This window comes from Aegilops tauschii, chromosome 1, assembly GCF_002575655.3.
Source record: "Aegilops tauschii subsp. strangulata cultivar AL8/78 chromosome 1, Aet v6.0, whole genome shotgun sequence".
Taxonomy (NCBI): Eukaryota; Viridiplantae; Streptophyta; class Magnoliopsida; order Poales; family Poaceae; genus Aegilops; species Aegilops tauschii.
Window position 1 is genome coordinate 493,650,421 of NC_053035.3, and position 72,089 is coordinate 493,722,509.

Sequence of the window (72,089 nt, forward strand, 5' to 3'; positions counted from 1 at the left end):
CGCTGATTCGAATACGATCCACGTCGGTTCCCAAAGGGGTTAAACTATGATTCAAATATGATCAAAGAAAACTCCCCAATGAGCTCGGCACTTTGCCAATCAAATGGGTATCGACAGCTATGTTCTCTTTGGTTCGAATACGACCTATGTTTGAACAGGAAGCCCCCAAATGACTATATTGTGTATGGCTAGATTCGAATACGATCATAAGCCGGATCCTCCTTCAAGTTATCACATGACCTTGTAATGAAAACAACACATTCATCTTTGGAGGAGAAAAAGGGACAGAGGTCCTGCTTTATTGCCTGTCATAATATATACATGGCTTAGAGAAATATGTACATTATGAGAGCCGGTGGCTCAAGTGTAATAAGGCCGAAGCTGAGCTATGTTCCACGGCCGACGGGTCTCTTCCTCCGACTTACGTGAATCTTTGTGCTCCCGAATGTCAATGAGGTAATATGACCCGTTGTGCAAATTCTTGCTGACCACAAAGGGCCCTTCCCAAGGCGGGGATAGCTTGTGCGCATCTGTTTGATCTTGGATGAGCCGGAGCACCAGATCGCCTTCTTGAAAGACCCGGGATTTAACCCGGCGACTATGATAATGGCGTAGGTCCTGTTGGTAAATCGCTGAGCGAGCTGCTGCCACATCACGCTGTTCGTCCAACAAGTCAAGAGCATCTTGGCGCGCCTGTTCATTATCCATCTCAACATAAGCCGCCACTCGAGGCGAGTCATGACGGATGTCACTGGGGAGGACTGCTTCCGCTCCATAAACCATGAAGAAAGGCGTAAAACCTGTAGACCTGTTAGGAGTAGTGTTGATGCTCCATAACACGGAGGGTAACTCCTCCACCCAGCAACCCGGCGTCCGTTGTAAAGGGACCAAAAGCCGGGGTTTGATGCCTTTCAGAATCTCCTGATTAGCCCTCTTAGCTTGACCATTGGACTGAGGGTGAGCCACTGATGAAACATCAAGTCTAATATGCTCTCGTTGACAAAACTCCTCCATGGCGCCTTTGGATAAATTGGTACCATTGTCAGTTATAATGCTGTGTGGAAAGCCAAAGCGAAAGATCACCTTTTTCATAAACTGAACTGCCGTGGCTGCATCACACTTGCTAACTGGCTCTGCTTCAACCCACTTGGTAAACTTGTCAACTGCCACCAAGAGGTGGGTCTTCTTATCCTTGGACCTTTTAAAAGGCCCAACCATATCAAGCCCCCAGACCGCAAAGGGCCAAGTAATTGGGATCATCCTCAGCTCCTGAGCCGGCACATGAGCCCGTCGTGAGAACCTTTGGCAACCATCACATTTACTGACCAAGTCCTCCGCATCAGCATGAGCCGTCAGCCAATAAAAACCATGACGAAAAGCCTTGGCCACAAGAGACTTTTAGCCGGCGTGATGGCCACCATCCCCTTCATGAGTCTCACGCAAGATCTCTTGACCTTCCGCAGGGGAGACACAACGCTGGAACGCTCCCGGAACACTGCGGCGATGCAACTCACCATTGATAACAATCATTGACTTAGACCGCCGGGTTATTTGTCTGGCCAAAGTTTCATCCTCAGGCAAATCTCCCCGGGTCATGTAAGCCAGATAGGGCATTGTCCAGTCCGGTATGATGTGGAGAGCCGCCACCAGTCGTGCCTCCGGGTCAGGGACGACCAAGTCTTCCTCTGTAGGCAACTTAACAGAAGGGTTATGCAGGACGTCCAGGAAAATATTAGGCGGCACCGGCTTTCGCTGAGAGCCCAGCCGGCTTAAAGCATCAGCCGCCTCGTTCTTCCTGCGATCGATGTGCTCTACTTGGTAACCCTGAAAGTGCCCAGCAATGGCCTCAACTTCGTGGCGATAAGCCGCCATGAGAGGGTCCTTGGAGTCCCACTTTCCTGATACTTGTTGAGCCACCAAGTCTGAGTCGCCGAAGCACCTTACCCGGCTCAAGCTCATCTCCTTAGCCATCCGAAGACCGTGGAGCAAGGCCTCATACTCAGCTGCATTGTTGGTACAAGGAAACATCAATTGTAGCACATAATGGAACTTGTCACCCTTAGGGGAAGCCAATACGACTCCAGCCCCCGAGCCCTCCAACTGCCTGGACCCATCAAAGTGAATAGTCCAATATGTATTATCCGGCTTTTGTTCGGGCACTTGTAGCTCTGTCCAATCATTGATGAAATCCACCAAAGCCTGAGATTTAACAGCAGTGCGTGGCACATACTTCAGACCATGAGGTCCGAGCTCTATAGCCCACTTAGCCACTCTCCCTGTGGCCTCCCTGTTCGGAATGATATCTCCAAGGGGGGCAGAACTGACCACAGTGATGGGGTGACCCTGGAAATAATGCTTAAGCATCCGGCTTGCCATGAACACACCATAAACAAGTTTCTGCCAATGCGGATACCGCTGCTTGGACTCGATGAGTACTTCGCTGACATAATAAACCGGCCACTGAACCGGATGCTCCTTACCCTCTTCCTTGCGCTCCACCACCACAGCCACACTGACGGCTCGGGTGTTAGCAGCTACATACAGCAATAAAGGCTCCTTGTCAACCGGAGCAGCAAGGACTGGGGGCTCGGCCAGCTGTCTCTTCAAATCCTCAAAAGCAGTATCAGCTGCATCATTCCAGACAAAGTCATCAGTTTTCTTCATCAACTGATATAATGGCATGGCCTTCTCCCCCAAACGGCTTAAAGCAGCGATACGACCCGCCAGGCGCTGGACGTCGTTTATACACGCCGGCTTAGCCAGGGAGGTGATGGCCTTGATCTTCTCTGGGTTAGCTTCAATGCCTCTGTTAGAAACCAAGAAACCCAAGAGCTTGCCTGCAGGAACACCAAAAACACATTTGGCCGGGTTAAGCATCATCTTGTAGACCCGGAGATTATGAAAGGTTTCCCTCAGATCATCTATCAAGGTTTCCTCCTTCCTGGATTTAACCACAATATCATCCACATAAGCATGAACATTGCGCCCAATCTGGTTATGAAGACAGTTCTGCACGCAGCGCTGATAAGTCGCCTGCGCACTCTTGAGTCCAAAGGGCATAGACACATAGCAGAAGGCTCCAAAGGGAGTGATGAATGCCGTCTTCTCCTGGTCCTTAACTGCCATTTTAATCTGATGATATCCAGAATAAGCATCCAAGAAACTTAGGCGCTCACAACCCGCCGTAGCATCAATGATTTGATCAATACGGGGAAGGGCGAAAGGATCAGCCGGACACGCCTTGTTCAAGTCCGTGTAGTCCACACACATCCGCCAGGTGCCGTTCTTCTTGAGTACGAGCACCGGGTTAGCTAACCATTCTGGGTGAAAGACTTCAACAATAAACCCGGCCGCCAAGAGCTGGGCCACCTCTTCACCAATAGCTTTCCGCCTCTCTTCATTAAACCGCCGAAGGAATTGCCTGACCGGCTTATTTCGGATCAACATTGAGAGTGTGCTCAGCGAGTTCTCTAGGTACACCTGGCATGTCAGACGGCTTCCATGCAAAAATGTCCCTATTCTCACGGATGAACTCGATGAGCGCGCTTTCCTATTTTGGATCCAGATTGGCACTGATGCTAAACTGCTGAGATGAATCTCCTGGAACAGAATCAACGAGTTTAGTCTCATCAGCCGACTTAAATTTCATTGCCGGCTCATGCTCCGTAGTCGGCTTTTTCAGAGAGGTCATATCTGTTGGGTCAACGTTGTCTTTGTAAAACTTCAACTCCTCTGTTGCGCAAACAGATTCTGCATAAGCTGCATCGCCTTCCTCACACTCCAGGGCCACCTTCCGGCTGCCGTGAACCGTAATGGTCCCATTAAGACCCGGCATCTTGAGCTGTAAATACACGTAACACGGCCGTGCCATGAACTTGGCGTAAGCCGGCCGCCCAAATATGGCATGGTACGGACTTCTTATCTTGACCACCTCAAAGGTCAATTTTTCCACCCTGTAGTTGTGCTCATCTCCAAAGGCCACTTCCAACTCGATCTTGCCGAGTGGATAGGCCGACTTACCAGTTACCACACCATGGAAAATAGTGTTTGACTGGCTGAGGTTCTTATCAATCAACCCCATACGACGGAACGTCTCATAATAGAGGATGTTGATGCTGCTGCCTCCATCCATGAGCACCTTAGTGAACTTATATCCTCCCACCTGAGGAGCCACCACCAAGGCCAAGTGACCCGGATTATCCACCCGGGAAGGGTGATCCTCCCTACTCCACACTATAGGCTGCTCAGACCACCGCAAGTAGCGTGGAACCGCCGGCTCAACAGCATTCACAGCCCTCTTATGAAGCTTCTGATCTCGCTTACACAGACTGGTGGTAAACACATGATACTGTCCACCGCTAAGCTGCTTTGGATTGGTCTGATAACCCCCCTGCTGCTGTTGATGACCCTGGCCAGACTGCTGATTAAAGCCCCCTTGACCGTTCTGAGGATTAGAATTTGAGCCGCCGCCCGGGCCATGAAAACCGCCGGCGCCTGAGCCACCGCCCGGGCCATTGTTGCCGTTAAAGGCATTGGAATTTTTGAAGGCCTTCATGATTGCACAATCCTTCCATAGATGAGTAGCTGGCTTCTCTCTGGAGCCATGCCTTGGACAAGGCTCATTCAACAGTTGCTCCAGCGTCGGGCCTGACCCGCCGGCTCGGGGAGGGGGCCTCCCCTTGCGTCGCTGGTTAGTACCCTGTGAGCTGGCGTTGGCTACGAACTCTAGGCTGCCGTCGGCCTTGCGCTTGCCACCTCCTTGGTTCCCCGGGTTATGCTGGGAACCCTTGCCATTGCCGTTCTTCTTTCCCTTCCCTGTCCTTTCATCATCTGAAGCGGGGTCCTTGGTACTATCAGAATCGGCGTACTTGACGAGAGCCGCCATCAGTGTACCCATATCACTGCAGTCGCGCTTAAGCCGCCCGAGTTTCATCTTGAGGGGCACGAAACGACAATTCTGTTCTAACATTAAGACTGCAGAGCCGGCATCCATCTTATCAGATGAATATATTATCTCCTTAACCCGGCGAACCCAATGTGTCGTAGACTCACCCTCCTGCTGCTTACAGTTAGTTAAATCCACAATTGACATAGACTGCCTACAGGTATCCTTGAAATTTTGGATGAACCGGGCTTTTAGCTCAGCCCAAGACCCAATGGAATTCGGTGGTAGCCCTTTCAACCAAGTGCGGGCAGTCCCATCTAACATCATGGTGAAGTACTTGGCCATTGCCGCTTCACTGACTTCCAGCAGTTCCATGGCCATCTCGTAACTCCCGATCCAGGCCGCGGGTCGTAAGTCAGCCGTGTAATTAGGCACCTTCCTAGGGCCTTTGAAATCCTTGGGTAGATGCTCATTGCGGAGAGCTGGCACTAAACAAGGGACACCTCCAGTCCTGGTAGGGATACCCACGTCGATGGAAGTCGTCGGATAAGCCCGGGGAGTCTGGTAAGCCGTCAACTGAGGCACCTGCTCCGCCTCTTGCTGCGCTCTGTCTTGGTCTGCTGCGTGAAAGGCTCCGTTATGAACCGGGCCATGGCCAGGGGGCGGGTCTTGGCGTCGGACGTTACTTGAGCCGGTCGCTGAGACCATGTGACTCCTATAACTCGGGCTCCGGCCTAGACGAGGGGTCGAGTGGATCCTGTCCCGGCTGTAAGAGTACGCCTCTTGCTGCGCCAGTGCTGTCTGAAGGAGTTCCCTGACCCGGCGGGTTTCAATAGCCGTCGGAGAGTCGCCGTCAATTGGGAGGGCCGCCAGCCGTGCTGCTGCGGCGACCATGTTCTCCAGCGGGTTAGCATAATGACCCGGTGGTATTGGCACATACTGAGGCGGGGCAGGGTTCACCCGGGGAGGCCCCATCACTTGTGGCTGAACAGGGGTTCCGGACCCGGGCACTATGATCCCTGGCGGGTTACTAGACCCTGCACCTGGCGTGTTGAAGAGGTTTCGAGGATCGTAAACCGGAGGGAGTCGAGATTGGGCTTTTTGATGCCTCCTTCTCATGACCTCATTGGACGCATTTTGATCCATCGTGAGCCGGAAGGACTGTGCCTGAATCAACTGAGTTTGGGCGTCGAGAGCCGCCCTCTCCGCCGCCATCCTGATCCCTTCTGCTGCTAGATCCTCTTTGGCTTTCACTAGATCTAACTTTAACTGCGCCACCTCCGCGTCATGCTGAGCTTGATCCGCCGGCTTAACCGCGACGGTCAACAGGGCCGTCATCTTGTCCGTGAGATCCATCAGCACCTGAGCCGGCGAGGGCACCGGGTTTCCTGCCCCAGCAGCAGGGTTCTGAACAGGCTGCGCACCGGCCATGAAGATTCCGACCCGGCTCGGCGGCTCAAACGGGTCCGGAATACTGTCACCATCGGAACAACCCATGAGCCTACCATCTTGAAGTTGATACAACGAGTTTGACTCATTTGTGGACGACTCGCCGTCAGAGCCGGCGACCGTCTCATCACCAGATCCAGATCTGTCAGAGTGCCCTCCATGGACACATCCCACAAAAACATGCCTCAAGGCAGGCAGGGCCCGGGCGGGTCGTGCGCGCTGAGCCGTCTCGATGAGATCGGCGCAGAGATCCGGCTCCGGGCCCGGCTCACCAATCTTGCCAATGAAAACATGAATTCCGCCGAAGGGGACCCGGTATCCATACTCGATTGAGCCGGCGTCGGGGCCCCAGCTTGCATCGTCGATGTAGAGCTTGCCGCGACGACTCTTGGTCATCCGGCCCACAGCGTATCCCTTGAGCCCTTCGAAGCTGCCCTTCAAGAACTCAAATCCACCGTGCGCTGGCCCCACGGTGGGCGCCAACTATCGTGGAATTGTCACGGCAGATGTCCTCAAGCTAGGACTTAGTCGTGGAGCCATCGCCGCTAGGAAGCTTGAAGGGGTTAACGGGAAAAGGAACACGAGGGTTTATACTGGTTCGGCCCCTTACGGTGAAGGTAAAAGCCTACGTCCAGTTGAGGTGGTATTGATTAGGGTTTCGATGACCAGGGAGCTTAACTGCTATGCCTGGCTCTTGATGAGATCTTTCTTGTCCTTAAACCGCTGCCGGGTCGTCCCTTTATATAGAGAGGTTGACGCCCAGCAGCTCTCAGAGTCCCGGCCGGCTCATAAAAGTGTCCGGCTCGGACTCTCAACTATTCTTGTTTTACACTACAAGTCTCGCCATACGGCGGTTTATCACTACGGGCCTTAAGCCGTCTCCGGGTCTTAAGCCCATCTTTGGCCCACCGTCTTTAAGCTTGGCGCCGGCTTCAAGTGATGACCCTTATGAGTAACCCGGCCCTTTCTGGCGGGTGACTCTAAGGCTTATATCCTCAACATCGCGCGACTTGCTTTCCGAGCTGGTCTTTTTCTCCTTTCGCCCACCAGCGTTATAGTATGACGACCATTTTGTGGACAAGCCTTTGCCGGCCACACGACCAGCTGACGACAGCTTACTGAGCTTATCCTTGTTTTTCATTACGTTCAACGCCCTATTTAAAGGGGTGTCAAAAGGGGAGCTCTGAGACGACCCCACGCTACTGCTTTCAGCCTCCTGCGGAAAGAATGTGAACCATTTAGAAATTTGGCTTCATTAATTAGAATGCAACCATATGGAGCTAATTATGCGGGGGTGTATTCCTTACCAGAACAAGCTCAAGCGCCCTGGTCTTCGGATCCGTGGTAAGCTCCTTTGTTACCGGGTCCTCCTTGTACCCGGCCCTGACAAAGTTCCTGGTCTGCTTGTCACGTAATTTCTCGAAGCGGGGCGGTAGGCCTTGCTCGGCACGCTCCGCGTCCTCCTTGTCTCATATAGGCTCCGCCACTCTGTAACCGCCGGGACCGAGTTGGTGGACCCCTAAGTTCAACTCCCGCATTTCTTTCCCCGACTGACTTGATTCGGAGGTTGCGCTGCTCTCGCACTTGATCTTGAACTCCTTGTAGTCATCTTCGCTCATCAAAGGATATTTCGCCTTGATCTTCTCATAACTATAACCTTTTTCAATCATTGCCTTCACCGTGCTTCTCCATGTAGACAGGGCCGTGCTCATCCTCGTGAGGGCGGCACTGTTCACTCTATTCCCTGAGAGGCGTGTGTTTGCAAACTCAGCAGGGAACTTGTATCGTTCGTGCAGCTTCGTGAAGAGGAGGCTGCGCAAATTCCCTCGGTCCTTATGCCTTAGGTTCTTGGTGTTGATCGAGACGGTGCTCCGGAGAATGCACCCGAGCTGAACCGAGTACCCCTTGACTACATGTTTGGGCGCCGTTGGATGCCCGTCGGAGTTCACTTCAGTAAATTCCTCCTTGACGGTGCCGAGCACGTTCGGGCGCCGGTCCTTCCGTTGCCTCTTCGGTTGGCTGCCATCTGTGCGTGCGCCGCCATCATTAGTAGTGGCATCCTCGGCGGCACCATCAGTGGTGTCATCCCCGACGCCACTAGGGGTTGTGTAGTCAGGATCGGTGTCTTCCCCGGCGGCGTCCTCATAGCGGTGAGGTTCTTCCTCCATCTCCTGGGATAGCTCCCAGAATTGCTTGCCGCCCGAACCGCCGGCCTCATCGTTGTGGGCCATGTTTCGCTCTAAATAGGAAAAAAGTTTGGTCAAAAAGTTGGTTATTGTCAAGGAACAAGATCATGGTCTCATCATTTAGGGTTTGTCGACACCGAGGCATCCTAAAAGCTAAGCTTTTATCATTTAGGGTTTGTCGACGCCGAGGCACCCTAAAAGCCTAAGCGTACATCATTTAGGTTCTCATCGTCACCGAGGCACCCTAAAAGCTAAGCTGGGAAGGAGAATTCTAAGTTGGGCCTAATCACTTGGCTCTATTGCCACCTATGGTTTAATGCAGCAAGAATAAAAGGGCAGTTGATCCTACTTAATTAAGTACTAAGATACCCCGGCCCATGCATTAGTCGCAAGTACCCCATATGTCCTATTTTTAGCAAAGTCATGCTAAAATTCACGGAAAATTTCAGCATGACCTTTGCTGAAAATAGGACATATGGAGTACCCGAATTTGCCGGAACGGAAGTTAATCGACATTCCGGCAAACTCAAGGGCCTCTCGGGGTACAGCAGCAGCATCACAAGTCCTAGATTATGATGATACAACAACAAGTTGAAAAAGCTGAAGTTCTCAGCATGAAGAATCACACAACACAGCACCTACATTATGATGATACATTTGGAGATTGCACATACAGTTTTCACATAAGCATAATTGTTCTGGAGATTGCACATACAGTTTTTGACAGCACAACACCTATGACAGCACATACAGTTTTTCACATTTGAAGATTGCACATACAGTTTTCACATAAGCATGAAGAATCACACAACACATCACCTATGGCAGTTTTCACATACATGAAGTTCTCAGCATAAGCATAATTGTTCTGGAGATTGCACATACAGTTTTTGATAGCAAAAATTTAAAAAATGCATTTTTGTCAGTAACACAGAAAACAAAAACCATCAAAAAATTTGGGTACATATTTGGGTACCTCTATACAATTTGGGTACCTCTATACAAGGTGGTGTATACAAGGTGGTACATATTTGGGTACACAGGAAACAAATACAATTTGGGTACATAAGTGTTATACATTTCTCTGAATAGTATACAAGGTGGTGTAGATCTCTAAGGAGCTACATTAAAAGGGAAGGGCGTGCGGCAAGATGCCATCAAGCTCCCAACAGCAATGGTCACAAGTGACAGGAGCTGTGCCTGCCACTAGAATGAGCACTTTTAATTTTTTGCTTCTTCTTTTTTTGAGATAGAAGCACTTTCAGTCTCAGAAACAAAGATCGCACATCTTTATAAAATCAACTTTACATGAAGTATTCGTGTTAGGAAACATTAATAAGTATCTAAGTGTTTTCAGTTCATTTTATACAAAAGACAAACAACAACCCTTTTCTTTTGCACCGGAAGAAAATGCTAGTACTATGTGATAAGCTTTAGAAAATGGAGTACTTACAACAACTGTGTAGCCTTGAGTAGATTCCCGGGACCTGAAGGTTGTTCACCCTGCTCATATCAAATATTATGTTGTATTAGCAGCAAGTAGACAAGCCTCCATACATCAAGCCCTAGTTATCTTATGCCAGTAAATATAAAATAAACAAACTTAATAGGTGGTTTATTTTTACTCTGCTCTCACCCTTCCAATTGCGTAGTTACTGTGTTCCCAATGTCACTGAATTTGCAGTCTTCAAAGATCAGAAAGTTGTGCTCTTCAGCAATCTTCAGAAAACAATTTAAGAATCATCAAATAAAAAACAAGCAATATAACAGTAGTTCTTGTGCTCATCCAGTAGCAACATCTTTCATACATGATCAGTAGTCATGTACCAAATTTTTATTTAAACTGAATTTGCAAATCACCAAGAGCTCTACTAGTTTCAGACTAGATTTACAGAAACTAGCTACCTTAAGATTGATAACAACAGAACCCACTAGCTGCCTTAAGCATCTCATCAAAAAAATAACAGGAGGGGATCCCTAACTACAAGTATGCTGATAACTAAAATCAAGCAGAAAACCTTGGATGGCTGCGGCGGCGGTTGCGGTCTGGCGGCAGGTGGGAGGAGACGGGGCGACAGTGGCGAGGCTTTCTGGGCTCTGGGGGAGAGGGCGAGGGGAAGCGAAGGTGAGGGAGGGGGTGGGTGGATGCGGCGAAGGCGAGGGAGGGGGGTAGGTGGGGGCAGCGGAGCCCGGGAGCTAGGTCGGCGTCGGTGCAGCGTCGTGCTCGCCGGAGGTAGCCATGGTGGGAGGAGGCAAGAAAACCTAGTGGAAGGGGGAGGGGAGGAGAGGGGAGGAATCACCTGTGGGAGAACGGCAGGCTGCCGTAGGAGAACACCAACGTCGAGGAGGCTGCGGGCAGCGGCGCGTCGAGGAGGCGGCGCGTCGAGGAGGCGGCGCAGTGGGTCGGGGGATGGGGGAAGGGAGGGAGGGGACGTACGTGCTGGGGCGGGGCGGCGAAGGAGCGGCGGGGCGCGGGGGCGGCGGCGCGGGTGGATCTTGGCGAGGGAGAGGGACGAAGGGGAACTGGCGAGGGAGAGGGAGGAATCAGCTATAGGGGGGAAACATTCTAATGGCGCACCACGAAGCGGTGCGCCATTAGAATGTTTTTTTATATAGCAATGGCGCACCCACGATCGGTGTGCCATTAGTAAACTTTTTTTATGTAGCAATGGCGCACCAGCCAGAGGTGCGCCATTAGTAAACTTTTATTATTATTATTTTTTGTTGCATGTAATAATTTTTTTAAAAATGAATATGAATATGAAACAGTAATACTTTTTATAAAAACAGTAATAAGATTTATGAATATGAAAAAAATCATCAAATTTATTATTTGAAAATATAATCAAATTTGTTTTTTTGCAATTTTAGTTGCATTCATTTGTGACGGTGGAGCGGGCCGGGGAGGGTGCGGGGGGTCGGCGGAGGCGGTGGAGCGGGGAGGGTGCGGGGGGTCGGCGGCGGCGGTGGAGCGGGGGAGGGTGGGGGGGTGCTCGGCGGCGAGGGGGATCTAGCGAGGGGGATAGCGATCGAGATGGAGTGGGATCGAGATCGAGTGTCGACCTCATGAATATTCAATATTTTTTCATATTGAATATGAAAAAATATCATCAAATTTAAAAAATATTCATGAATTCAAAAAGTGCCCATGAAATTTTAAAATATTCATGAGTTCAAAAAATATTAATAATAAACATAAATAAATATTCATGAGGACACTAGAACAGAAGAAATATCATTTCAATATGTCGAAATACAATCGAGAAATGGAGTTCTTAGCTAACTATCTGTTCACGGTGACCCCATCCAGCGAGCCTGCCGAGGTGTCTGTTGACGGGCAGACCAACGGGGTTCTCGATGCCTAGATAATTCATGCAGTAGGAGATGCACTCTTCGGTCAGAAAGCCCCTGGCTATGCTTCCCTCTAGACGTGACATGTTGCGAACGTATCCTTTGATGACACCATTCATCCTTTCGAACGACATCATGCTGTGCAGGAACGTCGGCCCGAGTTGGATGATATCCTCCACGATATGGACCAGCAGATGCACCATAACGTCGAAGAATGCGGGAGGGAAGTACATCTCAAGCTCGCATAGTATCACCATGATCTCTTCCTGTAGCCTTCTGAATTGCCTCACGCCAACCGACTTCCGAGAGATGACGTCGAAAAAGTTGCATAGGCCAAATAGCGTTTCACGGACGTGCGCGTCCATGATCCCACAGATTGCAACTGGAAGTATCTGCGTCATGAGCACGTGACAGTCGTGAGACTTCATCCCGCTGAACTTCTGCTTCGCTAAGTCTAGGTATCTGCTTATCTTCCCCGCGTAACCGTAAGGAAGTTTTACTCCTACGAGGCAGGTGAAAAACTGATTGATCTCCTCCTGACTTAGAGTGAAGCACGCGGGAGGGAAGTCATTTCCGGTCTTCTTGGCCTTTTTGCCTTTGCGACGACTTTCCGTGTCCTGCTTCGCCTCATCATCATCATCATCATTAGCGTGAAGCTCCTCCCTGATGCCCATTGATTTCAAGTCTGCCCTTGCTTTCGGCCCATCTTTGGTCCTCTCTGGCATGTTGAGCAGGGTACCAAGCAGACTCTCGCACACGTTCTTCGTGATATGCATGACATCAAGGCTGTGAGGCACACGGTGGATCTTCCAGTACGGCAAGTCCCAGAAAACAGACCTCGTTTTCCATACCTTCAGAAGTGGCTCTGGCGCCTTTCGCTTCTTTCCTAGCTCTGGCGCCTTTTGCTTCTTTCCCGACAGTGGGCAATCTTTCCAATTTTTCAACATCTCGTCTATTTCCTCGCCGCTCCTCGTACGCGGGCGTCTTCGGGGTTCGGTTTCACCTTCGAACAGATCCTTGCGTTTCCTCCACGGGTCATCATCGTGAAGCCACCTTCGATGTCCCATGAACACGGTTTTCGAAGACCCGGGATCTCTATCTAGCTGGCGATACGTTGTGTCATCCATGCACCTGACGCATCCAGAAAATCCGCGGACCACCTGCCTCGCGAGATATCCGTAACCGAGATAGTCGTGCACCGTCGTGAGCAGTGCGGCTCTCATAGGGAAATATTCTTTCTCTGCGGCGTCCCACGTATTGGCTGGCGTTTTCGACAGCGTGTCTAGCTCCTCTTTCAGCAGCCCCAGATACAGATTGATGTCATTCCCTGGTTGTTTCGGCCCTTCAATTAGCATACTCATGTGAATGTACTTCCTCTTCATGCACAACCAGGGGGGAATGTTGTACATCCACACAAACACAGGCCAGGTGCTATGTGTGCTTCTCTGGCTGCCAAACGGATTGACTCCATCGGTGCTCGCGCCCAGCACGATGTTCCTTGGATCCTTCCCAAATTCTGGTTGTTCGAAGTTCAACGCTTGCCACTGGCTCCCATCCTTAGGGTGACTCAGCATCTTGTCTTTTTTATTTATCTCCGGATCATTTGCGTCATCTTCTCGCTTCTTCTCCTCCCTATCCGCGTGCCAACGCAGGAGCTTTGCTACCTTAGGGTCCGCGAAATACCGCTGCAGACGAGGAGTGATCGGAAAGTACCACACCACTTTTCGAGGAGCTTTCTTCCTCTTCCTGTATCGAGTGACGCCGCACACCGGACATATGGTAGACTCCGCGTGCTCGTCCCGATAAATGATGCAATTGTTCATGCACATATGGTATTTCACGTGCCGTAAATCCGTAGGACACACGATTTTCTTCGCCTCCTCGAAACTGGTCGGGCACTTGTTCCCCTTGGGAAGACGTTCGTGCCAGAATGACATGTTCTCGTCGAAGCATGCGTCGGTCATTTTGTGTTTTACCTTCATCTCCAGAGCCATGAGCGTTACTTTCAGGCGGGTATCCTCGGGCCTGCATCCTTCATACAATGGAGTAACCGTGTCTATCTCCAGTTGATCCAGCTTGGCTTTCTCTCGGGCGGCAGCTCTTGCGTTATCCGTCTGCTTGAGAAGCAGCTCTTGAATATGAGGGTCCTGCACCCAGCCCATCGATGGTCCATCGTCGTCTGCTCCGCCGGCATCTTCATCTTCATGATCATGCCCTTCGTCTGCTCCCGCATCTTCGTCATCATCATGTCCGGCATCTTCTACATGATGACTGTGTACAACATCACCGTCGTGATCATGTCCTGGAGATTCTTCGTCTTCTCGCCCGCCCGAGCCGTGGTGGTTGTCTTGCTGCCCATCGTCATTTCTTGCCCGACCCCCATGGACGACTTCATAGTCATCTTCATCACCTTGCCACCGATAGCCATCCATGAAACCACGCAAGAGCAGGTGGTCCCGCACCTGCCCGGAATCCGGGTCCGCAATAAGGCTCTTCAGCTTGCATCTTCGACATGGACATCTTATCTCCGTCTCATTCTTTTCAAGCATCTCGGCCTTCGCGGAGCTCAAAAACCTATTCACGATGCCTTCGGTCATCGTGCGAACCATGGTCGCCTGCGGGCTAGAGCAAAACGATATTTTAGAATCAAGAAAAAATTTGGCATGACTTTCTCTAAAAATAGGACAAAAAAGAATGCATAGTGCCAAAATTCTCGCCGAAACGGAAATGAATCAACATTCCGGCAAAATATTGGCAACTATCGCATTTCAAATACCGGTACCTGCAAACACAAACATATATGCAACACCACAAACATACATAGATCTAGCTAGGCCATAAAAAGTGCATGTGCACGTTGTTCGAGAGGGAGAACAACATAAAGATAGCTTCCCCCTTATTTACCTATCAAAAAAAGGTAATTTAACCATTTAATTTGGATGAATTTATGGTGCAAATGAGGTGAGGAGGAGGAGGCAGCCGAGACAAGTTTGGAGTAGGAGGTGGAGAGAATGAAGTGGGGAAAGTGAGTGGGTAGGTGTGGCTGTCCAAAATATCTAGCTCGTCCCAGGTTACTAATGGCGCACCACCACCTAATGCGCCATTAGTAACCAGGGTTACTAATGGCGCACCTGCTGGTGGTGCGCCATTAGTAGTTTTGCAAAAAAAACACTAATGGCGCACCAGGGAACAGTGCGCCCTTACTAGTTTAAACTAGTAATGGCGCACTGTTCCCTGGTGCGCCATTAGTAGTTTTGCAAAAGAAAAAAAAATAAAAAAAAATTAGTAGTGGCGCACTATCTGGCACTAGTAATAGCGCACTGTGCCCTGGTGCGCCATTAGTATGTTTGGAAAAATAAAAAAAATTGTTACTAATGGCGCACCGTGTGGCTGGTGCGCCACTGCTATATAGCAATGGCGCACCACGTGTCTGGTGCGCCATTAGTGGCCATTCCATCTATAGCCCTTTTCCTAGTAGTGTGATAGGGGGCAAAGGAGTTGAAATTATATCAAACATGTATGAAAATGAAATAGTGCTTCAAATCAAATGTTTACCTGCGGGAGGGTCCGAGGGCGCTCTGGCGGGTCCCAACGAAGCTCCTTCCCCGGGCTCCCCCATTAAATCACGGTTTCTTTGTACTATACCTACAATAGTAGATACGTACCACATGATGTTCAAAAATTAAAAATAGTATAGATACCACCAAGCAACCAAATGCTTGGCTAGACACGCGTTAACCAAGGTGAAGTTGTGGCGCTTCTATGATCTCAAAGAAAGTACTCTTGGATTCGACAGATTGGGAGAGACCAAATGCTTGGCTGCGCGCATGAAGTCATCTTGTTCTGGACTCACGATCGCTTCGGTTTTTGTCCACTGATCCAACGTTGGGTGGAAGTGGAATCAAACGGACAAACACGATCGACATGAGTGAACAGAATCGAGCTAGCCATTCATCGATCGATTGTTATTATGATTATTAATGGAAAGAAAGGGTACTGAGACCACCCAGAGCACAAGGCAATAAGAGGAGGATAATTCAGTGAGAGAATGAGATGAACACATGGTCGTACGTATACGCACCTTACGTCGATTCGATGGATAACAAACCGAGAAAGAAGCACGGCGGCGCGAGGTGACAACGGAGGAAAGGGATGGCCGTGGCCGTGTATTTATAGTGAGTCTCGTTCGGATTAGCTAGGGTTTATCTTTTCGTTAATTTATTATTAATCCGGGCGTTCTATCCTATCCGTCCGTGCCGGCCGGGTGAGATCTGAAATTGATGTAGCAGCTTAACATCCCCGGTCCCTTTGCCACGTTCGTACTTTTTATTATTGGGAAACCCTTCCTATCATACTTCTGATAGAAAGAATTCTTCGGACCACTTGTGGACCGTAGATACGTGTTTTATCACACGGCTGAGATGCGAATCTGAAAACCATTGCCCAGTTTCCAAGCAGAACTATTTTAACGCCATAGGCCCACAGCCCCCTAATCCCATAAGCCGAGACATGGAGGAACGATCCCAGCAGCAGATTCATCGATTCTCAATGGATCGAGGAACGATCTCCGTTTATGTTTCGGTGTGGTCTTCAAAGCTTGATATAACAAGGACGGTAATAGATGTCCTCTTAACTATAGATTCACTGCATTTTTCAAACGTCAGCACCGACGGACGGTGTATAATCAAAGGAAGAAGATTGTCTTTTCATTGTACTGTCTACCGTCTTATAAACTATTTTTTGCGCGGATCTACTGTCTTATAATAAATGCCCTATCTCAAAAGAAATAAAAACGCTTACAGATCAATGCAAATTCGTCTCGTGGGTTCCAGGTAGCTACATCTACAGAGTAGTGACACCATCAGTCCATCACCGCATCGCCAACTCATCTCGGAGAAAGAAACTACTCACTCCGTTTCTAAATACAAGTCTATTTTAGAGATTTCAATATGAACTACATACGGATGAATTTATACATATATTTTAGAGTGTAGATTCATTCATTTTGCTTAGTATGTAGTTTATATTAAAATCTCTAAAAAGACTTATATTTTGGAACAGAGGGAGTAGTGTACATACATTTTCAAACTAGCTGGTACATATCAAAATTATTTGATTCACCACGAGCTAGATCAGGAGTAGTACATAGTCAGATGTCAAGAACAATCACTACTGGAATTTTCATGTACGTCGGGTGTAATGCTCTTCACCGAGTGCTAAAACACGGACACTCGGCAAAGCAAGATTTGCCGAGTGTCACTCTCGGCAAACCCACCGTCACGGCAAACTGACATCTTTGCCGCCACTGCCTCACGGCAAAGAGGCACCGCACGACAAAGTTGCAGACGCCGAGAGCCGCTCACGGCAAAGAGGAGCCACGTGGCATGCTCGTCCGCAACAGACGGCTCCGTCAGTTACTGCGTACTTTGCCGAGCGTCACCCTCGGCAAATCATATGCAACATCCTTTTTTTGTGTGTGTTCTTTCTAACTGACATGTGGTCCCACTGGTCACATTTATCAGTAAAAGTTTTAAATAACTTGCTAAATATTTTTGAAAAAAATGACGATATCTTTGCCGAGAGCTGCTCTCGGCAATCCTTCTGACCAGTACGACAGCGTGGCCCACATGGGGGCTGACACTTTACCTAGCTTTGCCGAGAGCTATGCTCGGCAATGCTCGCCTTCTTTTCCGAGAGCTGCTCTCGGAAAAGTTGTGGCACAACAGTAGTGTCCCAGACGACCATGTTTCCGAGAGGAGCTCTCGGTAGTATATCGTTTTCCGAGTGTTGCTCTCGGAAATCTTTCCCATCCATTCTGCTGTTAAGCTATTTCTTTTCTGATCCCTGCAGATAAAAACAACTGCAGTGCAATTTGATCATATATAGGCATAATTTGATCTAGTCCACACATATATAGGCATAATTTGATCATATATAGGCATAATTTGATCTAGTCCACACATATATAGGCATAATTAGGGCTAGTCCACATATTGTCACACACAAGTCGAATGTATTATCCTAGTAGACGTCACACACAAGTCGCAAATTCATACATATTGTCACTACTTGCAAAACACGTGCCCGTCACAATAGAAGTACACTTGTTCATATATAGATCATCTTGAGGAGGAGAGGCCATCGGGTTAACATTCCGGAGGAGGAGGAGGGGCATCACTTGCACTGCTTCGAGATTGCATAAGAACCTATAAGATGAGAGTCACGTGAGGGTGGTTCATCCATATGTAATGAATCTTCTACTCTAGTTTAGATAATGTTCTACCTGTAGTTGATCCTCAAGCAGCTTCAACCTCTTGTTCGTGTCTTCCCGTTCCTTTTCTTTGGACTCCTGCTCAGCCTGCCGCCTTTGCTCCTCTTCAACAGCCCGCTGCGCCATTAAATCCCGTAACATGGCATTAGGCTCATATAGGTTGGAACGGTGCTATTTCGAGGCATGGACATAAATGAAAGGTTAGGATGCTAACCTTGAGACGCGCTATCTCACGTGATGCGGCGGTTGGGCGACTCCGTATGGACGGAGTTGAGCTGGTGCTCGACGCGCGTATCTCGTGCAGCTTGCGATGCGAGGAGGTGGCGATCGCCCCGTTGCAAAGGAGGTGGCAGCCATGGCCCTTCCCCTCCCCAGCAATGATGAGAAGCTCGGGATCAAGGGGCTTGGACGTAGGTTCGGCTTCCTGCCCGTGCACCTCCTAGAAGACCTCTTTGAAGGTCCCCCACTTCTCCTCCGCCGACTCGCTACAGAACTCGGCGCCATCCTTCCCCTTGTGGCCATCTCTCCAGGCTTCCAGGATGTGGACCGGGCGACCAGCCTTCGCCTCCTGCAAAATTAACCATCAAGTTGAATGAACCAAGATGCACCATGCGAAAAAGTTAACATCTTAATGCACATACCATGTGTTGCTTGAGAGCAGTTAGGTTCCGGCTCCCCTGAACATGAGCCGGACCTGGCATTTTGGCTCATTCGTTTCCCTTCTCCACATGCTGCGCCTGCCATGCTGGGTCACACCACATGTCAACCAGGGCCTCCCAACAATCCTCCTTCATCCAGGGTTCCTTCACCTAGTCAGACAAAATCGAATAATTGAGGAACAAGAGGGATGAATCAAAGTACTAGCAACCGATGTAGTCACTTACCACTGATAGGTATTCTTCTCGCGATAAGTTGGTCTGGCAAGCAGTCTTCCTTGTCATCTTCTCTCCCTTCTCATCAAGCGGCCGACACTGCATCACGGCTTTGTACCGCAGCGTGTGCTTGGTGTCAGAGAGTATCTTTTGGGCAAATTTCACGATGCCTTTGATCGCCTTCTGCTTCTCACCATCCACGCAAGAAAATGTTTGCTACAAGAAAGCATATGGCATCTTCTCACCATCCACGCAAGCAAGGATTTGGATATGGAAAAATGCAGTGGTCGGAGCGAAGATACTTACAAAAAAAGCATTGATGACCCGAGTGGCCATGGTTACATCGTGCTCATCCTTGTTGTGTAGATAATGCTCCCAGGTTAAACCTGGCGACGGCGGATCATCATGACCCGGCTTGGACAATCCAGGGAAGTGCTTCCTCAAGAGGGAGCCGATGACGTGGTTTGGCGGGCGTGCCCCCTTAGGTTGTGTCGGGATAAATTCCCACTGATTGCATGATATAAAAGACAAGCATATGTGAGTGTCAAAGCTGTGGCATCCAAAATATGATGGAAATGAAATGCTTGCTTACCCCTCTCCTGTCGGGCAAATGACAGGACGGTTGCTGGCAGCAGTTGGTTCCGGGACCTTCCCCGGACCACGCCCAGATTTCTTCCTCTTGGAAATGTTGCTCGAGGTAGACCCCGAGCCGTACGAGGCCTCCATGTCGCCCGACTCGGTAGCGAGCGGATCTGGTCCATCTAAGTCCACTCTGACATCGCCATCCGATGATGACTCGTCGTCGGGAGTGGACTGGTGGGAGGCGGACGACTCGGTCCTACCAATCGGGACTCTCCGGTACTTACTAGTGCCCCCATCAGAATCTGAAAAACAAAATAAATATGGTGAATATTAACCACACTACTTCAATAGGCATCAAACTATTTTTTTGATCAAAGAAGGGTTTTCCCCTTCCGATTTTCATTAAAGAAAACCAAGCCAACAGGTATTCACTTTGTTGATTAGTTTACATATCTATGTTAGGGACGATGACTAGTTCGATGCTTGGTTTCATTTCAATATTTCAATATAAAAGTGGACGTCCCCTAGATCTAGGTTAGATGCTTTACCGAGAGTCACGCTCGGAAAACGTAGACATTCCCGAGGGCCAATAGTCGACCCTCGGTAAGTACTGCTCTAATATTTTTCCCTTCTCTTTTTGTCTTTGTTTTGCACTATCTTTTTTGTATCTCATATTTCATATGATTTTACGACCAAAGTTTATAAATTCCATGACTTTTGATGATTTTTTTTCAAAACTCAACTTTAAAGAGTGTAAAGTAAAAAACATGAGAAGAAGCAGTTGTTGACCGTGGGGGGTAGCAATGCCACCGGAGCATCGCACCGGGCCCTCATACATGCCGTATGGTATGGTGGCATGTCCGAAGAGGCGGCATGCGTCTCCGGGGAGTGGCCCCCCTCACGGACGGCGATGGCACAGTAGTAGACGTTCTGCGGTAACGATGCGGCGTGAATATTATTAAATACTCGGAACGCGATAAAATCATGAGTTTTTTACACGACGTGGGCACATGTGCTATAGGACTGATGGTAATTTTTCATAATTTTTGGTGATGGAGAAGTATCTGATAAACTTCCCTCTCCGCGGATTGCTCTTCGCGTGTCTACGACTGTGGCCGGCGGCCTCCGGGGGCTAGCACATGCCGCCAAATCTTGCGTAAGCGGTCTCTCACACGTCTGGAAGTGTTGTGGCGGTTGCAAACGCCCGGCCCGCGTCTCCGGGGAGTGCCCCCCCTCACAGACGGCGCCGCCGCCGGCACCTGGAGGGGGAAACGGATGCGTCGGGTCTACACGGATGGGGTCTTCCTGTGGCTTTGGCCCGGATGTTGCTCCAAAGTGTTCTGATGGGCTGACCTAACACAACCGGGTGGAGAGTTCCACTGGTCAAAGCCCGTCCGTGCAAAGTCAAAGGGCTAGATCCCGTGGTCAAACGCTATAGGGTTAGGCGGGACGGGGGCCCTGGGAGTAGCAATGCCACCGGAGCATCGCACCGGGCCCTCATACATGCCGTACGGTGTGGTGTCATGTCCGAAGAGGCGGCACGCGTCTCCGGGGTGTGGCCCCCTCACGGACGACGATGACACAGTAGTAGACGTTCTGTGGTAACGATGCAGTGTGAATATTATTAAATACTTAGAGCGCGATATAATCATGAGTTTTTTACACGACGTGGGCACATGTGCTATAGGACTGATGGTAATTTTTCATAATTTTTGGTGATGCAGAAGTATCTGATAAACTTCCCTCTCCGCGGATTGCTCTTCGCGTGTCTACGACTGTGGCCGTCGGCCTCCGGGGGCTAGTACATGCCGCCAAATCTTGCGTAGGCGGTCTCTCACATGTCTGGAAGTGTTGTGGTGGTTGCAAACGCCCGACATGCGTCTCCGGGGTGTGCCCCCCTCACGGACGGCGCCGCCGGCGGCACCTGGAGGGGGGAAACGGACGCATCGGGTCTACACGGATGGGGTCTTGCTATGGCTTTGGCCCGGATGTTGCTCCAAAGTGTTCCTATGGGCTGACCTAACACAACCGGGTGGAGAGTTCCACTAGTCAAAGCCCGTCCGTGCAAAGTCAAAGGGCTAGATCCCGTGGTCAAACGCTACAGGGTTAGGCGGGACGGGGCCCTGGGGGGTAGCAATGCCACTGGATCATCGCACCGGGCCCTCATACATGCCGTACGGTGTGGTGGCATGTCCGAAGAGGCGGCACGCGTCTCCGGGGTGTGGCCCCCATCACGGACGGCGATGACACAGTATTAGACGTTTTGTGGTAACGATGCATCGTGAATATTAATAAATACTCGGAGCGCGATCAAATCATGAGTTTTTTACACGACGTGGGCACATGTGCTATAGGACTGATGGTAATTTGTCATAATTTTTGGTGATGGAGAAGTATCTGATAAACTTCCCTCTCCGCGGATTGCTCTTCACGTGTCTACGACTGTGGCCGGCGGCCTCCGGGGGCTAGCACATGCCGCCAAATCTTGCATAGACGACCTCTCACAAGTCTGGGAGTTTTGTGGTGGTTGCAAACGCCCGACACGCGTCTCCGGGGTGTGCCCCCCTCACGGACGGCGCCGCCGCCGGCACCTGGAGGGGGGAAACGGACGCGTCGGGTCTACACGGATGGGGTCTTGCTGTGGCTTTGGCCCGGATGTTGCTCCAAAGTGTTCCTATGGGCTGACCTAATACAACCGGGTGGAGAGTTCCACTGGTCAAAGGCCGTCCGTGCAAAGTAAAAGGGCTAGATCCCGTGGTCACAGGGTTAGGCGGGACGGGGGCCCTTGGGGGGGGGGGGATAGCAATGCCACCGGAGCACCGCACCGGGCCCTCATACATGCCGTAGGTTGTGGTGGCATGTCCGAAGAGGCGGCACGCGTCTCCGGGGTGTGGCCACCCTCACGGACGGCGATGACACAGTAGTAGACGTTCTGCGGTAACGATGCGGCGTGAATATTATTAAATACTCGGAGCGCGATAAAATCATGAGTTTTTTACACGACGTTGGCACATGTGCTATAGGACTGATGGTAATTTTTCATAATTTTTGGTGATGGAGAGGTATCTGATAAACTTCCCTCTCCGCAGATTGCTCTTCTCGTGTCTACGACTGTTGCCGGCGGCCTCCGGGGGCTAGCACATGCCGCCAAATCTTGCATAGACGGCCTCTCACAAGTCTGGAAGTGTTGTGGTGGTTGCAAACGCCCGACACGCGTCTCCGGGGTGTGCCCCCCTCACGGACGGCGCCGCCGCCGGCACCTGGAGGGGGGAAATGGACGCATCGGGTCTACACGTATGGGGTCTTGCTGTGGCTTTGGCCCGGATGTTGCTCCAAGGTGTTCGTATGGGCTGCCCTAACACAACCGGGTGGAGAGTTACACTGGTCAAAGCCCGTCCGTGCAAAGTCAAAGGGCTAGATCCCGTGGTATACCGCTACAGGGTTAGGCGGGACGGGGCCCTGGGGAGGGGGTAGCAATGCCACTGGAGCATTGCACCGGGCCCTCATACACGTCGTACGGTGTGGTGGCATGTCCGAAGAGGCGTCACGCGTCTCCGGGGTGTGGCCCCCCTCACGGACGGCGATGACACAGTAGTAGACGTTCTGCGGTAACGATGCGGCGTGAATATTATTAAGTACTCGGAGCACGATAAAATCATGAGTTTTTTACACGACGTGGGCACATGTGCTATAGGACTGATGGTAATTTTTCATAATTTTTGGTGATGGAGAAGTATCTGATAAACTTCCCTCTCCGCGGATTGCTCTTCGCGTGTCTACGACTGTGGCCGGCGGCCTCCGGGGGCTAGCACATGCCGCCAAATCTTGCGTAGGCGGTCTCTCACAAGTCTGGAAGTGCTGTGGCGGCTGCAAACGCCCGGCCCGCATCTCCGGGGTGTGCCCCCCTCACGGACGGCGCCGCCGCCGGCACCTGGAGGGGGGAAACTGACGCGTCGGGTCTACACGGATGGGGTCTTGCTGTGGCTTTGGCCCGGATGTTGCTCCAAAGTGTTCCTATGGGCTGACCTAACACAACCGGGTGGAGAGTTCCACTGGTCAAAGCCCGTCCGTGCAAAGTCAAAGGGCTAGATCCCGTGGTCAAACGCTACAGGGTTAGGCGGGACGGGGCCCTGGGGGGTCGCAATGCCACTGGAGCATCGCACCGGCCCCTCATACATGCCGTATGGTGTGGTGGCATGTCCGAAGAGGCGGCACGCGTCTCCGGGGTGTGGCCCCCATCACGGACGGCGATGACATAGTAGTAGACGTTCTGCGGTAACAATGTGACGTGAATATTATTAAATATTCGGAGTGCGATAAAATCATGAGATTTTTTACACGACGTGGGCACATGTGCTATAGGACTAATGGTAATTTTTCATAATTTTTGGTGATGGAGAAGTATCTGAAAACTTCCCTCTCCGCGGATTGCTCTTCGTGTGTCTACGACTGTGGCCGGCGGCCTCCGGGGGCTAGCACATGCCGCCAAATCTTGCATAGATGGCCTCTCACAAGTCTGGAAGTGTTGTGGTGGTTGCAAACGCCCGACACGCGTCTCCGGGGTGTGCCCCCCTCACGGACGGTGTCGCCGCCGGCACCTGGAGGGGGTAAACGGACGCGTCGGGTCTACACGGATGGGGTCTTGCTGTGGCTTTGGCCCGGATGTTGCACCAAAGTGTTCCTATGGGCTGACCTAACGCAACCGGGTGGAGAGTTCCACTGGTCAAAGCCCGTCCGTGCAAAGTCAAAGGGCTAGATCCCGTGGTCAAAGGCTACAGGGTTAGGCGGGACGGGGGCCCTTGGGTGGGGGGGGGGGGTAGCAATGCCATCGGAGCACCGCACCCTGCCCTCATACATGCCGTACAGTGTGGTGTCATGTCCGAAGAGGTGGCACGCGTCTCCGGGGTGTGGCCCCCCTCACGGACGGCGATGATACTGTAGGTAACGATGCGGCGTGAATATTATTAAATACTCGGAGCGCGATAAAATCATGAGTTTTTTACACGACGTTGGCACATGTGCTATATAGGACTAATGGTAATTTTTCATAATTTTTGGTGATGGAGAGGTATCTGATAAACTTCCCTCTCCGCGGATTGCCCTTCGCGTGTCTACGACTGTTGCCGGCGGCCTCCAGGGGCTAGCACATGCCGCCAAATCTTGCGTACGTGGCCCCTCACAAGTCTGGAAGTGTTGTGGTAGTTGCAAATGCTCGACACGCGTCTCCGGGGTGTGCCCCCCTCACGGACGGCGCCGCCGGCGGCACCTGGAGGGGGGAAACGGACGGGTCGGGTCTACACGGATGGGGTCTTGCTGTGGCTTTGGCCCGGATGTTGCTCCAAGGTGTTCCTATGGGCTGACCTAACACAACCGGGTGGAGAGTTCCAATGGTCAAAGCCCGTCCGTGCAAAGTCAAAGGGCTAGATCCCGTGGTATACCGCTACAGGGTTAGGCGGGACGGGGGCCCTTGGGGAGGGGGGTAGCAATGCCACTGGAGCATTGCACCGGGCCCTCATACACGCCGTACGGTGTGGTGGCATGTCCGAAGAGGCGGCACGCGTCTCCGGGGTGTGGCCCCCCTCACGGACAGCGATGACACAGTAGTAGACGTTCTGCGGTAACGATGAGGTGTGAATATTATTAAATAATCGGAGCGCGATAAAATCATGAGTTTTTTACACGACGTGGGCACATGTGCTATAGGATTGATGGTAATTTTTCATAATTTTTGGTGATGGAGAAGTATCTGATAAACTTCCCTGTCCGCGGATTGCTCTTCGCGTGTCTACGACTGTGGCCGGCGGCCTCCGGGGGCTAGCACATGCCGCCAAATCTTGCGTAGGCGGTCTCTCACAAGTCTGGAAGTGCTGTGGCGGCTGCAAACGCCCGGCCCGCATCTCCGGGGTGTGCCCCCCTCACGGACGGCGCCGCCGCTGGCACCTGGAGGGGGGAAACGGACGCGTCGGGTCTACACGGATGGGGTCTTGCTGTGGCTTTGGCCCGGATGTTGCTCCAAAGTGTTCCTATGGGCTGACCTAACACAACCGGGTGGAGAGTTACACTGGTCAAAGCCCGTCCGTGCAAAGTCAAAGGGCTAGATCCCGTGGTCAAACGCTACAGGGTTAGGCGGGGCGGGGCACTGGGGGGTCGCAATGCCACTGGAGCATCGCACCGGGCCCTCATACATACCGTATGGTGTGGTGGCATGTCCGAAGAGGCGGCACGCGTCTCCGGGGTGTGGCCCCCATCACGGACGGCGATGACATAGTAGTAGACGTTCTGCGGTAACGATGTGGCGTGAATATTATTAAATATTCGGAGCGCGATAAAATCATGAGTTTTTTACACGACGTGGGCACATGTGCTATAGGACTAATGGTAATTTTTCATAATTTTTGGTGATGGAGAAGTATCTGATAAACTTCCCTCTCCGCGGATTGCTCTTCGCGTGTCTACGACTGTGGCCGGCGGCCTCCGGGGGCTAGCACATGCCGCCAAATCTTGCATAGACGGCCTCTCACAAGTCTGGAAGTGTTGTGGTGGTTGCAAACGCCCGACACGCGTCTCCGGGGTGTGCCCCCCTCACGGACGGCGTCGCCGCCGGCACCTGGAGGGGGGAAACGGACGCGTCGGGTCTACACGGATGGGGTCTTGCTGTGGCTTTGGCCCGGATGTTTCTCCAAGGTGTTCCTATGGGCTGACCTAACGCAACCGGGTGGAGAGTTCCACTGGTCAAAGCCCGTCCGTGCAAACTCAAAGGGCTAGATCCCGTGGTCAAAGGCTACAGGGTTAGGCGGGACGGGGGCCCTTGGGTGGGGGGGGGGGGGTAGCAATGCCACCGGAGCACCGCACCGGGCCCTCATACATGCCGTACGGTGTGCTGTCATGTCCGAAGAGGTGGCACGCGTCTCCGGGGTGTGGCCCCCCTCACGGACGGCGATGACACTGTAGTAGACGTTATGCGGTAACGATGCGGCGTGAATATTATTAAATACTCGGAGCGCGATAAAATCATGAGTTTTTTACACGACGTTGGCACATGTGCTATATAGGACTAATGGTAATTTTTCATAATTTTTGGTGATGGAGAGGTATCTGATAAACTTCCCTCTCCGCGGATTGCTCTTCGCGTGTCTACGACTGTTGCCGGCAGCCTCCAGGGGCTAGCACATGCCGCCAAATCTTGCGTACGCGGCCCCTCACAAGGCTGGAAGTGTTGTGGTGGTTGCAAATGCCCGACACGCGTCTCCGAGGTGTGCCCCCCTCAGGGACGGCGCCGCCGCCGGCACCTGGAGGGGGGAAACGGACGCGTCGGGTCTACACGGATGGGGTCTTGCTGTGGCTTTGGCCCGGATGTTGCTCCAAGGTGTTCCTATGGGCTGACCTAACACAACCGGGTGGAGAGTTCCAATGGTCAAAGCCCGTCCGTGCAAAGTCAAAGGTCTAGATCCCGTGGTATACCGCTACAGGGTTAGGCGGGACGGGGGCCCTGGGGGAGGGGGGTAGCAATGCCATTGGAGCATTGCACCGAGCCCTCATACACGCCGTACGGTGTGGTGGCATGTCCGAAGAGGCGGCACGCGTCTCCGGGGTGTGGCCCCCCTCACGGACGGCGATGACACAGTAGTAGACGTTCTGCGGTAACGATGTGGCGTGAATATTATTAAATAATCGGAGCGCGATAAAATCATGAGTTTTTTACACGACGTGGGCACATGTGCTATAGGATTGATGGTAATTTTTCATAATTTTTGGTGATGGAGAAGTATCTGATAAACTTCCCTGTCCATGGATTGCTCTTCGCGTGTCTACAACTGTGGCCGGCGGCCTCCGGGGGCTAGCACATGCCGCCAAATCTTGCGTAGGCGGTCTCTCACAAGTCTGGAATTGTTGTGGCGGCTGCAAACGCCCGGCCCGCATCTCCGGGGTGTGCCCCCCTCACGGACGGCGCCGCCGCCGCACCTGGAGGGGGGAAACGGACGCGTCGGGTCTACACGGATGGGGTCTTGCTGTGGCTTTGGCCCGGATGTTGCTCCAAATTGTTCCTATGGGCTGACCTAACACAACCGGGTGGAGAGTTACACTGGTCAAAGCCCGTCCGTGCAAAGTCAAAGGGCTAGATCCCGTGCTCAAACGCTACAGGGTTAGGCAGGACGGGGGCCCGGGGGGGGGGGGGATAGCAATGCCACCGGAGCATCGCACCGGGCCCTCATACATGCCGTACGGTGTGGTGGAATGTCCGAAGAGGCGGCACGCGTCTCCGGGGTGTGGCCGCCCTCACGTACGGCGATGACACAGTAGTAGACATTCTGCGGTAACGATGCGGTGTGAATATTATTAAATACTCGTAGATAACATCATGAGTTTTTTACACGACGTGGGCACATGTGCTATAGCACTGATGGTAATTTTTCATAATTTTTGGTGATGGAGAAGTATATGATAAACTTCCCTCTCCGCGGATTGCTCTTCGCGTGTCTACGACTGTGGCCAGCGGCCTCCGGGGGCTAGCACATGCCGCCAAATATTGCGTAAGCGGTCTCTCACAAGTCTGGAAGTGTTGTGGCGGTTGCAAACGCCCGGCCCGTGTCTCCGGGGTGTGCCCCCCCTCACGGACGGTGCCGCCGCCCGCACCTGGAGGGGGGAAACGGACGCGTCGGGTCTACACGGATGGGGTCTTGCTGTGGCTTTGGCCCGGATGTTGCTCCAAAGTGTTCCGATGGGCTGACCTAACACAACCGGGTGGAGAGTTCCACTGGTCAGAGCCCGTCCGTGCAAAGTCAAAGGGCTAGATCCCGTGGTCAAACGCTATAGGGTTAGGCGGGACGGGGGCCCGGGGGGGTAGCAATGCCACCGGAGCATCGCACCGGGCCCTCATACATGCCGTACGGTGTGGTGTCATGTCTGAAGAGGCGGCACGTGTCTCCGGGGTGTGGCCCCCCTCACGGACGACGATGACACAGTAGTAGACGTTCTGCGGTAACGATGCAGTGTGAATATTATTAAATACCCAGAGCGCGATAAAATCATGAGTTTTTTACACGACGTGGGCACATGTGCTATAGGACCGATGGTAATTTTTTGTGATGGAGAAGTATCTGATAAACTTCCCTCTCCGCGGATTGCTCTTCGCGTGTCTATGACTGTGGCCGGCGGCCTCCGGGGGCTAGCACAAGCCGCCAAATCTTGCGTAGGCGGTCTCTCACAAGCTGGAAGTGTTGTGGTGGTTGCAAACGCCCGACACGCGTCTCCGGGGTGTGCCCCCCTCACGGACGGCGCCGCCGCCGGCACCTGGAGGGGGGAAACGGACGCGTCGGGTCTACACGGATGGGGTCTTGCTGTGGCTTTGGCCCGGATGTTGCTCCAAAGTGTTCCTATGGGCTGACCTAACACAACCGGGTGGAGAGTTCCACTGGTCAAAGCCTGTCCGTGCAAAGTCAAAGGGCTTGATCCCGTGGTCAAACGCTACAGGGTTAGGCGGGACGGCCCCCTGGGGGGTAGCAATGCCACTGGAGCATCGCACCGGGCCCTCATACATGCCGTACGGTGTGGTGGCATGTTCGAAGAGGCGGCACGCGTCTCTGGGGTGTGGCCCCCATCGCGGACGGCGATGACACAGTAGTAGACGTTCTGCGGTAACGATGCGGCGTGAATATCATTAAATACTCGGAGCGCGATAAAATCATGAGCTTTTTACACGACGTGGGCACATGTGCTATAGGACTGATGGTAATTTGTCATAATTTTGGGTGATGGAGAAGTATCTGATAAACTTCCCTCTCCGCGGATTGCTCTTCGTGTGTTTACGACTGTGGCCAGCGGCCTCCGGGGGCTAGCACATGCCGCGAAATCTTGCATAGACGGCCTCTCACAACTCTGGAAGTGTTGTGGTGGTTGCAAACGCCCGACACGCGTCTCCGGGGTGTGCCCCCCTCACGGACGGCGCCGCCTCCGGCACCTGGAGGGGGGAAACGGATGCGTCGGGTCTACACGGATGGGGTCTTGTTGTGGCTTTGGCCCGGATGTTGCTCCAAAGTGTTCCTATGGGATGACCTAACACAACCATGTGGAGAGTTCCACTGGTCAAAGCCCGTCCGTGCAAAGTCAAAGGGCTAGATCCCGTGGTCAAAGGCTACAGGGTTAGGCGGGACGGGGGCCCTTGGTGGGGTAGCAATGCCACCGGAGCACCGCACCGGGCCCTCATACATGCCGTACGGTGTGGTGGCATGTCCGGAGAGGTGGCACGCGTCACCGGGGTGTGGCCCCCCTGACGGACGGCGATGACACAGTAGTAGACGTTCTGCGGTAACGATGCGGCGTGAATATTATTAAATACTCAGAGCACGATAAAATCATCAGTTTTCTACACGACGTTGGCACATGTGCTATAGGACTGATGGTAATTTTTCATAATTTTTGGTGATGGAGAGGTATCTCATAAACTTCCCTCTCCGCGGATTGCTCTTCGCGTGTCTACGACTGTTGCCGGCGGCCTCCAGGGGCTAGCACATGCCGCCAAATCTTGCGTACGCGGCCTCTCACAAGTCTGGAAGTGTTGTGGTGGTTGCAAATGCCCGACACGCGTCTTCGGGGTGTGCCTCCCTCACGGACGGCATCGCCGCCGGCACCTGGAGAGGGAAAATGGACGCGTCGGGTCTGCACGGATGGGGTCTTGCTGTGGCTTTGGCCAGGATGTTGCTCCAAGGTGTTCCTATGGGCCGACCTAACACAACCGGGTGGAGAGTTCCACTGGTCAAAGCCCGTCCGTGCAAAGTCAAAGGGCTACATCCCGTGGTATACCGCTACAGGGTTAGGCGGGACGGGGGCCCTGGGGGAGGGGGTAGCAATGCCACTGGAGGATTGCACCGGGCCCTCATACACGCCGTACGGTTTGGTGGCATGTCCGAAGAGACGGCACACGTCTCCGGGGTGTGGCCCCCCTCACGGACGGCGATGACACAGTAGTAGATGTTCTGCGGTAACGATGCGGCGTGAATATTATAAAATACTCGGAGCGCGATAAAATCATGAGTTTTTTACACGACGTGGGCACATGTGCTATAGGACTGATGGTAATTTTTCATAATTTTTGGTGATGGAGAAGTATCTGATAAACTTCCCTCTCCGCGGATTGCTCTTCGCGTGTCTACGACTATGGCCGGCGGCCTCCGGGGGCTGGCACATGCCGCCAAATCTTGCGTAGGCGGTCTCTCACAAGTCTGGAAGTGCTGTGGCGGTTGCAAACGCCCGGCCCGCATCCCCGGGGTGTGCCCCCCTCACGGACGGCGCCGCCGCCGGCACCTGGAGGGGGGAAACGGACGCGTCGGGTCTACACGGATGGGGTCTTGCTGTGGCTTTGGCCCGGATGTTGCTCCAAAGTGTTCCTATGGGCTGACCTAACACAACCGGGTGGAGAGTTCCACTGGTCAAAGCCCGTCCGTGCAAAGTCAAATGGCTAGATCCCGTGGTCAAATGCTACAGGGTTAGGCGGGACGGGACCCTGGGGGGTCGCAATGCCACTGGAGCATCGCACCGGGCCCTCATACATGCCGTACGGTGTGGTGGCATGTCCGAAGAGGCGGCACGCGTCTCCGGGGTGTGGCCCCCATCACGGACGGCGATGACACAGTAGTAGACGTTCTGCGGTAACGATAAGGCGTGAATATTATTAAATACTCGGAGCGCGATAAAATCATGAGTTTTTTACACGACGTGGGCACATGTGCTGTAGGACTGATGGTAATTTGTCATAATTTTTGGTGATGGAGAAGAATCTGATAAACTTCCCTCTCCGTGGATTGCTCTTCGCGTGTCTACGACTGTGGCCGGCGGCCTCCGGGGGCTAGCACATGCCGCCAAATCTTGCATAGACGGCCTCTCACAAGTCTGGAAGTGTTGTGGTGGTTGCAAACGCCCGACACGCATCTCCGGGGTGTGCCCCCCTAACGGACGGCGCCGCCGCCGTCACCTAGAAGGGGGAAACGGACGCGTCGGGTTTACACGGATGGGGTCTTGCTGTGGCTTTGGCCCGGATGTTGCTCCAAAGTGTTCCTATGGGCTGACCTAACACAACCGGGTGGGGAGTTCCACTGGTCAAAGCCCGTCCGTGCAAAGTCAAAGGGCTAGATCCCGTGGTCAAAGGCTACAGAGTTAGGCGGGACGGGACCCTGGGGGGTCGCAATGCCACTGGAGCATCGCACCGGGCCCTCATACATGCCGTACGGTGTGGTGGCATGTCCGAAGAGGCGGCATGCGTCTCCAGGGTGTGGCCCCCATCACGGACGGCGATGACACAGTAGTAGACGTTCTGCGGTAACGATAAGGCGTGAATATTATTAAATACTCGGAGCGCGATAAAATCATGAGTTTTTTACACGACGTGGGCACATGTGCTATAGGACTGATGGTAATTTGTCATAATTTTTGGTGATGGAGAAGAATCTGATAAACTTCCCTCTCCGCGGATTGCTCTTCGCGTGTCTACGACTGTGGCCGGCGGCCTCCGGGGGCTAGCACATGCCGGCAAATCTTGCGTACGCGGCCTCTCACAAGTCTGGAAGTGTTGTGGTGGTTGCAAACGCCCGACACGCGTCTCCGGGGTGTGCCCCCCTCACGGACGGCGCCGCCGCCGGCACCTGGAGGGGGGAAATGGACGCGTCGGGTCTACAGGGATGGGGTCTTGCTGTGGCTTTGGCCCGGATGTTGCTCCAAGGTGTTCCTATGGGCTGACCTAACACAACCAGGTGGAGAGTTCCACTGGTCAAAGCCCGTCCATGCAAAGTCAAAGTGCTAGATCCCGTGGTATACCGCTACAGGGTTAGGTGGGACGGGGGCCCTGGGGGAGGGGGGTAGCAATGCCACTTGAGCATTGCACCGGGAGCTCATACATGCCATACGGTGTGGTGGCATGTCCGAAGAGGCGGCACGCGTCTCCGGGGTGTGGCCCCCCTCACGGACGGCGATGACATAGTAGTAGACGTTCTGCAGTAACGATGCGGCGTGAATATTACTAAATACTCGGAGCGCGCTAAAATCATGAGTTTTTTACACGACGTTGGCACATGTGGTATAGGACTGATGGTAATTTTTCATAATTTTTGGTGATGGAGAGGTATCTGATAAACTTCCCTCTCCGCGGATTGCTCTTCGCGTGTCTACGACTGTTGCCGGCAAATCTTGCATACGCGGCCTCTCACAAGCTGGAAGTGTTGTGGTGGTTGCAAACGCCCGACACGCGTCTCCGGGGTGTGCCCTCCTCACGGACGGCGCCGCCGCCGGCACCTGGAGGGGGGAAACGGACGCGTCGGGTCTACACGGATGGGGTCTTGCTGTGGCTTTGGCCCGGATGTTGCTCCAAAGTGTTCCTATGGGCTTACCTAACACAACCGGGTGGAGAGTTCCACTGGTCAAAGCCCGTCCGTGCAAAGTCAAAGGGCTAGATCCCGTGGTCAAAGGCTACAGGGTTAGGCGGGACGGGGGCCCTTGGTGGGGTAGCAATGCCACCGGAGCACCGCACCGGGCCCTCATACATGCCGTACGGTGTGGTGGCATGTCCGAAGAGGTGGCACGCGTCTCCGGGGTGTGGCCCCCCTGACGGACGGCGATGACACAGTAGTAGACGTTCTGCGGTAACGATGCGGCGTGAATATTATTAAATACTCAGAGCACGATAGAATCATCAGTTTTCTACACGACGTTGGCACATGTGCTATAGGACAGATGGTAATTTTTCATAATTTTTGGTGATGGAGAGGTATCTCATAAACTTCCCTCTCCGCGGATTACTCTTCGCGTGTCTACGACTGTTGCCGGCGGCCTCCAGGGGCTAGCACATGCCGCCAAATCTTGCGTACGCGGCCTCTCACAAGTCTGGAAGTGTTGTGGTGGTTGCAAATGCCCGACACGCATCTTCGGGGTGTGCCCCCCTCACGGACGGCGTCGCCGCCGGCACCTGGAGGGCGAAAATGGACGCGTCGGGTCTACACGGATGGGGTCTTGCTGTGGCTTTGGCCCGGATGTTGCTCCAAGGTGTTCCTATGGGCTTACCTAACACAACCGGGTGGAGAGTTCCACTGGTCAAAGCCCGTCCGTGCAAAGTCAAAGGGCTACATCCCGTGGTATACCGCTACAGGGTTAGGCGGGACGGGGGCCCTGGGGGAGGGGGGTAGCAATGCCACTGGAGGATTGCACCGGGCCCTCATACACGCCGTACGGTTTGGTGGCATGTCCGAAGAGGCGGCACGCGTCTCCGGGGTGTGGCCCCCCTCATGGACGGCGATGACACAGTAGTAGATGTTCTGCGGTAACGATGCGGCGTGAATATTATAAAATACTCGGAGCGCGATAAAATCATGAGTTTTTTACACGACGTGGGCACATGTGCTATAGGACTGATGGTAATTTTTCATAATTTTTGGTGATGGAGAAGTATCTGATAAACTTCCCTCTCCGCGGATTGCTCTTCGCGTGTCTACGACTATGGCCGGCGGCCTCCGGGGGCTGGCACATGCCGCCAAATCTTGCGTAGGCGGTCTCTCACAAGTCTGGAAGTGCTGTGGCGGTTGCAAACGCCCGGACCGCATCCCCGGGGTGTGCCCCCCTCACGGACGGCGCCGCCGCCGGCACCTGGAGGGGGGAAACGGACGCGTCGGATCTACACGGATGGGGTCTTGCTGTGGCTTTGGCCCGGATGTTGCTCCAAAGTGTTCCTATGGGCTAACCTAACACAACCGGGTGGAGAGTTCCACTGGTCAAAGCCCGTCCGTGCAAAGTCAAATGGCTAGATCCCGTGGTCAAATGCTACAGGGTTAGGCGGGACGGGGCCCTGGGGGGTAGCAATGCCACTGGAGCATCGCACCGGGCCCTCATACATGCCGTACGGTGTGGTGGCATGTCCGAAGAGGCGGCACGTGTCTCCGGGGTGTGGCCCCCATCACGGACGGCGATGACACAGTAGTAGACGTTATGCGGTTACGATAAGGCGTGAATATTATTAAATACTCGGAGCGCGATAAAATCATGAGTTTTTTACACGACGTGGGCACATGTGGTATAGGACCGATGGTAATTTGTCATAATTTTTGGTGATCGAGAAGTATCTGATAAACTTCCCTCTCCGCGGATTGCTCTTCGCGTGTCTACGACTGTGGCCGGCGGCCTCCGGGGGCTAGCACATGCTGCCAAATCTTGCATAGACGGCCTCTCACAAGTCTAGAAGTGTTGTGGTGGTTGCAAACGCCCGACGCGCGTCTCCGGGGTGTGCCCCCCTAACGGACGGCGCCGCCGCCGGCACCTGGAAGGGGGAAATGGACGCGTCGGGTTTACACGGATGGGGTCTTGCTGTGGCTTTGGCCCGGATGTTGCTCCAAAGTGTTCCGATGGGCTGACCTAACACAACCGGGTGGGGAGTTCCACTGGTCAAAGCCCGTCCGTGCAAAGTCAAAGGGCTAGATCCCGTGGTCAAAGGCTACAGAGTTAGGCGGGACGGGGGCGTTTGGGGGGGGGGTAGCAATGCCACCGGAGCACCGCACCGGGCCCTCATACATGCCGTACGGTGTGGTGGCATGTCCAAAGAGGCGGCACGCGTCTCTGGGGTGTGGCCCCCCTCACGGACGGCGATGACATAGTAGTAGACGTTCTGCGGTAACGATGCGGCGTGAATATTATTAAATACTCGGAGCGCGCTAAAATCATGAGTTTTTTACACAACGTTGGCACATGTGCTATAGGACTGATGGTAATTTTTCATAATTTTTGGTGATGGAGAGGTATCTGATAAACTTCCGTCTCCGCGGACTGCTCTTCGCGTGTCTACGACTGTTGCCGGCGGCCTCCAGGGGCTAGCACATGCCGGCAAATCTTGCGTACGCGGCCTCTCACAAGTCTGGAAGTGTTGTGGTGGTTGCAAACGCCCGACACGCGTCTCCGGGGTGTGCCCCCCTCACGGACGGCGCCGCCGCCGGCACCTGGAGGGGGGAAATGGACGCGTCGGGTCTACAGGGATGGGGTCTTGCTGTGGCTTTGGCCCGGATGTTGCTCCAAGGTGTTCCTATGGGCTGACCTAACACAACCAGGTGGAGAGTTCCACTGGTCAAAGCCCGTCCATGCAAAGTCAAAGGGCTAGATCCCGTGGTATACCGCTACAGGGTTAGGTGGGACGGGGGCCCTGGGGGAGGGGGGTAGCAATGCCACTTGAGCATTGCACCGGGAGCTCATACATGCCATACGGTGTGGTGGCATGTCCGAAGAGGCGGCGCGCGTCTCCGGGGTGTGGCCCCCCTCACGGACGGCGATGACACAGTAGTAGACGTTCTACAGTAACGATGCGGCGTGAATATTATTAAATACTCGGAGCGCGATAAAATCATGAGTTTTTACACGACGTGGTCACATGTGCTATAGGACTGATGGTAATTTTTCATAATTTTTGGTGATGGAGAAGTATCTGATAAACTTCCCTCTCCGCGAATTGCTCTTCGCGTGTCTACGACTGTGGCCGGCGGCCTCCGGGGGCTAGCACATGCCGCCAAATCTTGCGTAGGCGGTCTGTCACAAGTCTGGAAGTGCTGTGGCGGTTGCAAACGCCCGGCCCGCATCTCCGGGGTGTGCCCCCCTCACGGACGGCGCCGCCGCCGGCACCTGGAGGGGGGAAATGGACGCGTCGGGTCTACACGGATGGGGTCTTGCTGTGGCTTTCGCCCGGATGTTGCTCCAAAGTGTTCCTATGGGCTGACCTAACACAACCGGGTGGAGAGTTACACTGGTCAAAGCCCGTCCGTGCAAAGTCAAAGGGCTAGATCCCGTGGTCAAACGCTACAGGGTTAGGCAGGACGGGGGCCCGGGGGGGGGGGGGGGGGTGGGGATGGCAATGCCACCGGAGCATCGCAACGGGCCCTCATACATGCCGTACGGTGTGGTGGAATGTCCGAAGAGGCGGCACGCGTCTCCGGGGTGTGGCCCCCCTCACGGACGGCGATGACACAGTAGTAGACGTTCTACGGTAACGATGTGGTGTGAATATTATTAAATACTCGTAGCGCGATAAAATCATGAGTTTGTTAAACGACGTGGGCACATGTGCTATAGCAGTGATGGTAATTTTTCATAATTTTTGGTGATGGAGAAGTATCTGATAAACTTCCCTCTCCGCGGATTGCTCTTCGCGTGTCTACGACTGTGGCCGGCGGCCTCCGGGGGCTAGCACATGCCGCCAAATCTTGCGTAGGCGGCCTCTCACAAATCTAGAAGTGTTGTGGTGGTTGCAAACGCCCGACACGCGTCTCCAGGGTGTGCCCCCCTCACGAACGGCGCCGCTGCCGGCACCTGGAGGGGGAAACGGACGCGTTGGGTCTACACGACGGGGTCTTGCTGTGGCTTTGGCCCGGATGTTGCTCCAAAGTGTTGCTATGGGCAGACCTAACACAACCGGGTGGAGAATTCCACTAGTCAAAGCCCGTCCGTGCAAAGTCGAAGGGCTAGATCCCGTGGTCAAACGCTAAAGGGTTAGGCGGGACGGGGGCCCTGGGGGGGGGGGGGTAGCAATGCCACCGGAGCATCGCACCGGGCCCTCATACATGTCGTACAGTGTGGTGGCATGTCCGAAGAGGCGGCACGCGTCTCCGGGGTGTGGCCCCCCTCACGGACGGCGATGACGCAGTAGTAGACGTTCTACGGTAACGATGCGGCGTGAATATTATTAAATACTCGGAGTGTGATAAAATCATGAGTTTTTTACACGACGTGGGCACATGTGCTATAGGACTGATGGTAATTTTTCATAACTTTTGGTGATGGAGAAGTATCTGATAAACTTCCCTCTTCGCGGATTGCTCTTCGCGTGTCTACGACTATGGCCGGCGGCCTCCGAGGGCTAGCACATGCCGCCAAATCTTGCGTAGGCGGTCTGTCACAAGTCTGGAAGTGTTGTGGCGGTTGCAAACGCCCGACCCGCGTCTCCAGGGTGTGCCCCCCTCATGGACGGCACCGCTGCCGGCACCTGGATGGGGGAAACAGACGCGTCGGGTCTACACGGATGGGGTCTTGCTGTGGCTTTGGCCCGGATGTTCCTCCAAAGTATTCCGATGGGCTGACCTAACACAACCGGGTGGAGAGTTCCACTGGTCAAAGCCCGTCCGTGCAAAGTCCAAGGGCTAGATCCCGTGGTCAAACGCTACAGGGTTAGGCGGGACGGGGGCCCTGGGGGTAGCAATGCCACCGGAGCATCGCACCGGGCCCTCATACATGCCGTACGGTGTGGTGGCATGTCCGAAGAGGCGGCATGCGTCTCCGGGGTGTGGCCCCCCTCACGGACGGCCATGACACAGTAGTAGACGTTCTGCGGTAACGATGCGGTGTGAATAATATTAAATACTCAGAGCGCGATAAAATCATGAGTTTTTTACACGACGTGGGCACATGTGCTATAGGACTCATGGTAATTTTTCATAATTTTTGGTGATGGAGAAGTATCTGATAAACTTCCCTCTCCGCGGATTGCTGAAAATTTTGATATATAATATGCCTATGTAAATATTGTTTCTAGTTTCGTTATGAAGTTTACCTTTTGTGTCTATTTAAAAGAAACAAAAAAAAGCTGCATTTGCGGCCCATCCCTAATTGATGCGCGTGCGCATCATAATACCAGCGGGCGTCCCATCTTTTTTTTCTTTTCCTATATGGGCCAGGCCCAGCCGGCCATATTCCTCAACATATTTTTTTCCATAGATTTATTTTCTTTCTCTTTTCTTTCTTTTCAGTTGCTCAAAAAAAAAAACTACAGTGCGCGCGGCCGGTCGAAATGCCTAAGGCCTTTAGGCCCATGCGAGGTGCCTCCCCTTTTCTTTTCTTTTCTTTTCTTTCCATCTACCTTAAGTCCCACATTGCCTAGCCTTTGACCCCTAAACCTCTTTTCCACCTATAAATATAGACCCATAGAGCCTCCTAAAATCATCCGATTCGGGTTAAATTAATATTTTGGCTTGATTAGATTCACTAAAGAAAAATATATTTCTCCTCTCCGGGGACTTCTAGAAGTTGTCTCCTCACTCCGAAGTCGTCTTTTCTTTATCTTATAAAGGCATCTTTCTTCGTTCTCTCTATTTATACATTAGACCTATAATTCTTTTAGCTGTAGCTATTTTTCTTCTTTAAACAGCTTGACCCTGATTTTTCAACTAACTTTTTACTCGTTCATCCAAATTAGATGAAACCAGTGCCTATAGTTTTGTCTTGTTTCCACCTGTCCAGTGAATCTATCACATAAACTTTTTGAAATTTTCAAATTTTGAAGTTTGTTCCGATTCATATTCAAACTTCTTTTGATCATAACTCGAGTTTTATAACTCCGTTTGAGTTGATTCTTTTTGCAAATCGAAGCTCTTGACCTAAACTTTCTCATAAGGCCAAATCCACCTAATTTTGGTACTGTTATAAATTGTTTGTTGCTGCAAAAGTTCATTGCTTGTTTTCATAGTTTTTCGAGGTCTTTTCTTCGATTCTTTTGCCTGAGTGCTTATGTATGCAATTGCTTGCTCACGATAGATTTAACAGAGTGTGACGAGTAGAACTATCAAGAGTTATGAGTGCGAATCATTTTCAACAACAGTACAAGGCAAGTTCACACTTTGATCATACCCCTTTATTACCCAGTTTTTATGCATTAGTTTCAACCCTCAAACATTGCATGAGTAGGATTGATAACATGTGGGTATTGGGAAGTAGTCGATGAGGTAGGAACCTATTGTCTTGCATTCAAACCCAGGGTGTTACTACGTTATGCTTACTGCTATGCTATGCTCGTAGACGTGGTTTGGTTTTGAGAGAATTCATGAAAGATGTGAGAGTTATTGTTAATTAATGGTTAACTTAAGGTGGCTACTTTAATACACATCTGGGTGGATTGGTTGGGGCACCCTGGAGCACCCAGTAGTTTGCCCGGGCACCTGGAGAACCCAGTGCTTGCCCAAGGGGATCCCGGAGTACCCGTGTGATCACCCTATGGAATGCCACCCAGGCTCAAAGGGATCATAAGATTATTCATGCTAGAAACTTCCGTGTGCAGCCACAAGCCATTATGGGCTCTGGCATAGTTGATTATGTTGCGTGACCTCTTTCAGTGGTAGGCTAGCAGATGTAGGGAAAAGTAGGTGTAACTGTCTGCCCAGAGTAAAGAGTTAATGCTTCTGAAAGACTGTGTCTCGGTCATCCGTTTCTCAAACACCATGCAGTGCGAGAAATCCAACGGAGGAGATCGAGTCTTGCGGGGAAAAGTGCGCAAACCTCTGCAGAGTGTACAAACTAATCATGATTAGCCGTGTCCCCGGTTATGGACATCTTGAGTCTCTAGTATTTGGATTATCATGTTAATCTCATCACTTTAATTAATAAGATTGTTGGGTTATTAATATTTAATTGGGATTGAGTTGGAGGAACCTTCTCAATATTTTCAACCAACTTGGTAGTTAAATAAAATGTATTCCTTTGATGTAGGAAAAAATTGGCTTTTTGCAAAAACATTATAACCATAGAGCCTCCACCAGCCATATATGCATGTAGTGATAGCTATTATTCATCATTGCTCTATGGTGTGAATTTGCCAGTACATTCAATGTACTGACCCTTTGTGGCTGCAATGTCTCATGTTGCAGGAATCTTACGACGAGTAAGTGATACGTTAGGGTTACAATTTCTACACTCAACTTTGCCGTTGGTGTTGATGGGAATCCACAACCTTGTTGTTACTTTCGCAATTTGGATTGAGGTAATACTATTTACGTTACTTTATACATGTGATTTACCTCTGTTATAAATCCTCGAGTATTGTGTGTGTCAGCATACCGATCCAGGGATGACACTTAAACACAGAGACTTGACCGTCTGAGGTCGGGTCGCTACAAGATGGTATCAGAGCACATGTTGACTGTAGGACGTGACCCTAGAAACTGGCAAACCCTTAGGAAAATATTTTCTCTAAAAATTGTTTTTCAAAAGATCATTTACCTCTCTTCTCTTCTAAGCATACTCAAATATTCCCTTTTAGAGAAACGATACCCTTTCCCCTTTTGACCACGAATATTCGACTGATAAGACCATTCCAAGAAGTACAAGATATCGGACAACTAAGACCACTTTGGAATGAAGAGGATTTTACCATGCATTATAATAATGGTTGAAGACTCCGAAGACTAGGAGAATTTGAAGGCTCTGAAGAATTTCCAGATTGGTGTGACCTAGGAAGGATACCCTTATGGAGTTTGTCAGACCATTGAAGCCGTCAATACCCGAGATCAAGATGTGTCGGAGAAAGACCGGAACATGGAGCATTAAAACTCAAAGGTTTTGTCAAGAAAACCCAAAGGCAGGAGATATCAACTATGGAATGATAGCTCATGGCAATGACATGGGCATAAACACGGCTATCCAAGCTGTTATCGCCCGCTTATGCTATTGTCACCGTGCTGAGTTAAGGATGCATTTCTTTGGAACTATTGGATGACAAAAGGGCTAATGGAGCACCTATCAGCAAGAGATGAAGTTTTAACCTTAGCTGATGTATCGCCAGGATCTGGAGTAATACATCAAGAAGTTTAAGATGGACCTTTAGGAAGCCGTATTTGACAAGGAAGCATTTTGCGTAGAACTCAGGACCCAGAAGTTGTAAGTAGCGAAGCTGGAGGAGCAAAACCTCGAGATACCAGAGAGTCAGGAACTGAAGGACCGTAGGACATGGTTCATGCCAAGGATGTTGAAACCCAGAAGTTTTAATGTAACTCCGGAATATTAAAGAACGTCATGAGAGACTTCGCGTCAACAGTGATGACCTGGCAAAAGAACTTGAGAAGGACAAGCACGATCGAAAGAAGCCATCGGAGACATGAACAAGACTTGAAGAGTTTGATGACTTTGAAGATTTATTGAACTTTAGAAGACCAAATCCCTGTTATATACCTACGTTAGATGCGACGACTGTGAGCTGTCATTTGTTTGATGTTTTCCGACAGCCACAAATAAAACCTGTCTTTTCAAAACTATTGTTTGTATTGTGTGTATCCCTCTCTGTCTCTCTTATCCCACCCCAAACCCATGGACCCAATAGAGGATGAATGGAGATGAACTCATGTTTCCTGGACCAATAAGTCAATTGGAGACGGACCGATGGATTCATAACATGGAAGATCATATCGAGAATAACACTATAGCCGGAAAGGATATGGCCCAGCATGCTCTTCGGTGCTTTGAAAGAGGTGCTGCTACTTGGTGGAGGATGTACCAAACCATCAATGGATGGCAAGGAGTAACCACTTGGAAAGAATTTAAGTTGACTTTGCGAAAGTCTCGGTTTGTGTCCCGGAAATTGAAGCCTTATGGAAGTGATATGAAGAAACCTTGTGCATGCAAGCTTTGTGGAGAAATAGGACACAACCATAAAGAACACAAGGATGAATGCCCTAATTGTGAAGGAAGTCACCCAGCTGAAGAATGCCGAACTAGGCAGATTACTTGTTTCTTGTGTGAAGGAACTACCCACTACCCTGCTCAGTGTCACATTTACCCCATGGTACAAAGAACCATCCAGCAGAAGCAAGAAGCAATGAAAGGAGCCCTAAGGTAAATTTTAGAAGAACCTGTGATGAACGAAGAGGTGGAGGACACACCCGAAGAAGACCCAATTAAACCCTGCACCAAGTCATGCTATTCATGTGGAGAAGAAGGACACATCTCCCAGAATTGTTTGAATGGGGAACTAGTAGAATTCCCGACAAAGGAAGTGAAGGAAATATGCCCTAGAGGCAATAATAAAGTTATTATTTATTTCCTTATTTCATGATAAATGTTTATTATTCATGCTAGAATTGTATTAACCGGAAACTTAATACATGTGTGAATACATAGACAAACATAGTGTCACTAGTATGCCTCTACTTGACTAGCTCGTTGATCAAAGATGGTTATGTTTCCTAGCCATTGACATGAGTTGTCATTTGATTAACGGGATCACATCATTAGGAGAATGATGTGATTGACTTGACCCATTCCGTTAGCTTAGCACTCGATCATTTAGTATGTTGCTATTGCTTTCTTCATGACTTATACATGTTCCTATGACTATGAGATTATGCAACTCCCGTTTACCGGAGGAACACTTTGTGTGCTACCAAACGTCACAACGTAACTGGGTGATTACAAAGGTGCTCTACAGGTGTCTTCGAAGGTACTTGTTGGGTTGGCGTATTTTGAGATTAGGATTTGTCACTCCGATTGTCGGAGAGGTATCTCTGGGCCCACTCGGTAATGCACATCACTATAAGCCTTGCAAGCATTGTAACTAATGAGTTAGTTGCGGGATGATGTATTACAGAACGAGTAAAGAGACTTGCCGGTAACGAGATTGAACTAGGTATTGAGATACCGACGATCGAATCTCGGGCAAGTAACATACCGATGACAAAGGGAACAACGTATGTTGTTATGCGGTCTGACCGATAAAGATCTTCATAGAATATGTGGGAGCCAATATGAGCATCCAGGTTCTGCTATTGGTTATTGACCGGAGACGTGTCTCGGTCATGTCTACATTGTTCTCGAACCCGTAGGGTCCGCACGCTTAAAGTTCGATGACGGTTATATTATGAGTTTATGTGTTTTGATGTACCGAAGGTAGTTCGGAGTCCGGGATGAGATCGGGGACATGACGAGGAGTCTCGAAATGGTCGAGACGTAAAGATCGATATAATGAACGACTATATTCGGACATCGAAAAGGTTCCGAGTGATTCGGGTATTTTTCGGAGTACCGGAGAGTTACGGGAATTCACCGGGGAGTATATGGGCCTTATTGGGCTTTAGGGGAAAGAGAGAGGAGAGGCTGCGCGCCCCCACAAGGCCTAGTCTGAATTGGACTAGGGGGGGGGGCTGCGCCCCTCCTTCCTTCTCTTCTCTCTCCCCTTTCCTTGACTCCTACTCCTACTACTTGGAAGGGGGGAATCCAACTCCCGGTGGGAGTAGGACTCCTCCTGGCACGCCTCCTCCTGGCCGGCCGCACCTCCCCCCTTGCTCCTTTATATACGGGGGCAGGGGCACCCTGGAGACACAACAATTGATCGTTTGATCTTTTAGCCGTGTGCGGTGCCCCCTCCACCATAGTCCACCTCGATAATACTGTAGCGGTGCTTATGCGAAGCCCTGCGTCGGTAGAACATCATCATCGTCACCACGCCGTCGTGCTGACGAAACTCTCCCTCAACACTCGGTTGGATCGGAGTTCGAGGGACGTCATCGGGCTGAACGTGTGCTGAACTCGGAGGTGCCGTGCGTTCGGTACTTGATCAGTCGGATCGTGAAGACGTACGACTACATCAACCGCGTTGAGCTAACGCTTCCGCTGTCGGTCTACAAGGGTACGTGGACAACACTCTCCCCTCTCGTTGCTATGCATCACCATGATCTTGCGTGTGCGTAGGATTTTTTTTGAAATTACTACGTTCTCCAACAGTGGTATCAGAGCTAGGTTTTATGCGTAGATGTCATATGCACGAGTAGAACACAAGTGAGTTGTGGGCGATATAAGTCATACTGCTTACCAGCATGTCATACTTTGGTTCGGCGGTATTGTTGGATGAAGCGGCCCGGACCGACATTACGCGTACGCTTACGCGAGACTGGTTCTACCGACGTGCTTTGCACACAGGTGGCTGGCGGGTGTCAGTTTCTCCAACTTTAGTTGAACCGAGTGTGGCTACACCCGGTCCTTGCGAAGGTTAAAACTGCACCAACTTGACAAACTATCATTGTGGTTTTGATGCGTAGGTAAGAACGGTTGTTGCTCAGCCCGTAGCAGCCACGTAAAACTTGCAACAACAAAGTAGAGGACGTCTAACTTGTTTTTGCAGGGCATGTTGTGATGTGATATGGTCAAGGCATGATGCTATATTTTATTGTATGAGATGATCATGTTTTGTAACCGAGTTACCGGCAACTGGCAGGAGCCATATGGTTGTCGCTTTATTGTATGCAATGCAATCGCCCTGTAATGCTTTACTTTATCACTAAGCGGTAGCGATAGTCGTAGAAGCATAAGATTGGCGAGACGACAACGATGCTATGATGGAGATCAAGGTGTCGCGCCGGTGACGATGGTGATCATGACGGTGCTTCGAAGATGGAGATCACAAGCACAAGATGATGATGGCCATATCATATCACTTATATTGATTGCATGTGATGTTTATCTTTTATGCATCTTATCTTGCTTTGATTGACGGTAGCATTATAGGATGATCTCTCACTAAATTATCAAGGTATAAGTGTTCTCCCTGAGTATGCACCGTTGCCAAAGTTCGTCGTGCCCAGACACCACGTGATGATCGGGTGTGATAAGCTCTACGTCCATCTACAACGGGTGCAAGCCAGTTTTGCACACGCAGAATACTCAGGTTAAACTTGACGAGCCTAGCATATGCAGATATGTCCTCGGAACACTGAGACCGAAAGGTCGAGCGTGAATCATATAGTAGATATGATCAACATAGTGATGTTCACCATTGAAAGATACTCCATTTCACGTGATGATCGGTTATGGTTTAGTTGATATGGATCACGTGATCACTTAGAGGATTAGAGGGATGTCCATCTAAGTGGGAGTTCTTAAGTAATATGATTAATTGAACTTTAATTTATCATGAACTTAGTCCTGGTAGTATTAGCATATCTATGTTGTAGATCAATAGCTCGCGTTTAGCTCCCCTGTTTTATTTTGATATGTTCCTAGAGAAAACTGAGTTGAAAGATGTTAGTAGCAATGATGCGGATTGGATCCGTGATCTGAGGATTATCCTCATTGCTGCACAGAAGAATTATGTCCTTGATGCACCGCTAGGTGACAGACCTATTGCAGGAGCAGATGCAGACGTTATGAACGTTTGTCTAGCTCAATATGATGACTACTTGATAGTTTAGTGCACCATGCTTAACAGCTTAGAATCGGGACTTCAAAGACGTTTTGAACGTCATGGACCATATGAGATGTTCCAGGAGTTGAAGTTAATATTTCAAGCAAATACCCGAGTTGAGAGATATGAAGTCTCCAACAAGTTCTATAGCCAAAAGAGGAGGAGAATAGCTCAAGCAGTGAGCATGTGCTCAGATTGTCTGGGTACTACAATCGCTTGAATCAAGTGGGAGTTAATCTTCCAGATAAAATAGTGATTGACAGAATTCTCTAGTCACCATCACCAAGTTAGTAGAACTTCGTGATGAACTATAATATGCAAGGGATGACGAAAACAATTCCCAAGCTCTTCGCGATGCTAAAATCGGCGAAGGTAGAAATCAAGAAAAACATCAAGTGTTGATAGTTGACAAGACCACTAGTTTCAAGAGAAAGAGCAAAGGGAAGAAGGGGAACTTCAATAAGAACGGCAAGCAAGTTGCTACTCAAGTGAAGAAGCCCAAGTCTGTACCTAAGCCTGAGACTAAGTGCTTCTACTGCAAAGGACTGGTCACCGGAAGCGGAACTGCCCCAGGTATTTGGCGGATAAGAAGGATGGCAAAGTGAACAAAGGTATATTTGATATACAGATTATTGATGTGTATTTTACTAGTGTTCGTAGCAACCCCTCGGTATTTGATATTGGTTCAGTTGCTAAGAGTAGTAACTCGAAACGGGAGTTGCAGAATGAACAGAGGCTAGTTAAGGGTGAAGTGACGATGTGTGTTGGAAGTGGTTCCAAGATTGATATGATCATCATCGCACGCTCCCTACACTTTCGAGATTAGTGTTGAACCTAAATAAGTGTTATTTGGTGTTTGCGTTGAGCATGAACATGATTTAATCATGTTTATTGCAATACGGTTATTCATTTAAGTTAGAGAATAATTGTTGTTCTGTTTACATGAATAAAACCTTCTATGGTCATACATCAAATGTAAATGGTTTACTAAATCTCGATCGTAATGATACACATATTCATAATATTGAAGCCAAAAGATGCAAAGTTAATAATGATAGTGCAACTTATTTGTGGCACTGTCGTTTAGGTCATATTGGTGTAAAGCGCATGAAAAAAATCCATGCCGATGGGCTTTTGGAATCACTTGATTAAGAATCACTTGATGCTTGCGAACCATGCCTCATGGGCAAGATGACTAAGACTCCGTTCTCCGGAACAATGGAGCGAGCAACAGATTTGTTGGAAATTATACATACTGATGTATGTGGTCCGATGAATATTGAGGCTCACGGCGGGTATCATTATTTTCTGATCTTCACAGATGATTTGAGCAGATATGGGTATATCTACTTGATGAAACACAAGTCTGAAACATTTGAAAGTTCAAAGAATTTCAGAGTGAAGTGGAGAATCATCGTAACAAAAATAAAAGTTTCTACGATATGATCGCAGAAGTAAAATATTTGAGTTACGAGTTTGGCCTTCTGTTAAAACAATGTGAAATAGTTTTACTACTCACGCCACCTGGAACATCACAATGTAATGGTGTGTCCGAACGTCGTAACCGTACTTTATTAGAGATGGTGCGATCTATGATGTCTCTTACCAATCTACCACTATCGTTTTGGGGTTATGCATTAGAGACATCTACATTCACGTTAAATAGGGCACCATCTAAATCCGTTGAGACGACACCGTATGAACTATGGTTTGGCAAGAAACCTAAGCTGCCGTTTCTTAAAGTTTGAGGTTGCAATGCTTATGTGAAAAAGTTTCAACCTGAGAAGCTCAAACCGAAATCGGAGAAGTGCGTCTTCATAGGATACCCAAAAGAAAATTTTGGGTACACCTTCTATCACAGATCCGAAGGCAAGATATTCGTTGCTGAGAGTGGATCCTTTCTAGAGAAGGAGTTTCTCTCGAAAGAAGTGAGTGGGAGGAAAGTAAAACTTGATGAGGTAACTGTACCTGCTCCCTTATTGGAAAGTAGTTCATCACAGAAACCGGTTCCTGTGACACCTACACCAATTAGTAAGGAAGCTAATGATGATGATCATGAAACTTCAGATCAAGTTACTACCGAACCTCGTAGGTCAACCAGAGTAAGATCCGCACAAGAGTTGTACGGTAATCCTGTTCTGGAGGTCATGTTACTTGACCATGACGAACCTACGAACTATGAGGAAGCGATGATGAGCCCAGATTTCGCAAAATGGCTTGAGGCCATTAAATCTGAGATGGGATCCATGTATGAGAACAAAGTATGGACTCTGATTGACTTGCCCAATGATCAGCGAGCCATTGAGATTAAATGGATCTTCAAGAGGAAGACGGACGCTGATAGTAGTGTTACTATCTACAAAGCTAGAATTGTCGCAAAAGGTTTTCGACAAGTTCAAGGTGTTGACTACGATGAGAGTTTCTCACTCGTATCTATGCTTAAGTCTGTCCGAATCATGTTAGTAATTGCCGCATTTTAAGAAATCTGGCAAATGGATAACAAAACTGCAATCCTTAATGGATTTATTAAATAAGAGTTGTATATGATGCAACCAGAAGGTTTTGTCGATCCTAAAGGTGTTGACAAAATGTGCAAGCTCCAGCGATCCATCTATGGACTGGTGCAAGCATCTCGGTGTTGGAATATACGCTTTGATGAGTTGATCAAAGCATATAGTTTTATACAGACTTGCGGTGAAGCCTATATTTACAAGAAAGTGAGTGGGAGCACTACAACATTTCTGATAAGTATATGTGAATGACATATTGTTGATCGGAAATAATGTAGAATTATTCTGCAAAGCATAAAGGAGTGTTTGAAAGGAGTTTTTTCAAAGAAAGACCTTGGCGAAGCTGCTTACATATTGAGCATCAAGATCTATAGAGATAGATCAAAACGCTTGATAAGTTTTTTCAATGAGTACATACCTTGACAAGATTTTGAAGTAGTTCAAAATGGAACAGTCAAAGAAAGAGTTCTTACCTGTGTTACAAGGTGTGAAATTGAGTAAGACTCAAAGCCCGACCGCGGCAGAAGATAGAAAGAGAATGAAAGTCATTCCCTATGCCTCAGCCATAGGTTTTATAAAGTATGTCATGTTGTGTACCAGATCTATTGTATACCCTACACTGTGTTTTGCAAGGGAGTACAATAGTGATCTAGGAGTAGATCACTGGACAGCGGTCAAAATTATCCTTAGTGGAATAAGGATATGTTTCTCGATTATGGAGGTGACAAAAGGTTCGTCGTAAAGGGTACGTCGATGCAAGTTTTGACACTGATCCAGATGACTCTAAGTCTCAATCTAGATACATATTGAAACTGGGAGCCATTAGCTAGAGTAGCTCCGTCAGAGTATTGTAGACATAGAATATTTGCAAAATACATACGGCTCTGAATGTGGCAGACCCGTTGACTAAACTTCTCTCACAAGCAAAACATGATCACACCTTAGTACACTTTGGGTGTTAATCACATAGCGATGTGAACTAGATTATTGACTCTAGTAAACCCTTTCGGTGTTGGTCACATGACGATGTGAACTATGGGTGTTAATCACATGGTGATGTGAACTATTGGTGTTAAATCACATGGCGATGTGAACTAGATTATTGACTCTAGTGCAAGTGGGAGACTGAAGGAAATATGCCCTAGATGCAATAATAAAGTTATTATTTATTTCCTTATATCATGATAAATGTTTATTATTCACGCTAGAATTGTATTAACCGAAAACTTGATACATGTGTGAATACATAGACAAACATAGTGTCACTAGTATGCCTCTACTTGACTAGCTCGTTGATCAAAGATGGTTATGTTTCCTAGCCATTGACATGAGTTGTCATTTGATTAACGGGATCACATCATTAGGAGAATGATGTGGTTGACTTGACCCATTCCGTTAGCTTAGCACTCGATCATTTAGTATGTTGCTATTGCTTTCTTCATGACTTATACATGTTCCTATGACTATGAGATTATGCAACTCCCGTTTACCAGAGGAACACTTTGTGTGCTACCAAACATCACAACGTAACTGGGTGATTATAAAGGTGCTCTATAGGTGTCTCCGAAGGTACTTGTTGGGTTGGCGTATTTCGAGATTAGGATTTGTCACTCCGATTGTCGGAGAGGTATCTCTGGGCCCACTCGGTAATGCACATCACTATAAGCCTTGCAAGCATTGTAACTAATGAGTTAGTTGCGGGATGATGTATTACGGAACGAGTAAAGAGACTTGCCGGTAACGAGATTGAAGTAGGTATTGAGATACCGACGATCGAATCTCGGGCAAGTAACATACCGATGACAAAGGGAACAACGTATGTTGTTATGCGGTCTGACCGATAAAGATCTTCGTAGAATATGTGGGAGCCAATATGAGCATCCAGGTTCTGCTATTGGTTATTGACCGGAGACGTGTCTCGGTCATGTCTACATTGTTCTCGAACCCGTAGGGTCCGCACGCTTAAAGTTCGATGACGGTTATATTATGAGTTTATGTGTTTTGATGTACCGAAGGTAGTTCGGAGTCCCGGATGAGATCGGGGACATGACGAGGAGTCTCGAAATGGTCGAGACGTAAAGATCGATATATTGGACGATTATATTCGGACATCGAAAAGGTTCCGAGTGATTCGGGTATTTTTCGGAGTACCGGAGAGTTACTGGAATTCGCCGGGGAGTATATGGGCCTTATTGGGATTTAGGGGAAGGAGAGAGGAGAGGCTGCGCGCCCCCCAAGGCCTAGTCCGAATTGGACTAGGGGGAGGGGCTGCGCCCCCTCCTTCCTTCTCTTCTCTCTCCCCTTTCCTTGACTCCTACTCCTACTACTTGGAAGGGGGGAATCCTACTCCCGGTGGGAGTAGGAATCCTCCTGGCGCGCCTCCTCCTGGCCGGCCGCACCTCCCCCCTTGCTCCTTTATATACGGGGGCAGGGGGGCACCCTGGAGACACAACAATTGATCGTTTGATCTTTTAGCCGTGTGCGGTGCCCCCCTCCACCATAGTCCACCTCGATAATACTGTAGCGGTGCTTAGGCGAAGCCCTGCGTCGGTAGAACATCATCATCGTCACCACACCGTCGTGCTGACGAAACTCTCCCTCAACACTCGGCTGGATTGGAGTTCGAGGGACGTCATCGGGCTGAACGTGTGCTGAACTCGGAGGTGCCGTGCGTTCAGTACTTGAACGGTCGGATCGTGAAGACGTACAACTACATCAACCGCGTTGTGCTAACGCTTCCACTTTCGGTCTACAAGGGTACGTGGACAACACTCTCCCCTCTCGTTGCTATGCATCACCATGATCTTGCGTGTGCATAGATTTTTTTTTGAAATTACTATGTTCCCCAACAGGAAGTAGAGTATGACCCGCAGGAAATAGAAGCCCTGATTGGAACGGAAAAGTCCAGGAAGAGAAGTAGATTGGACTCCAGGAAGGACCTGAGTCATATCACCTGTTTCAGGTGCAAGGACTCAGGGACTACTTCAGCGGTTGCCCAAAAAGGAAGCCGAGGACCCAAGGAGGCTATGTAATCACAAGGAAACCTCGAGACTTGTCAGAAGTAATATGTTTTCGTTGTAATGGAGCAGGGCACTTTGCCAGAGAATGCCCCAAGGAGAAGGAGACTTGTGATAAATAGTTGAGTTGCAACGAGAAATATAGTAGTAGTGGGGACATTTCTTTTATTAGTGAGGTGTTGAGTTGAGGTATGTAATGGACATGCAGGAGATTGTAATAATTTGAGAATCAATAAAGTTGGCATCATTGGTACTGATTTGGATTTTATGAGTAGTGACTCTATGAAGAAAGATTTTGACCATTTTCGAGGATATGAGAAATATGGTCCATGGATGAATTTGTGTATTTCAAGGGTGGTAGTACCCTGTGAGGACACTTAACCCCTGGGAAAAGATAATGAAATTCCACGGAGTGGACTTCGGACAAAAATATAAGTATGAGTTTTGTCTCGATATGAGGGATACCCCAAGAAGATGGAGGGATGAAGTACTATTGGATATAAAGGAGGTGTAATGTTGATAATGTGGAGCAATTGTAATTCCATGATGAGTCTGAGGAATCACGTCTTAGTTTGGTACAAATAGAAGGAAGGGAGACAGTACAATTGGATGGATTTAAGAATGCTAGGAAGCTGGAAGTTGGAATAACGAGCAGTAGCCCCGATGATGAGTTCAAGGTTTACAAGTGATGAGATGGGCCATAACCCACAGGCCCCAGGACCTGCCAAGAAGCAAGCACATTCTTGCTGAAGGAAAACCCTGGAAGAGGATATGCCTTTATTAACAGACGATCTTATAGGAGTAACGTGAAACCTGAGAGTTGTGAAGGAACGATAGATGTTTTGTTCAGCTTGCGGAAATCCATGGATTTATCCGAACTTAGTTCGTTGATAAGAGAAATTCTGCAATGCTTGTGAGGATGACTGAGTGTTAGAATGCGAGATTCGCTAAACCTTGTACAAGGTAATGATTTGGGTGCGGGATGGATTGATCACCATACCGACTTACTCTTATTATTCGCCTTGCTATATGGGATGGTAAATCTGAGTGACTTACCCATAGTAGAGCGACGACGATCAAAACCTTGTTTAAACCTTAGAATGGTATGACAATTTTCCTTTGTACTAGGCAGCTGTTGCCAATCGTAGGTCATACGATGTGAGAATGAAGCCGAGACCCATTTTCTACAGGGGAAACCATAAATTTTTGACCCCATGAGATATCGATAGTTGTTTAGTATTGGCGTCAGACCCGTCAGCTCAGAAGACCCAGTCATAGAAGAATCCTACCAAGAGGAAAGGACAGAAATATTGAGGAAAAGGTTATGCCACTACCGGAAGAGCCCAGAGAAGGAATTTTCCCGAGAATCTGAGAAGACTGACACCGCCAACAATAAGGATGTACGGCATGAGTATTGGTGGAACCGTATCAATGGTTCTAAGGGTGTTAGCACCCGAGACCCCAGAGACGATCGATGGGTTTTGAGAAGACCCCAAACCTAAACTATTAATTTCTTTCTGGCCTCTCCGAATCTCGAGGACGAGATTCATTTTAAGGGTGGTAGGCTTGTAACATCCCGAAATTCTAAATTTTGGAAAGTTATATTAAATAGATAGTTTTGATTGATTGTATGATTGCTTGAGTGAAATTGAGTGAAGTTTGAAACTTTTTGAAAGTTAAATGAGAGGGAATGAAATGACTTTCCCAAACTTTCACCTTTGCTTTCTGATCTCCATGAATTCAAATTCTTTTTAGATACAAAACCCTAGAGAGAAGATGACATGACTTCTTCCATTTAAAATGAAAAGGGTTCTGAAAATATTTGAATTTCATTTCCAAACATTTCAAATTCAGAAACTTAAAGCAACTCAATGATTTTCATGAGAGAAGATAAAATGACTTCTTCTAAACATATGAAATATGAGTTGGAAGTTTTAAAAGAATTAAATTCAAAGTCCCATAGGAATTATTTTCAATTTGCGGTTATTTGGTTTTTATTCAAATTATTTTTCTCCAAAAATAAAATATGTGGAAAATAGGGTAAAATTATTCCCTACATAAGAAAATTGGAGAGAAATAAATTTGAAATCATTTTGGTACTTTAAAAATGATTTTACTGGGTTTTATTGCACCAGTCTTTGATTTATTTAAAATTTTGTGTATTTTATTTGACGTTTGAAAAATGTTCACGTTGTAGAAAATCTTTTTCTGAAAATTTTGATATATAATATGCCTATGTAAATTTTGTTTCTAGTTTCGTTATTAAGTTTACCTTTTGTGTCTCTTTAAAAAAAACAAAAAAGCTGCACTTGCGGCCCATCCCTAATTGATGCGCGTGCGCATCATAGTACCAGCGGGCGCCCCATCTTTTTTTTTCTTTTCCTATATGGGCCGGGCCCAGCCGGCCATATTCCTCAACATATTTTTTCCCATAGTTTTTTTTCTTTGTCTTTTCTTTCTTTTTAATTGCTCAAAAAAAACTGTAGTGCGCGCGGCCGGCCAAACCGCCTAAGGCCTTTATAGCGACTCTAGCAGACCCCGCAAAACGTCGGCCCGCAAAACGCGTTTGCAGTTCGCGCAAAACAACTTTTGCGGGCCGACGCGGGCTGGCACAGATGCAGACCCCCCAAACGGATCCGTAAAAAAAGTAAAGTATATTCGCGGAATATGCTTTCTTACGGGTCGGCTATGCGGGTTCTGCTCTTTGCGCCGCTGCATCCCCGCATATCATCAGCCCGCAAATATCAAATCCAACATAACTCAACAATCGAAAACAAACAGAATTATTCAAATCACCAGACAAACTTAAAATAATGCAATACAAAACTATTCATGAATACAAATACAAATGAATACAAAAATTAGTCACTGTTCAGCCCTTTGCCAATGGTGCTCAATGAGATCTTCCTGAAGTTGAAAGTGTGTGTCTACATTTTCAATCTCCTTGTATGTCTGAAGAAAAGCTCTAATGCGGTTTGGGTCTCTAGCTGGTTTGACACGGCTACCCACATTGTCGTAAAAGAATTCTAAGTTCATTCCTCTCTCATCTTCAAGAATCATATTGTGCAGGATAACACAACAAGTCATGATGTTCTTCAGGGTTTTCTTATCCCAAAAACGAGTAGGACCACGGACAATGGCAAACCTAGATTGCAAAACACCGAATGCTCTTTCAATGTCTTTTCGGGCTGCCTCTTGCACCCTTGCAAATTCACATTGTTTTTTTGTTTTGGGTTCTTTGATGCTCTTGACAAATGTCCATCAAGGAGGATATATACCATCTGCAAGATAGTACCCCTTTGTGTATTCATGCCCATTGATAGTGTAGTTGCAAGCAGGAGCATCACCACTAGCAAGCCTAGCAGACAAATGAGAGCGTTGCAACACATTGATATCATTGAGTGTGCCGGGCATACCAAAAAAGCAATGCCAAATCCATAAATCCTCGGATGCTACAGCCTCTAGCACAATTGTTGCATCACGAGACTTGCCACAATACATTCCTTGCCAAGCCTTGGGGCAATCTTTCCAATTCCAATGCATACAATCAATGCTACCTAGCATGCCAGGCCAACCTCTCCTCTCATTAGCTGCCATCAATTTCTTTGTGTCATCTTCATTTGGTGCCCGAAGATACTCGGGACCAAGGACACGGACGATCACTTCCGCAAATCTACGCACAGACTCAATTGTGCTATCTTCACCAATGCGAAGATACTCATCGGCATAGTCAGCCGGAACGCCATATGCAATCACCCGCATAGGTGCGGAGATTTTTTTGATATGCACTAAATCCCTTTAAGCCCGCGGCATTCCTTCTTTGAGTAAAATACCAGCAATTTGCCTCGCAAGCTTCAACAATTTTCACAAAAAGGGATCGGCGCATTCGGTACCTTCTACGGAAGAGGTGTGCAGGATATGTAGGATTCTCCGAAAAATAATCTTGCATCAACATCTCGTTCCCAAGATGGCGATTCCGCGAAATGCACAGACGCCCGACAGTAGATCCTTGCCTCCTCTTCCGGTACTCGTCTTCATGCTCCTTCACGGCAAGCGCCATGACCAATGTTTGCTGTCGAAAGGTCGCAAGCATGGTCTCCACATCCGAGTCGTCCGAATCGAACGAATCGGATAGCAAGAACTTCTCGCACGGGGTCAACTCCATCTACACGCACACCGGCGCGTCAATCTACGACACAGCTCGCAAAAATCACAAAAAAGGGACTAACCGGTGGCGAGTGATCCCGGGCGGCGACGAGGGTGGTGCGCTCGGCGGTGGTCGATCCCAGCGGCGGCGGCGACTGGGGGGCGGCTCTTCTCGCTAGATCCGAAGGGGCGGTGCAGCGGCTCGGGGCGGGAGGGTGTGGGGCGGCCCCGCGGAGCGATTCCGCCCGCAGATATGGCCGGAATCGCTGGCGGCAGGCGGGCGGAAGCAAGGGCGGGCAGCGGCGGAAGGAGGGGGAAAAGAGCGCGGGGCTGAAATGTCCCTCCCGCCAACTGCTTCTCTGTGATGCAGGGACCGCAGCCGCGAGGGGGAAACCCGTGTTTTCCCGGGTTGGGGTCAGGAATTTGCCGCGCCCCCTAAAAATTTTTGCGGGCCGGGGCGGGATGCGGGATTTGGTCGGGTAGGCTTTCCGGCCCGTACCCGCATTTTGACGGTTATTTTGCGGGTTGGGGGCGGATGCGGGGTCTGCTAGAGTTGCTCTTAGGCCCATGCGAGGCACCTCCCCTTTACTTTCTTTTCGTCTACGTTTAGTCCCACATTGCCTAGCCTTTGACCCCTAAACCTCTTTTCCACCTATAAATATAGACCCATAGAGCCTCCAAAAATCATCCGATTCGGGTTAAATCAATATTTTGGTTTGACAAGATTCACTAAAGAAAAATATATTTCTCCTCTCCGGCGGGACTTCTGGAAGTTATGTCCTCACTCCAAAGTCGTCTTTTCTGTACCTTATAAAGGTATCTTTCTTCGTTCTCTGTATTTATACATTAGACGTAGAATTCTTTTAGTCGTAGCTATTTTTCTTCTGTAAAAGAGCTTGGCCCTGATTAACCAGTGCCTATAGTTTTTTCTTGTTTCCACCTATCTAGTGAACCTATCACATCAACTTTTTGAAATTTTCAAATTTCGAAATTTGTTCAGATTCATATTCAAACTTATTTTGATCATAACTCGAGTTTTATAACTCCGTTTGAGTTGATTCTTTTTGCTAATCGAAGCTCTTGACCTAAAATTTCTCATAAGGCCAAATCCACCTAATTTTGGTACTGTTAGAAATTGTTTGATGTGGCAAGAGTTAATTGCTTGTTTTCGAAGTTTTTCGAGGTCTTTTGTTCGATTCTTTTGCCTGAGTGCTTATGTATGCAATTGCTTGCTCACGATAGATTGAACGGAGTGTGACGAGTAGAACTATCAGGAGTTATGAGTGTGAATCATCTTCATCAACAGTACAAGGCAAGTTCACACTTTGATCATACCCCTTTATTACCCAGTTTTTATGCATTAGTTTCAACCCTCAAACATTGCATGAGTAGGATTGATAACATGTGGGTATTGGGAAGTAGTTGATGAGGTAGGAACCTATTGTCTTGCATTCAAACCCAGGGTGTTATTACGTTATGCTTACTGCTATGCTATGCTCGTAGACGTGCTTTGGTTTCGAGAGAATTCATGAAAGATGTGACAGTTATTGTTAATTAATGGTTAAATTAAGGTGACTACTTTAATACACATCTGGGTGGATTGGTTGGGGCACCCTGGAGCACCCAGTGGTTTGCCCGAGCACTTGGAGAACCCAGTGCTTGCCCAAGGGGATCCCGGAGTACCCGTGTGATCACCTACGGAATGCCACCCAGGCTCAAAGGGATCATAAGATTATTCATGCTAGAAACTTCCGTCTCCAGCCACAAGCCATTATGGGCTCCGGCATAGTTGAGTATGTTGCGTGACCTCTTTCAGTGATAGGCTAGCAGATGTAAGGAAAAGTAGGTGTAACTGTCTACCCAGAGTAACGAGTTAATGCTTCTGAAAGACTATGTCTCGGTCATCCGTTTCTCAAACACCATACAGTGCGAGAAATCTAACGGAGGAGATCGAGTCTTGTGGGGAAAAGTGTGCAAACCTCTGCAGAGTGTAGAAACTAATCATGATTAGCCGTGTCCCCCGGTTATGGACATCTTGAGTCTCTAGTATTTGGATTATCATGTTGATCTCATCACTTTAATTAATAAGATTGTTGGGTTATTAATATTTAATTGGGATTGAGTTGGAGGAACCTTCTCAATATTTTCAACCAACTTCGTAGTTAAATAAAATATATTCCTTTGATGTAGGAAAAAATTGGCTTTTTGCAAAAAACATTATAACCATAGAGCCTCCACCAGCCATATATGCATGTAGTGATAGCTATTATTCATCAGTGCCCTATGGGTGAATTTGCCAGTACATTCAATGTACTGACCCTTTGTGGCTGGAACGTCTCATGTTGCAGGAATCTTACGATGAGTAAGTGATACGTTAGGGTTACGATTTCTACACTCAACTTTGCCGTTGGTGTTGATGGGAATCCACAACCTTGTTGTTACTTCCGCTATTTGGATTGAGGTAATAGTATTTACGTTACTTTATACATGTGATTTACCTCTGTTATAAATCCTCGAGTACTGTGTGTGTCAGCATACCGATCCAGGGATGACACTTAAGCATAGAGACTTGACCGTCTGAGGTTGGGTCGCTACAGAGAAGGGGTTGGCCGTGGACCGGTGCACCGGCCGCGCGGGTGAGCCGCCGAAGGAGAAGCGGTTGGACGTGGATCGATGCTCCGACTGAGCGGGCGAGAAGGGCCCATGCACTGCTCGGGCCGTGGGCTCCGGCTTGGCGGGCGCGACGCCGAACGTTCTGGTGCGCGCGGCATCGCAGATCGGACAGGTGGCCGCGGCGCCGGAGCGCGGGTGAAAGCAGGCGGGGCACCGGCTCTCCATGGATCGATCGGCGAGAAGCGGAGATCGATCGAACGTCTAGGCGGTGGTGTGGATGGATGGATTCGAGTCGAAGATGTTTGAATTTGTGCACGTATTTATAGGCAATGCGACCATCAGAGCTGAGGTGTACTTACCGTGAATCCGGCGCCAACTCAATTGCGTTCGGTGGACGCAAAGGGCATCTCCAACAGGCGCCCAAAAATTGGGCCGCGCGCTAAAATCCTGGTTTTTGGGCGCCGGACAGCTCCAGCAGAAGCTGTAAAACAGTGCGCGCGCAAAAAAAAGTTGGGCGCGCGCTGAAAAACGCTATCAAAAGCTGCAAATTTGAGGCGCCGGATTATGCGCGCTTCACAATTTACACTGTGTGTTCTTTTGGGCGCGCGTTTTTAGGCATCTGCTAAAGCGATGTTGGGTCCGGCGCACTAAAAGTGCTACAGTGGCGCGCTAAAATTATTTTGGGGCGCGAATTTTTTTTGCCCCTGTTGGAGATGCTCTAAGGAAAAAGCATCGATCGATATGGAAGACCTTGCAGCAGAGCCAGACTCGGTTTAGGGCTTTAGGCTCGTGCATGGATGGAAAATTAGCCCAGTTCATCCTCTACCGCCGCAATGTGGACACAGGCCCGACTAAGTTATTTAGCAGAGCCCAGATAGACAGCACTAAACACGCTGTTCATTATGAATCTTGATTACGCACGAGAGTGCGTATCATTCATTAAAGGAGATTGTCTCAAAAAAATTCATTAAAGAAGAGAGGGGTGGGGAGGAAGCGGATTAGGACCACTCGGCGACTCGCCCCACCGAAATCACGCCCACCCCCTGCTATCTCGGGATCTATGCAACTTTGGAGGAAATGTTTGTTGCCAGTTAATACGCGACCCCGGCGTACAAGTCAACAGTACGTACCTGTGCTTCGGCATGTAATAAAGCTACAAGGGGGCATTTTAGGGTACACAACATTGGGCGTGGCTAATTAATTTAATCCTCCGTCACCAACCTCCCCGAGTTACCTCTGACTCGGCTCAGACTCCATTGATGATCTGAGTAGAAGCAGGATAACTCTTGGGCGAGCGAATTGTTCTTCTTCCAAACATTCTATAAATAGAGAAAGAGGATATTTAGTGTGATGTAGTCTAGCGCTGTCCACTTATTAGCTAGAAATTGGAGTTGTTCTATATCTTGGCGAACTGGGATGATTCCTTCTCCAGATCCATGGGTGGATCCGGTCAACGGAGGCAATGGAAGGTAACCGCGTTGTCATCTACATGATTGCTTAAGAGGGAGCAGAATCTTGATGGAACTCTGGTTTGATCCGCATGGGGGATATGCCTCGAGATTTCTTTTGTTTGTGTGTGATGTGGGAGGTGGGTTGCGAGTGGTGGTATGTGTGTTGGGTTCTAGGGCGGTGAGATATGGCTGTTTATAAGTGAGGATGGAAAGCGTGCGTGGTTGTTCTAGTATAGTGGCACACTACTAGATTTGTTGCGCGGTGGGACCAAGTATATTGAATTTGTCTCCAATTTCTGCTTGCATTGATTTGTTGCATGACTTTTGTACAATGACTTGATTGCATGGTGTAATAAAACGGTATGGAGATAAAGTTGGGTCGGTGAAAATGTTTTTTTTAGAACTGATGACAGTGGGAGAGGATCCCACTGACTTTATATTAAAATGTTAGAGAGTTAGTACAGTCCAGTACAGTCCAATCAGCCTACATACAAGTCCACATCTACATATGTGAGAGGGGGAGGGGGTGAGAGTAGAGGTTACAAAAGGGCACAACTCTTACAGAGCAGCAACTAGAGACAAGATGTATGGGGCAAACTCCTGTTTGGCCCTATGGACCAGCAAAGCAAAATCATTCTTGAACCTGGCCTTCCAAGATCTCAAGGTTGGCTAGATCCCCCTGAAGTGTTTGTCATTCCTTTCCTTCCAAATCCCCCAGGCTGCCACCATGAATACCTCCATGAACATGGGCCCACTCCAAGAGTTTTTGCCAGCGTGCAGCAGCGTGAGCCTGCAATCCACAACTGGCCACTGGATCCCTATACTATCCCAGCATCTCCGACTGAAAGGGCAGTTGAAGAAGAGATGTGCAATGTCTTCCTCCGGTGGGTTTTGACATAACAGACAGGTGTAATCATCATTTTGGATTTTGTAGTGCCTCCTTCTCAGCATATTTCTGGTGTTTAATCGATCAGCTAGCAGAAGCCAGGCAAACATCTTCCACTGCATTGTGCACTTGGTTTTCCAGATCCAACAGAAGGCCTCATCCACCTGCATGTTTCTGAAGCAATGTTCATAAAATTTGGTTGCTTTGAATCCATCCCCACCCCAGACACATTTCCATGTATCCACTCCCTCAGTCAGGGCCACATCAGATGTGATCTGTTGCAGATCTGTCACTTCTAGTCGGGCTTCTACCGAGAGGGGTAGGTGGAACACATCACTCAGTCTCACCGAGGACAGCAAAGATTGAACTGATATGTCTCGTTCCTTGGCAAAAGAAAAAGCCCTCGGGAATGTATCTTGGAATAGGTTATCTTTCCACTCATCTTTCCAGAAGAGTATCGTATCACCTGTCACTACAGACGCATTGGTAACCCCCTATAAATATCAGACAATTGCATGAGATCTTTCCACCAAAATGATCCACAAAGGTCGGCCGCATGCGGGGTTTGACCATTGTAGTACGATCGCCAGACAAGTTGAACCCAGGGAACATCCTGTTTGTTGTAAAATTTGTGGAGCTGTTTCAGGAGGAGCCCCTGGTTCTGGATTTTGAGGTTTATGATCCCTAAACCTCCTTTGTTTTTCGGTCTGCAGACCAGGTCCCACGCCGCCAGAGAGTTACCTTTACTACCATCATCAGTTTTCTTTAACCACAGGCATGATGTCACGACCGGTTTTCCAATAAAACATTTATTGAGAAACCGATCCCTTTAACGGACCAGTATAGAAGAATCCTTCTTACTGATAGACAAATCCTTGATACAGAAAAATCCAGGGGTACTAAATATAATACAAGGTTGAGCAGAGGCTGCTCAACAATCTATTACAAGAACGCCGATATTATACATAAAGGCAGATATGACACAAGGGGTATGGCGGCATAACTACTGACTCGTAATAAAAGTGGTGGTGGATATGTCACAGTGAAGTGGGTGACAGGACTCCTAAATCTTACAGCTCATCGAGCGTCGGAGTGAGGCTCGAGGACTTATTCTGGGTAGCGGAAGCGTATATATACAAGTGACCAATTCCAGGATCGCACGGGACTGACTGGGACTCCTCTAGGCGTCGGACTCGCTATCGAACTCTTCATCCATAAGATCGCCTTCGTCAACATCTGGCCAAATCAACAAGCCAGGTGAGTACTATGAAAGTACTCGCAAGATAGTTTGGACATAAGATATAACAAATGCAAACATGATGCACATGAGCAGATTAGTAATGCGCACTCCGATAATAAACCTTGCACTGCATGGGAAATAAAAAGGAAGTCGGGCGGTAGTCCTCCCGAAATCCCAATGTAATACTGAAGGCCAATCGAGTGTCTGAAATGACGCCTCGAAAGGGTAAAAATAAATCAAACAATGCCTCAGTCGGGCGTCAGGGCGACACCACATAAAGGGCTTATTTTAGAATATAAACGACGGTGCGTGCCACAGTCGGACCTCTGAGCGACATCACATAAAGGGCTTATATCGAAAGTAAATAACAAGAGTGCCACAGTCGGACGTCTGAGCGACATCACATAAAGGGCTTATATCGAAAGTAAATAACAAGAGTGCCACAGTCGAACGTCTGAGCGACATCACATAAAGGGCTTATATTTCATTTTTACGAATTCAAGTGGCTCATGAATTTAACTCATCTCAAATAAATGCTCAGGTATGTAATAATGAAAACGGTTAGTCCATCCACAGTAATAACCTTCAACCTGGATTACCACTCATGTTTGTTCACCGGGGATTTTCACGGAGACCGACACAGAGACTGACATGGATATGGATATGGATATGTTGACCAAGGTCCTTGACCATGGACACGATTTCTCGGAAGGTTTTGACTCTGCAGAGCTTGTACTTTTAACCACAGCCAACGGATTTCAGTAGTCACAAAGGACTAGTTCCGTTTACGGTATTTTAGGAGAAACACATCTAACCAGTATACACCCATTCCACATTTCGCTGCCAGGAATCATCCTAGGCAATGTTCAAGAAAAACTTTTAAGACGGGGAGGCTACAACCTCGCGTAGCATGGGATCAAATTTATATCGCGCGCTCTAAGGGGTGCCCCCCTCTCGGTCCCAACCGGAAACACCCATGCCCCCTGACCGGATGACTGGCTTTAATCCAGGGCTATGGAACCCTCATCACGGCCCCTCTGTTTGGTGTGTACACGGAAAGAGGTTTGCAACTTACTAAACCGTATTCTTTGCAGAAAACATGTGGTAGCACGAAAAGAGGCGGACGGTAACGTGACTCGGTCCACGTTAACGTCGGAGTTTGACGGTTGACATAAGACTGGCATGCTTCAACAATACCATCTTACCACCTTTCATGTCACCACATGATCAGGTTATCTCCCATCCTAAAGATCACATCAATATTCGAAGCATGTTGGTAGTTGCCTTGCACGCAACATGGCACTCACTGATGCATACATAAACCTGTTATGCACTAACCATGCAAGCAAACATGCAAAACACTCATCATATGAAAGGTTCAAACATGCTTGCCTGGTTCGGAGAAGTCGGAGTCTAGCTCGGCGAATTTCGCGGCTCCGTCACCTCCTCCGGTATCTACGGTATAAAGAACCGTATACTAACGTGAATACCGTGTGTGTATAAAAATTATTCCAAATTTTTTCCAAATAAATACTATAAAAAACTAGACAAAAATATAAGACTGACAAAAAAATAATCAATCAAAAAGCATCTTTTGTTTAAAAGATATAAGGGTTTTAGTCCAAGGACTAATTTGTGATGAAACAGAAAAGATCCAGGGGCTTGTTTGAAAAAGCAGGAAACGCCTCGGTACGAAATACGCCAGCCCAGAAGGAAAACACACTTTGCCCGAAGGCGTCTTCAGAAAACGGTTCGAAGAAAAGAAAGAGAGGCTGACGGGGGGGGGGGGGGGGGGTCCCACCCGTCAGGTTCAAACTTCGAACAGAGCTTGCCGGCGCCCGAGGGCTGCGGTGGTCGCCGGTGTCGATCCACGGCGAGGTAGGGGGATCGGAGGGTACCTACGGGTTCACTGTGCCCTTCCGCGTCGGTGGGTGGTGGACTTGACCGTCGGCGAGCACCATGGCGATGGCGGCCTTATCTCCCGCGGACGGTGGTTCGGGCGAGGATGAAACTCTCCGGTGGGTGCTGCAAACTTCAAATTAGTGCGCTGGTTAGAGAGGTGGATGCACTAGGAGGCTACTGGCATGAGTTGAGAGGCGGGGGTGCACGCACTGGAGTGAATCTTGCCGGATCCCGAAGCGGGTCGAGGCGGCTGGAGTTGGGGAAGAAGACCTCCTCGAGGCCTTCCCAGTGGCTTGGCGTGGTTCTTGTGGGGTGGAGTGATGGTGCGTGGTCGAGATCGAGCTCGGGACCTCCTTTTATAGACGATCCGAGGAGGTGGCCGTGAACGGGATAACGCCGACGAGCAATTACGGCGAGGCAGAGGTCGGGCAGGAGGTTTAGGTGATCTGGCATCATCGTGGTGGTCCACTGGTACCGTTTCTTAGTTAAAACCTCGGTCGCACTTGGGTAATACTCCGGCCCTTGACGGAACGGCCGTACGGGCACGTCGGCGGCAGGGAGCGCGCTCCGTGCCTTCCGGTTCACGACGATGGCTCTGCAGCGTGCACAGGGGAGGGGACGGCCACGCGGTGGCCTCTGGTGGCTTGGCCGGTGCTGGACGGCGCCGTCCCTCGCTGCGCCTCTCTGGCAGCCGCAGCGGGTGCTGCTGCCGCCGCTCACGGGGCGACGCACCTCTGCCAGCTCGCCGCCGACGCCCGCAAGCGTCCAGGTGACTGTGCGGCGCGGTGGATAAGAAGGAGGAACAGGGAGCAAGGCACCACTGCAGTTACTGGCGTGATCGACGTGGGGTTCTGAAGAAAACGACACTGACACCTGAAGCCGTTTCTCTGAAACTCTGAACTTCGACAGGCACAGTGCATGCCTGGTGTTCGACGATATGATTTGGGCACGAGGAAAAATTTTCTGGAGCCGGGACTTGGTGAGGTGACCTCTTGATGCATCCAGAGGCTGCCTGATTTTTCTTAGATTTTTAGGAGGAGAAAACAAATGAATTTCACCAAATTTGGCAAATATGGCCCAGACTTGCAGCAAGCATATTTTGAAAATTTTGAACTGGGGACCAGTGGATCTTCCTGGATCTTGGTTGAGGCTTCTCAGGACTAGCCAGGGAGGCTGGTTTGGAATCAAAACTCAAAGGAAATCTTGTGGTTCCTTTGTAAATCTCTAAGGGCCAAAATAGAAGACAGAAAAGATTTTTGATTAAAAATAAATGAAGATAAAATCATGGGGGAGTTAAACTTGCTGGATTGGAAGTTTGACTTGACACAAAGTGGGAAGATGGTCTTTGGGAGGGGTTTTCAACTTTGGTCATGGTAAGAGATGATTTTTGAAAGGGGAAGGATCACTCCATAAGCCATAGGGCTATTTATAAAAGAAAAGATTTTCAAAAACTTTCCCAATGAAAAACATTTGTGTTGAGTCAACATAAGATGAAAAACCCTCAAGACAAAAGATCAAGTTTTGGATGAACCCAAAAAAAATACTTGTCATAAAAGAAAATTTTTGAAGGGGCGAGTCCTTTAGAAAAAAAAATTAAATGACCTCCTTCGAATCAAATAAAGAATTTGATAAATCCAAATAAATTTTTTTTTGGGTGTCACAACACCTACCCCCTTAGGAAAAATCTCGTCCCCGAGATTTCAGCTGATCCTGAAATAGATGTGGGTACTCTGCCTGAAGAAAATCCTCTCTTTCCCATGTTGCTTCATCCTCGGTGTGATTGCTCCACTGAACCTTGAAATTTTTTATTGTTTTCTGACGGGTCCTCCTTTCAGACTCTTCCAGTATTTTTATTGGCCGCTCTCTTTAGGTGAGGTCTGGCTGCATGTCAATGCTCTCATGAGATACATGCTTTTCCGGGTTGCTTACACATCTCCTCAACTGTGAAACGTGGAACACGTCGTGGACGTCTGACAGCTCTTTGGGTAGGTCTAGCTGGTAGGCTACTGTGCCTCTTCGTGCAACTACACAGAAGGGTCCAACAAATCTTGGGGCTAGCTTTCCTTTAATTTTGAACCGTTGCAGGCCCCTCATAGGAGACACTCGTAGGTATACATATTCACCGGGTTCAAAGCTGACCTTACGATGTTTTCGATCGTAATAGCTCTTTTGTCAGCTTTGAGCTGTCTTGAGTCGGTCCCTGATTTGTTTAACTTTCTCCTCGGCTTCCTTGAGCATGCCTGGGCCGAAGATACGACTTTCGCCTATTTCTGACCAATTTAATGGGGTACGACATCTCCGTCCGTACAATGCTTCAAAAGGTGCCATTTGTAGGCTGGCTTGGTAACTGTTGTTGTATGCGAACTCGGCATATGGCAAGCTTTCCTCCCAACTGGTTCCATAGGTGAGAACACAGGCTCTCAGCATGTCCTCTAGGATTTGGTTTACGCGTTCAGTTTGTCCATCAGTCTGGGGGTGGTACGCTGTACTGAATGCCAGTTGAGTACCTAGAGCTTGTTGTAAATGATCCCAAAATCTAGAGACAAATTGAGTGCCCCGGTCGGATATTATAGTCTTTGGGACTCCATGCAGACAAACTATACGGGAGAGATAAAGCTTAGCAAGCTTTTGAGTGGAGTAGGTGGTCTTTACGGGAATGAAATGTGCTACCTTGGTTAGTCTATCTGTGATGACCCATATGGCATCATTTCCGTGTTATGACCGAGGTAGTCCGACGATAAAATCCATCCCTTTTCGTCCCATTTCCACTCAGGTATCCTGTTTGGCTGTAGCAGCCCTGTTGGTTTTTGGTGCTCGGCTTTTATGCGCTGACATGAATCACAACACGCAATGAATGTGGCTATATCCCTTTTCATACCGTGCCACCAAAATCTTTCCTGAATGTCCTTATACATTTTGGTTCCTGCAGGGTGGATTGAATATGGGGCGGTATGGCCATCGGTTAGGATTTGTTGTTTGAGGTCCTCAATGTTTGGTACGCAAAGTCTGTCCCCGTACCATAATACTCCCTCATTGTCTATGACGAATTCTGAAGCCTTGCCGAGACTCACTTTTCTCTTTATACCTTTGATGCTAGGATGTCCATGCTGAGCCTTCTTAATCTGTTCCATAAGGGTGGGCTGTATCTCCAGATTTGATACGTTGCCCTCAGTGACCATCACCATGTTGAGTTTGGCGAACTCCAGCTGAAATTTAGGCCTCAAGTTCTGTAGACTGTCGTTGCCCGAGCTGGGGTTCCGACTAAGAGCGTCTGCCACTACATTCGCTTTTCCTGGATGGTAGTGAATGCCGACGTCATAGTCCTTGACTAATTCCAACCAGCGTTGTTGTCGTAAGTTGAGTTCTGGATGTGTGAAAATATATTTAAGGCTTTTATGATCCGTATATATTTCACAACGATTCCCCAGCAAAAAATGTCTCCACTCTTTGAGCGCATGGATGACTGCTGCTAGCTCCAAGTCATGAGTAGGATAATTTTCTTCATGCTTCCGTAGTTGCCTGGAAGCATATGCGACAACTTTGCCGTCTTGCATCAATACGCACCCGAGGCCCTTTCCGGGATGCGTCACAATATACTTCAAAACTTTTGTGTATGTCTGGCACAACCAAAACCGGTGCTGTTGTTAATTTCCTTTTGAGTTCTTGGAAGCTTTTCTCGCACGCTTCAGTCCATACAAATTTCTTATCCTTCTTGAGTAACTGTGTCATTGGTTTTGCCACGGTGGAGAATCCCTCAATAAACCTTCGGTAATATCCAGCCATTCCTAGGAAACTTCGTACATCTGTTACGTTGGCTGGTGGTTTCCAGCCAAGTACGGCCTTGACTTTTTCTGGGTCTACGGCAACGCCCTCTTGGGTCAATACATGGCCTAGAAAACCAACCTGTCTTAGCCAAAATTCACATTTGCTGAATTTGGCGTATAGTTGATGTTTCCTTAATTCTCCCAGTACAATTCTGAGATGTTCATCATGTTCTTCCGGTGTCTTTGAGTATACCAGAATATCATCAATGAACACCACAACAATTTTGTCCATAAATTTCATAAACACTTTGTTCATGAGGTGGACAAAATATGCGGGGGCGTTCGTCAGTCCAAACGGCATTACTGTAATCTCATATAATCCGTATCTGGAGGTGAATGCTGTCTTAGGGATATCTTCTGTCCGTACCTTTAATTGATGATACCCCAATCTTAAATCAATTTTTGAGAACACCTTGGCTTGTGCGAGTTGGTCAAATAAATCATTTATCCGTGGCATCGGATTTTTGCTTTTGATGGTGACCATGTTGAGTGCTCGATAGTCTATACATAATCTCAGTGTCCCATCCTTTTTCTTGGCAAATAATACTGGTGAACCCCAAGGTGAGGAGCTGGCTCGTATAAATCCTTTGTCCAGTAATTCTTTTATTTGCTTCTTTAATTCTACCAACTCGGAGGGTGCCATTCTATAGGGTTTCTTGTAAATAGGGGTGGTTCCAGGTGCTAGTTCAGTGCTGAACTCTATCTCTCGGTCTGGTGGCATGCCTGGTAGTTCTTCGGGAAATATGTCGGGAAACTCACACACCACTGGAACTTTTCTCAATTCTGAAATGTCCACCTTGTTCAACTTTGGTTGCCGTGACCGTGGTCTCTCTTGAGCTGCAACTTTTATTGTCTTGCCGTGATGATGAGTGAGAATCACAGTCCGATTGAAACAGTCGATAAACCCCTTGTTGGTGGTTAACCAGTCCATTCCTAGGATAACATCCAGTCCTTTATTTTCCAACACGATGAGATTCGCCTGAAACTTTAGTCTTTCAAATTCAATAATCACACCTTGGCAGTAACTCTGAGTGATTTGCTTATTTCCGGGGGACTTGATGATCATGGATTTTTCCAAAGAAAGTGTCGGAAAACCATGTTGCAAAACAAAACTCTTCGAAATGAATGAGTGAGAAGCTCCAGAATCAAACAAAACTGTGGCAGGTATTGTGTTGATAGGGAACGTACCGACCACGATGTCTGGGGCATTCTGTGCTTCCTCTTTGGTCACATGGTTCAGGTGACCCTTCTTGTGATTGTTATTGGGGTTGAAGTTGTTACGCTTGGGGGCTGGATTATTCCCACCATGGTTCGGCTTGGGGGCCGAGTTCCTTGGTTTTGGGCACTGTTTGGCATAGTGCCCTTCCTCTCCACAAGCATAGCAAGTAACACCTGGGCGGTACGTAAAGTCCTTGTCCCTTGAATGAAAATATTTGGTTGGCCTTAGAGCAGTGGTCGTGGATTTGCTCGCTTCATTCCTCCGAATATCAGTCTTGCTCCGGTTGTTGCGAGCATGAGTCGTCTTGTCCCTTTTGCGCTTGCGAATATCCTCCAGGCTGCGGCGCTCATTCTCCAATGTAATAGCCTTGTCAACCAGTGTTTTGAAATCTGGAAAGGTGTGTACGACCAGCTGGCATTTAAGTGCTGGCGCCAGGCCGTCCAAAAATTTCTCCATCCTTTTGTTTTCAGTCATATGCTCTTCGTTGGCATAACGAGATAATTGTGTAAACTGGCTATTGTACTCAGTTACTGTCATACCTCTCTGCTTGAGGTCATCAAACTCCCTTTTCTTGATCTTCATAATGCTCCTGGGAATGTGCGCCCCACCAAAACCTTCCTTAAACTCTTCCCAAGTGATGTTATTTTCATTGGGGTGCATGTGCAGAAAATTTTCCCACCATGCTGCAGCTGCTCCAGTGAGGTAGTGAGGTGCATAAAGTACCTTCTCACGGTGTGAACATTGTGCAATAATTAATTTCCTTTCGATGTCTCGAAGCCAATCATCGGCCTCAAGCGGCCTATCAGTGTGAGCGAACGTCGAGGGACGTGTCTTTTGTAGTTCAGACAGTTTGGATTGCGGCTGGTATGGTTCACGATGATTTCCCATATTGATGACATGATTCATCATTTCTCGGTGCTGCTGCTGGCTTTGCTCATAAAGGCGGCATACTTGAGAAAATGCTGCTTCACTGCCTTGCTGACTAGACTGCCCCTGTGTGAAGTTGTTGCTTGTCTGGGCACCATAATTTTCTTCCGGCGGACTAGGCATGGAACGAGTCCAGGGACGAGGCATTTTCCACTCTAGGGTATTTTTTGCAAAATTCATGAGAAAGATCGCGTGGCACAAATAATAATTTTTTTTGCAAAGGCGAAATTTCAAAGACTCCAAGATTTTTCAAGAAAAAATACTTGATTGCGCATGGAGAAGGACTGCTTAGTACATATTTTACATGCGATTCGTAATTATACAATACATCACTCAGGATGTGCGTACACATTCCTGACATGTTATTTAGGCTAGTGCACTTCTCCGAGACCCTACATGATGCGCACACAAACTACTTCTCACCAAACCTATGTACATATAAACATATCATACAAGCTGGCACATCGCACGGCTGCTAGGCGCACTCAGTCGGAGATGGTGAAAATTTCCTTCTGCCTGCCGAGAGTAAGACCCAGTGGTGCAGGAGACTCAACCTCCTCCTCACAAATAGGCTCCAGGCGCGAAGTACTGCGTTGAGGAGTTGGTGCGGGTGCGGCCGGTGGTGCAGCTCAAATTGCAGTTGGAGCAATGACCTGGTCAAATTCCTCAGTGGTAGGCAGACGGCGAGCGGTGGCTAAAATGGCAGGTGTATAGGATGCTGAGGACGAGACGAAAGTCAGTGGCGGTGCCATGTGGAGAAGCTCCCTCCTGTTCGCGGAACAGCCCTGAACTGAGGCCATACGGGCAGCCACAAGGTCGTCCACGAGGTTGTCAAAAGCTGCCTCAAGAGCTTTGAGATATTCGACAAGAATCTCAATAGCCTCATCTCTTTCTCCCCTAGGGCAAGCGAACGCATAGTGACTAGTATATGGCACATGGCATGGGAGGTAGCGGTAGCGACGAGTCTTCATCGTAGGCAGAACATCCCGAAGGCGAGCTATCGCCTCACGTGCAGCCATCTGCATGGCATGCCTCTCCGTAGGCATGGCCCTTCCCACAAAACGGAAGTGGCGAGACGTAGAACGTCCTCCCTTGAATTGTACCACGGCCTGATGCATAGACACGTTGTCGCTGATCTTGTGCTGATAAAGTGTGAACTCTGGACGAGTCGATGGCCCGATCGTGAGGTTGGTGATGGAGACGAGAAGCTTGACAAATCCCTCAGGCACATTAGCGAACACCTGTGACTCGCAGTCGTTGCCAGCCATCTACAAAAGTAGGCAAAAATTCCGAATAGTCAAATCATAAATTTATGACGACCAACAGAAAATAGCTACATTTGTAAAATGTCGAAAAACACTAAAAACGCTAATAACTGATTAGCGATCGCACCTAGTGGCTTCCTACAGTCAGCCTGGCTCTGGTACCAACTTTGTCATGACCGGTTTTCCAATAAAACATTTATTGAGAAACCGATCCCTTTAACGGACTAGTATAGAAGAATCCTTCTTACTGATAGACAAATCCTTGATACAGAAAAATCCAGGGGTACTAAATATAATACAAGGTTGAGCAGAGGCTGCTCACCAATCTATTACAAGCACGCCGATATTATACATAAAGGCGGAAATGACACAAGGGGTATGGTGGCATAACTACTGACTTGTAATAAAAGTGGTGGTGGATATGTCACAGTGAAGTGGGTGACAGGACTCCTAAATCTTACAGCTCATCGAGCGTCGGAGTGAGGCTCGAGGACTTATTCTGGGTAGCGGAAGCGTATATACACAAGTGACCAATTCCAGGATCGCACGAGACTGACTGGGACTCCACTAGGCGTCGGACTCGCTATCGAACTCTTCATCCACAAGATCGCCTTCGTCAACATCTGGCCAAATCAACAAGCCAGGTGAGTACTATTAAAGTACTCGCAAGACAGTTTGGACATAAGATATAACAAATGCAAACATGATGCACATGAGCAGATTAGTAATGCGCACTCCGATAATAAACCTTGCACTGCATGGGAAATAAAAAGGAAGTCGGGCGGTAGTCCTCCCGAAATCCCAATGTAATACTGAAGGCCAATCGAGTGTCTGAAATGACGCCTCGAAAGGGTAAAAATAAATCAAACAATGCCTCAGTCGGGCGTCAGGGCGACACCACATAAAGGGCTTATTTTGGAATATAAACGACGGTGCGTGCCACAGTCGGACGTCTGAGCGACATCACATAAAGGGCTTATATCGAAAGTAAATAACAAGAGTGCCACAGTCGGACGTCTGAGCGACATCACATAAAGGGCTTATATCGAAAGTAAATAACAAGAGTGCCACAGTCGGACGTGTGAGCGACATCACATAAAGGGCTTATATCGAAAGTAAATAACAAGAGTGCCACAGTCGGACGTCTGAGCGACATCACATAAAGGGCTTATATTTCATTTTTACGAATTCAAGTGGCTCATGAATTTAACTCATCTCAAAGAAATGCTCAGGTATGTAATAATGGAAACGGTTAGTCCATCCACAGTAATAACCTTCAACCTGGATTACCACTCATGTTTGTTCACCGGGGATTTTCACGGAGACTGACACAGAGACTGACATGGATATGGATATGGATATGTTGACCAAGGTCCTTGACCATGGACACGATTTCTCGGAAGGTTTTGACTCTGCAGAGCTTGTACTTTTAACCACAGCCAACGGATTTCAGTAGTCACAAAGGACTAGTTCCGTTTACGGTATTTTAGGAGAAACACATCTAACCAGTACACACCCATTCCACATTCCGCTGCCAGGAATCACCCT